At 43.8% G+C, this 72089-nt stretch overlaps 1 protein-coding gene across 1 annotated transcript; it reads right to left on the bottom strand.

Moving 5' to 3' along the window:
• Positions 1-30275: 30275 nt before the first annotated feature.
• LOC120982592 (tyrosinase-like) lies at positions 30276-65153 on the bottom strand. Its single transcript, XM_040412849.1, has 5 exons — positions 65103-65153; positions 37082-37904; positions 35084-35297; positions 33996-34137; positions 30276-30761 (listed from the first exon to the last, which is right to left on the bottom strand). Exons 2-5 carry the CDS (start codon positions 37877-37879, stop codon positions 30581-30583), a joined length of 1335 nt encoding a protein of 444 aa, XP_040268783.1. The 5' UTR covers positions 37880-37904; positions 65103-65153; the 3' UTR covers positions 30276-30580.
• Between the last annotated feature and the right edge of the window lie 6936 nt (positions 65154-72089).

Below are 72089 nucleotides of genomic sequence, written 5' to 3'. Positions count from 1 at the left end.
ATAAAAGACACCTGTCCACAGAATCAATCAATCAAGCAGACTCCAAACTCTCCAACATGGGAAAGACCAAAGAGCTGTCCAAGGATGTCAGAGACAAAATTGTAGACCTGCACAAGGCTGGAATGGGCTACAAAACCATTAGCAAGAAGCTGGGAGAGAAGGTGACAACTGTTGGTGCGATTGTTCGAAAATGGAAGGAGCACAAAATGACCATCAATCGACCTCGCTCTGGGGCTCCACGCAAGATCTCACCTCGTGGGGTGTCAATGGTTCTGAGAAAGGTGAAAAAGCATCCTAGAACTACACGGGAGGAGTTAGTTAATGACCTCAAATTAGCAGGGACCACAGTCACCAAGAAAACCATTGGAAACACATTACACCGCAATGGATTAAAATCCTGCAGGGCTCGCAAGGTCCCCCTGCTCAGGAAGGCACATGTGCAGGCCCGTCTGAAGTTTGCCAATGAACACCTGAATGATTCAGAGAGTGACTGGGAGAAGGTGCTGTGGTCTGATGAGACCAAAATAGAGCTCTTTGGCATTAACTCAACTCGCTGTGTTTGGAGGAAGAAAAATGCTGCCTATGACCCCCAAAACACCGTCCCCACCGTCAAGCATGGGGGTGGAAACATTTTGCTTTGGGGGTGTTTTTCTGCTAAGGGCACAGGACAACTTATTCGCATAAACGGGAAAATGGACGGAGCCATGTATCGTGAAATCCTGAGCGACAACCTCCTTCCCTCTGCCAGGAAACTGAAAATGGGTCGTGGATGGGTGTTCCAGCACGACAATGACCCAAAACATACAGCAAAGGCAACAAAGGAGTGGCTCAAGAAGAAGCACATTAAGGTCATGGAGTGGCCTAGTCAGTCTCCGGACCTTAATCCAATCGAAAACCTATGGAGGGAGCTCAAGCTCAGAGTTGCACAGAGACAGCCTCGAAACCTTAGGGATTTAGAGATGATCTGCAAAGAGGAGTGGACCAACATTCCTCCTAAAATGTGCGCAAACTTGGTCATCAATTACAAGAAACGTTTGACCTCTGTGCTTGCAAACAAGGGTTTTTCCACCAAGTATTAAGTCTTTTTTTGTTAGAGGGTTCAAATACTTATTTCACTCAATGAAATGCAAATCAGTTGCTATCTTTTATTTAAAGTTATTTTTTCGATTTTCCTTTTGATGTGCTATCTGCCACTGTTACAATAAACCTACCATTGAAATGATACTGTTCTGAGACTTTTCATTTCTTTGTCATTGGACAAACTTACAAAATCAGTGAGGGGTCAAATAATTATTTCCCCCACTGTATATGGCCATGTTCAGCGGCAAGTGAATGTATCTCTGGCACACAGTGTCTGTGCCAAGATACATCTGACAAGACACGTGAACTAGCAAACACTGGCAGGTGGGGTACATAACTTTTACTGCCCACTGGGCGAACCTTCTGACAGCTGTCAAGCATGCAACCCTTGGCACCCATGTGGATTTGGTCTTACCGCCAAGGATTTTATGCAGGCCTGCCTCTTCTCCTCCTCCTACTCCATCCTCCATCTCCTCCTAGTCTGACTCTTCCTTTTCCACTGCTACCGCCTCTTCAGTTGCACCCCACCAGCTCCCCAGAACCTATTCCACATGCCAGGTGAGACGTTGTTATTCTTTGATGCGGCTTTTGTGCTTGGAAGCCAAGAGCCACACCGGTCTTGCACTCCTTTCAGCTCTGCGGTCACAGGCGAATCAGTGGCTAACCCCGCTCAATTTGACAGTTGGTAAAGTTGTGTGCGACAACCGTGTCAACCTGCTGAGTGCGCTGAAACAGTATAAAATGACACACGTGCCGTGCATGGCACACGTCCTGAACTTAGTCGTGCATCGATTCTTTGCCAAATACCCCGGGGTCCAGGATGTCTTGCGGCCGCTAACGACTACCTGTATGAACTCTGCACCAGGACAGGTTATGGGGAGCTTGCTTTTTTTTTCACCACGCCAGTGGCTGTTTATTAGAGATGTCGCGAACATAAAATTTTCCGTTCGCTAGCGGCGAACGTGAATTTTCGCAAATGTTCGCGAACGGGCCAACCGCCATAGACTTCAATGGGCAGGCGAATTTTAAAGTCCACAGGGACTCTTTCTGGCCACAATAGTGATGGAAAAGTTGTTTCAAGGGGACTAACACCTGGACTGTGGCATGCCAGAGGGGGATCCATGGCAAAACTCCCATGGAAAATTACGTAGTTGACGCAGAGTCGGGTTTTAATCCATAAAGGGCATAAATCACCTAACATTCCTAAATTGTTTGGAATAACGTGCTTTAAAACATCAGGTATGATGTTGTATCGATCAGGTAGTGTAACGGTTACGCCCGCTTCACAGTGACAGACCAAGGCCTCTTTCACACTTGCGTTGTTGGGATCCGGCATGCACTTCCGTTGCCGGAGGTGCCTGCCGGATCCGTAACAACGCAAGTGTACTGAAAGCATTTGAAGACGGAACCGTCTTCCAAATGCTTTCAGTGTTACTATGGCACCCAGGACGCTATTAAAGTCCTGGTTGCCATAGTAGGAGCGGGGAGCGGGGGAGCGGTATACTTACAGTCCGTGCGGCTCCCTGGGCGCTCCAGAATGACGTCAGAGCGCCCCATGCGCATGGATGACGTGATCCATGTGATCACGTGATCCATGCGCTTGGGGCGCCCTGACGTCACTCTGGAGCGCCCGGGGAGCCGCACGGACGGTAAGTACACTGCTCCCCCGCTCCCCGCTACACTTACCATGGCTGTCAGGACTTTAGCGTCCCGGTAGCCATGGTAACTATTCAGAAAAAGCTAAACGTCGGGTCCGGCAATGCGCCGAAACGACGTTTAGCTTAAGGCCGGATCCGGATCAATGCCTTTCAATGGGCATTGATCCCGGATCCGGCCTTGCGGCAAGTCTTCAGGATTTTTGGCCGGAGCAAAAAGCGCAGCATGCTGCGGTATTTTCTCCGGCCAAAAAACGTTCCGTACCGGAACTGAAGACATCCTGATGCATCCTGAACGGATTACTCTCCATTCAGAATGCATTAGGATAATCCTGATCAGTATTCTTCCGGCATAGAGTCCCGACGACGGAACTCTATGCCGGAAGACAATAACGCAAGTGTGAAAGAGCCCCAAACTCCCTGTTTAACGCGCCGCAAACAACCGCAAACAGTCCATTTGCACAACCGCAAACTCCCCATTTGCACAAGGTTGGATACCAAGCTAGCCATGTCCCGTTCCTTGTCCTCCATGATGTCATTGAAGGTCTCTTCATCCACCCAGCCACATACAACACCAAGGGTCCCCGAAAGGTGACAACAAGCCCCCTGGGACGCCTGCTGTGTTTGGTCTTCCACCTCCTCAAAGCCACCTTCCTCCTCTGACTCCTCTTCTTCAGACTCCTCTCTCTGCGTTGCCTCTCTCTGCATTTTTATAAGGTGTGTTAAGTAGTACTATTCTTATCAGTTTAATCCCCGTTACGTCCCCTATCAGGGGACGTGTATATGGAATCGATTTTAGCAACCGGGAGATGGAAAAAGATGCTTGGTCGGTCCTCCTACTTCAAATTTGGGGCACTGCGCTTGCAATCTAATGTGCCACCAGATATGAGTTGTGTGTTAAGTAGTACTATTCCTATCAGTTTAATCCCTGTTACGTCCCCTATCAGGGGACGTGTATGGAATAGATTTTAGACAACCTCAAAGAGTTGTCAATAGTTGACACACTCATGACATAAATTTTATACCTCTATGCGTCAATCTTGGTGTAGTTATGACTGTGCTCGTGCGCACGTTTGGGAGATTGCAGGCGATGTTTTTTTTTCAAAGCCTATGGTCATGCTGAGGTAGTTCAGTGACAGTTAAGTGACCCAGAAAACAATGATTCTGCAGTGTGGGCCCATTGTTGGCCTAGTAGGCTTTAATGATCACTAGAGATGGCCCGAACTATCCGACGGCGAACAGTTCCCGGCGAACATAGCTTGTTCGCGTTCGCCTCTGCCGGGCGAACACATGCGATGTTCGGTCCGCCCCCTATACATCATCATTGAGCAAACTTTGACCCTGTACCTCACAGTCAGCAGACACATTCCAGCCAATCAGCAGCAGACCCTCCCTCCCAGACCCTCCCACCTCCTGCACAGCATCCATTTTAGATTCATTCTGAAGCTGCAGTCTTAGTGAGAGGAGGGAGACTGTAACTGCTGCTGATTTAATTGGGAAATCGATAGCTAGGCTAGTGAATTCAGTGTCCACTCCAGTCCTGAAAGACTCATCTGATCTCTGCTGTAAGGACAGCGTCCTGACAGCACCCCAAAAAGCCCTTTTTAGGGCTGCAACATTAGTCTGCTTTTTTTTTTTCCTTTATATACATATTGCAGTTGCCTGGCCTGCCTGTGTGTGAGGAGCTGCAGGCCCACAGACTGTAGTGTGCCCACTGCCAGTGCTCACCCCTGTCATTCCGTGTGGCACAGGACTTTGCTTAAAAAAAGGCACTTAATTTTTACACTTTAATCTAAGGTTAGTTGCCTGCCAGTGTGTGTCAGGCTGACTTCCACTGACTGTAGTGTGCCCACTGCCAGTGCCCACCACTCATACCGGCTGGCACAGGACTTTGCATAAAAAAGGCATTTAATTTTTACACTTTAGTGTAATTTCAGCTGCTTGCCTGCTGCTAGTGTGTGTCAGGCCGACTTCAACTGACTGTAGTGTGCCCACTGCCAGTGCCCACCCCTGTCATCCCGTGTGGCACAGGACTTTGCTTAAAAAAAAGGCACTTCATTTTTACACTTTAATCTAAGGTTAGTTGCCTGCCAGTGTGTGTCAGGCCGACTTCAACTGACTGTAGTGTGCCCACTGCCAGTGCCCACCCCTGTCATCCCGAGTGGCACAGGACTTTGCTTAAAAAATAGGCACTTAATTTTTACACTTTAATCTAAGGTTAGTTGCCTGCCAGTGTGTGTCAGGCTGACTTCCACTGACTGTAGTGTGCCCACTGCCAGTGCCCACCACTCATACCGGCTGGCACAGGACTTTGCTTAAAAAAAAGGCACTTCATTTTTACACTTTAATCTAAGGTTAGTTGCCTGCCAGTGTGTGTCAGGCCGACTTCAACTGACTGTAGTGTGCCCACTGCCAGTGCCCACCCCTGTCATCCCGAGTGGCACAGGACTTTGCTTAAAAAATAGGCACTTAATTTTTACACTTTAATCTAAGGTTAGTTGCCTGCCAGTGTGTGTCAGGCTGACTTCCACTGACTGTAGTGTGCCCACTGCCAGTGCCCACCACTCATACCGGCTGGCACAGGACTTTGCTTAAAAAAGGCATTTAATTTTTACACTTTAATGTAATTTCAGCTGCTTGCCTGCTGCTAGTGTGTGTCAGGCCGACTTCAACTGACTGTAGTGTGCCCACTGCCAGTGCCCACCCCTGTCATACCGAGTGGCACAGGACTTTGCTTAAAAAATAGGCACTTAATTTTTACACTTTAATCTAAGGTTAGTTGCCTGCCAGTGTGTGTCAGGCTGACTTCCACTGACTGTAGTGTGCCCACTGCCAGTGCCCACCACTCATACCGGCTGGCACAGGACTTTGCATAAAAAAGGCATTTAATTTTTACACTTTAGTGTAATTTCAGCTGCTTGCCTGCTGCTAGTGTGTGTCAGGCCGACTTCAACTGACTGTAGTGTGCCCACTGCCAGTGCCAACCACTGATACCGGGTGGCACAGTAGCTTGCCGATAAATAAGGCATTTAATTTTTAGACAGTAGTCTAAATTCAGTTGCTTGCCTGCTGCCAGTGTGTGTCAGGCCCGCTTCCACTGACTGTAGTGTGCCCACTGCCAGTGCCAACCACTGATACCGGGTGGCACAGTAGCTTGCCGATAAATAAGGCATTTAATTTTTAGACAGTAGTCTAAATTCAGTTGCTTGCCTGCTGCCAGTGTGTGTCAGGCCCTCTTCCACTGACTGTAGTGTGCCCACTGCCAGTGCCAACCACTCATACCGGGTGGCACAGTAGCTTGCCGATAAATAAGGCATTTAATTTTTACACTTTAGTGTAATTTCAGTTGCTTGCCTGCTGCCAGTGTGTGTCAGGCCCGCTTCTACTGACTGTAGTGTGCCCACTGCCAGTGCCAACCACTGATACCATCTCCCCGTTCGAAAAATCTATTCAATAAATGGCACCCAGATTGGGGACGTTAGAGGGATTAAACTGATGAGAATAGTACTACAGAAAATACCACTCATATCGGGTGTGACAGTAAATTGCACGGCGCAGACGCAGTCACCGTGGATAAAAACAAAGGGGAGGGAGCCAGCGTTTTTTTAACCATCTCCCCGTTCGAAAAATCAATTCAATTGACCTTTCGGGGACCCTTGGTGTTGTACGTGGCTGGGTGGAGGAAGAAACCTTCAATGACATCACCGGGACGTGGCTAGCTTGGTATCCAACCTTGTGCAAATGGGGAGTTTGCGGTTGTGCAAATGAACTGTTTGCGGTGCATTAAAAGGGGAGTTTGGTCTGTCAATGTCTGTGATGCGGGCGTAACCCTTACACTACCTGATCGATACAACATCATACCTGATCGTATACACACACTGGATGTTTTAAAGCACGTTATTCCAAACAATTTAGGAATGTTAGTTGATTTATGCCCTTTATGGATTAAAACCCGACTCTGCGTCCACTACGTAATTTTCCATGGGAGTTTTGCCATAGATCCCCCTCCGGCATGCCACAGTCCAGGTGTTAGACCCCTTGAAACAACTTTCTCATCACTATTGTGGCCAGAAAGAGTCCCTGTGGGTTTTAAAATTCGCCTGTCTATTGAAGTCTATGGCGGTTCGCCCGGTTCGCCAGTTCGCGAACATTTGCGGAAGTTCTCGTTCGCTGTTCGCGAACTGAAAATTTTATGTTCGCGACATCACTAATGATCACCTTAGATGATCACAAAGAAAATTAATGCTTTTTCTATGCAAAATTATTCAGCCGATCGCTTTTGGTCTGTTCACAGTGAAGCAACGACCTTATCATCTGGGGTGTGCCAACATTGCCATTGCCAACACACTCATAGAGGTGGTCGCTTCATTGTGATATGCAAGCCCCTTCACCACAACAAGGTAACGATCACGAAGGGGAATTGACACATGTATGTGCCTTTTTTTTTGTTTGGTTTTTGAAGCCACAGTGCAGCACCAGAGGCCAGAAAAATTAGGCATGTACACATGCCTGAAAAATTAGGTATTGTTGCAGCCGCTGCTGTAGCAGCGGCCAGAAAAATTGATGTTTGTTTCCCAGGCAGAAAGTGCCCTAAAACATTGCGGCTTGAACCCTAGTTGGTGGCGGATAAGTCACGCAAGTCATCCGGCATTCAGAGATAAAATACAGCAGCGTGTGGACCGTTTTTAGCCCAAGGCAGCTCATCTCATCAGGCCTTTTTTAGTCGAATGTATCGCCCACTGTCAGTCCCTTCGGGATCCATCCCTCATTCATCTTAATAAAGGTGAGGTAATCTAGACTTTTTTGACCTAGGCGACTTCTCTTCTCAGTGACAATACCTCCTGCTGCACTGAAGGTCCTTTGTGACAGGACACTTGAAGCGGGGCAGCCCAGAAGTTCTATCGCAAATTGGGATAGCTCAGGCCACAGGTCAAGCCTGCACACCCGGTAGTCAAGGGGTTCATCGCTCCTCAGAGTGTCGATATCTGCAGTTAAGGCGAGGTAGTCTGCTACCTGTTGGTCGAGTCGTTCTCTGAGGGTGGACACCGAAGGGCTGTGGCGATGCGTAGGACTTAAAAAGCTCTGCATGTCCTCCATCAACAACAATTCTGTAAAGCATCCTGTCCTTGCCGGCGTGGTCGTGGGAGGAGGAGGATTACTTTCACCTCTTCCCCTGTTAGATTCCTGTTGTGCTGTGACATCACCCTTATACGCTGTGTAAAGCATACTTTTTAATTTATTTTGGAACTGCTGCATCCTTTCCGACTTGCGGTAATTCGGTAACATTTCAGGCACTTTCTGCTTATACCGGGGGTCTAGTAGCGTGGCCACCCAGTACAGGTCGTTCTCCTTCAGCCTTTTTATACGAGGGTCCCTCAACAGGCACGACAGCATAAAAGACCCCATTTGCACAAGGTTGGATGCCGAGCTACTCATGTCCCGTTCCTCGTTCTCAGTGATCTCACTGAAAGTCTGTTCTTCCCCCAGCCACGTACAACACCACGGGTACCAGATAGGTGACAACGAGCACCCTGGGATGCCTGCTGTGGTTTGTCTTCCTGCTCCTCCTCAAAGCCACATTCCTCCTCTGACTCCTCTTCCTCACACTCCTCTTCCAGCGTTGCCGCAGGTCCAGCAAGCGATGCTGATAAGGCTGTTTCTGGTGGTGATGGTGACAACAACTCTTCCTCTTCGCGCTCATCTACGGCCTGATCCAGCACTCTTCGCAGGGCACGCTCCAAGAAGAAAACAAATGGGATGATGTCGCTGATGGTGCCTTCGGTGCGACTGACTAGGTTTGTCACCTCCTCAAAAGGACGCATGAGCCTACAGGCATTGCGCATGAGTAACGTGGCAAAAAAATTCCCAGCTCCGCAGAGGCTGTACTAGCACTCCGGTCATACAAATACTCGTTGACGGCTTTTTCTTGTTGGAGCAGGCGGTCGAACATTAGGAGTGTTGAATTCCAACGTGTCGGGCTGTCGCAAATCATACGCCTCACTGGCATGTTGTTTCGCCGCTGGATATCGGAAAAGTGCGCCATGGCCGTGTAGGAACGCCTGAAATGGCCACACACCTTCCTGGCCTGCTTGAGGAAGTCCTGTAAGCCTGGGTACTTATGCACAAAACGTTGTTCGATCAGATTACACACATGTGCCATGCACGGGACATGTGTCAACTTGCCCAAATTCAATGCCGCCAACAAATTGCTTCCGTTGTCACACACCACTTTGCCGATCTCCAGTTGGTGCGGAGTCAGCCACTGATCCACCTGTGCGTTCAGGGCGGACAGGAGTGCTGGTCCGGTGTGACTCTCTGCTTTCAGACAAGTCAACCCCAAGACGGCGTGACACTGTCGTATCCGGGATGTGGAATAGCCCCTGGGGAGCTGGGGGGGTGCCGTTGATGTGGAGCAAGACGCAGCAGCAGAAGAGGACTCAGCCGAGGAGGTTATGGAAGAGGATGGAGTAGGAGGAGTAGAGGAGGTGGCAGCAGGCCTGCCTGCAAGTCGTGGCGGTGTCACCAACTCCTCTGCAGAGCCACGCATTCCATGCTTGGGTAAACCTGCTGATGGCTGCCAATGCGCAGTGTAGGTGATATACCTGCCCTGACCATGCTTTGCAGACCAGGTATCAGTGGTCAGATGGACCCTTGCCCCAACACTGTGTGACAGACATGCCATTACTTCCTTTTGCACAATCGAGTACAGGTTGGGGATTGCCTTTTGTGCAAAGAAATTTCGGCCAGGTACCTTCCACTGCGGTGTCCCAATAGCTACACATTTTTTGAACGCCTCAGACTTCACCAGCTTGTATGGTAAAAGCTGGCGGGCTAAGAGTTCAGACAAACCAGCTGTCAGACGCCGGGCAAGGGGGTGACTTTGTTACATTGGCTTCTTACGCTCAAACATGTCCTTGACAGACACCTGACTGTGGGCAGATGAGCAGGAACTGCTGAAGGTGAGAGACGGAGTGGCGGATGGTTGAGAGGGGGCAAGGAAGACAGCAGTGGTTGACGTGGCTCAAGATGCTGGACCAGGAGGAGGATGGCGGCTTTGAGTTTGTGTGCTGCTTGTACTCATGTGTTGATCCCATAGGCGTTTGTGATGTGCGATCATGTGCCTTCGCAAAGCAGTTGTACCTAGGTGGGTGTTGGAATTCCCACGACTCAGTTTCTTTTGGCACAGGTTGCAAATGGCATCGCTGTTGTCAGAGGCAGACACAAAAAAAATGCCACACTGCAGAGCTCTGCAATGACGGCATTCTGGTGGTGGCAACAGCATGCGTTGATTGACGTGCTGTCTGGCTGACCCCGGGTGCCGATGCATGCTGTCTGACTGTGCCACTAGCTCCTTGCGACGACCTCCCCCTGCTTCCAACTCGTCTCCTCCTCCTCTCTGTCTCCCCATGTGAACTTTCCCCCTGTTCTTCTTCTCTTCGAGCGGGCACCCACGTGACATCCACGGACACATCGTCATCATCAACCGCTTCACTTGTATCTGACAACTCTGCAAAGGAAGCAGCAGCGGGTACAACATCATCATCATCACACCGTACGTCCATGTGTGTAATGCTGCCTGACTGAGACATATCCCTGTTATCTACATCCTCTGGCTATAATGGTTGCGCATCACTCATTTCTTCCAACTGATGTGTAAATAACTCCTCTGACAGATCAAGTGAAGCGGCTGTGGTGCTAGTGTTGGTGGTGGCGGCAGGCGGGCAAGTGGTAACTTGAGAGGTGCCTGAAGCTGAGCTGGAGGAGGATGGTGCGTCAAGGTGCCGAGTAGAAGCTGTAGAAGATTGGGTGTCCTGTGTTAGCCAGTCAACTATGTCCTCAGAACTTTTCGAGTTCAGGGTACGTGGCCTCTGAACACTGGGCATTATTCTAGGGCCAAAGGGAATCGCAGCACAACGACCGCGACGGCCCCTGCGGGGTGGCCTGCCTCTGCCTGTCATTTTTTTTAGATTCGTTAAGTTGTACTATGCGTGCAAGGTACTGTGACACCAGATATGAGTTGCGCTGGTGACACTATGCACTTGCAGCTGGGCCTTAAACACACAAACACGTGTGTGCAACTGACTGCTATTTATTCACAGTCAAAATTGTTGTTTTTATTTAAATGGAATCGAATGTGACACCAGATATGAGTTGCGCTGAAGTGACACTATGGACTTGCAGCTGGGCCTTAAACACACAAGCACGTGTGTGCAACTGACTCACATTTATTCACAGTCAAAATTGTTGTTTTTCTTTAAATGGAATCGAATGTGACACCAGATATGAATGGCGCTGAAGTGACACTATGCGCTTGCAGCTGGGCCTTAAACACACAAACACGTGTGTGCAACTGACTTCTATTTATTCACAGTCAAAATTGTTGTTTTTCTTTAAATGGAATCGAATGTGACACCAGATACGAGTTGCGCTGGTGACACTATGCACTTGCAGGGCCTTAAACACACAAACACGTGTGTGCAGCTGACTTCTCTTTATTCACAGTCAAAATTGTTGTTTTTCTTTAAATGGAATCGAATGTGACACCAGATATGAGTTGCGCTGGTGACACTGTGCACTTGCAGGGCATGAAACACACGCGCGTGCCGGCAACTGACTGCTATTATATTACAGTCAAAAAAGTTTTTTTTTTTTTTTTTAAATGCAAGCTACTGTGACACCAGATATGAGTGGTGGCACTGGGCAAGTGGGCACAGTATACGCTGTGAGCCTGACATACACGCTGGCAGGCAGGCAACTGCAATTAGATTACACAGGGGAAAAAAAAGAAAAGCAGACTGATGTTCTAGCTCTAAAAAGGGCTTTTTGGGGTGCTGTCCTTACAGCAGAGATCAGATGAGTCCTTCAGGACTGTAGTGGACACTGAATACACTAGCCTAGCTATCGATTTCCCTATTAAATCAGCAGCAGCTACACTGTCCCTCCTCTCACTAAGAATGCAGCTTCCAAATGAATCAAAAATGGATGCTGTCCAGGAGGTGGGAGGGTCTGCTGCTGATTGGCTGGAATGTGTCTGCTGACTGTGAGGTACAGGGTCATTAGGAACCCAGCTCTAAGTTGAATTCGCAATGCGATTAATATAACCTGTAGTAATCGCATTGCGATTACAACTTAGTCAAATTTGTGACACTGCAGCTTCCGAATGAATCTAAAATGGATGCTGTACAGGAGGTGGGAGGGTCTGGGAGGGAGGGTATGATGCTGATTGGCTGGAATGTGTCTGCTGACTGCGAGGTACAGGGTCAAAGTTTACACAATGATAACGAATAGGGGGCGGACCGAACATCGCATATGTTCGCCCGCCGCGGCGAACGCGAAGAAGCGATGTTCGCCGGGAACTATTCGCCGGCGAATAGTTCTGGACATCTCTACTGTTCATGCGCGACACATGCATACTTCTGCGGCCATTTGATGAGATCACTAAACTGGTCAGTCGCAGCCAGGGTGCCATCATTGACATAGTTTCTTATGCCTTCTTTCTGCAGCGTGCATTGCATCGTGTCATTGATCAAGCCGTCGAGGAGCAGGAGGAGGAAGATGAGGAAGTCGCAATGCTGAATGAATTCCCAGGGGGGGGCTACTCCATCTGAGACAAGTCAGCAGGAGCAAGAAGAAAAGGCTTTGAGGGGGACTTTAAACTTTTCTGGGATCCCTGGTGTTGTCCGTGGATGGGGGGAGGAGACTGAGGACGACATTCTCCTGGGTGATGAGCAGGAGCTAGGTGGCTCCACCGCTTCCAATTTAGTGCAAATGGGGGCCTTCATGCTCCAGTGTATAAAAAGAATAAAGGGCAAGGACCAGTACTGGGTGGCAACATACTTAGACCCCCTGTACAATCATGGTGGACATGTTACCAGCATCACAGAGGGCTGTCAGAATGCAGTATTTCCAGGCCTTGCTGCGAGACGAGCTGCATTCTGCTGTTGCGGGCGCTGGCAGATGAATTTCCACTCACAGAGAAACAGTTGCGGGTACCAATCCTACAGCGCATGCAAGAAGAGGGCGGTTTGAAGATGTGTTGGTCACTTTGGATATGAGATCATTCTTGCAGTCAACCCATCGACAGCCGTCCTCCGTATCCAGACTCAGAGAACGCCTAGACCGAGAAGTGTCCGACTACATCGGGTTAACAGCCAATGTGGACGCTCTGAGAAGCAAGGAACCCCTTGACTACTCGGTGTGCAGGCTTGACCTGTAGCCAGAGCTAGCACAATTTGTCCTGGATCTCTTGGCATGCCCCTCGTCCAGTGTCCCGTCCGAAAGGACATTCAGCGCAGCAGGGGGGATCGTGACCGATAAGCGCACTCGCCTAGCTCACAACAGTGTGGAATACCTCACATTTCTGAAAATGAATGGGGCATGGATCTCGGAGGAATTCAACGCCTGTGACGACCATGTTTAATTGAATTTCCTCATGCCAGCCCGCACATATCCGCCACCACTCAGAATAAAGAATGGTCCTTGTCTTATGTATATAGAGCAGCATAAAAGGCCATTTCTGTCCGGTGAATGTCTAATGTTTGGGACCTCGGAGGAATTCAACACCTGTGACGACCACGTGTTATCGAATTTCAACTATTATGATTAGTTTTTTTTTCAAGAGGGTGGATTTCGTTAGCCATGTTTTTAATCCAAATTTATATTTTTTGTTCTTTTAAACATATGTATTTGACATGTATTTGTACTGGCCTCCAGTAAAATTGATATCCAATGACCGTCTAACATACCTCCAGCCACTTAATCACTTGATGTTTTCTGTCCAGTGAATGAATATTTTTTGGGGCCTGTATTACACTGGCCTGCAGTAAAATTGATATCCATTGACCATCTAATTTACCTCCAGCCACATACCGTATATTTTGCTTTATTAGACGCACTTTTCCCCCCCCAAAAGTGGGTGAAAAATGACAGTGCGTCTTATAAAGCAAATGCTGCCAATTCTGATGGCGCTGATACATCGCTGCCGCACTGCGATGTATCAGCGGGATGTGAGGCGGGGATGGAGGCTGGCAACACTGGCGGCGGTGCCCGATACAGTCACTGTACTGTAATACATCGGGCCCCGCACACAGCAGTTTTCATAAGTAAAGTCATGGTACAGTAATCCTCTTTAAGCAGTGTTTGTACTTTAAACTCAGGCAATCCTCTGTACAACTTACTATGAAAGCGACAGGCAGGGCGGCAGCGTAACCTCGCGATGCTCACTCATTCACGCTCCTCCCATTTCATTCATGAAGGCAGAGCGGGAGCGTGAATGAGTGAGCATCGCGAGGTTACGCTGCCGCCCTGCCTGCCGCTTTCATAGTAAGTTGTACAGAGGATTGCCTGAGTTTAAAGTACAAACTGCTTGAAAAGGATTACTGTACCATGAATTTACTTATGAAAACTGCTGTGTGCGGGGCCCGATGTATTACAGTACAGTGACTGCATCGGGCACCGCCGCCAGTGTTGTCAGCCTCCATCCCCTCCTACCATAAAAACCGCTCCCTTACTCTATGCTGTAAGTGGGTGGACAATGGTGTAATGGGGGTCACTATTCACACAGGACAATATACTGTGACACATATGATACGGTGACCAGCATAAGATGATCTTATGCTGGTCACTGTATCATATGTGTCACAGTATATTGTCCCTGTGTGAATAGTGACCATCATTACATAAGATGCTATGTGTGTCATTCACACATCCCCCACACTAGTGTATGATCCCCAGACCACCCCCATAAGTGTCCACCACAGATCCCCCTTAAAACTGCCATCCACAGACTCCTCATAACAGTGCCATCCACAGATCCCCATAACAGGGAGTCATCCACAGATCCTCCATAACTGTGTCATCCACAGATCCTCCATAACTGTGTCATCCACAGATCCTCCATAACTGTGTCATCCACAGATCCTCCATAACTGTCATCCACAGATCCTCCATAACTGTGTCATCCACAGATCCTCCATAACTGTGTCATCCACAGATCCTCCATAACTGTGTCATCCACAGATCCTCCATAACTGTGTCATCCACAGATCCTCCATAACTGTGTCATCCACAGATCCTCCATAACTGTGTCATCCACAGATCCTCCATAACTGTGTCATCCACAGATCCTCCATAACTGTGTCATCCACAGATCCTCCATAACTGTGTCATCCACAGATCCTCCATAACTGTGTCATCCACAGACAACCATTAGTTCAAAACCCACCAAAAGCATACCTTTTCAAAATATTTTTTTCTTATTTTCCTCCTCAAATATCTAGGTGCGTCTTATCATTAGTGATGAGCGGGAGGTGCCATATTCGATTTCGATGAAATTCGCGAATATTCGCTTGAATCTCGTCTCATATTTGTCTCATATTCGTTATTATTCTAGTTATCACGATTTAAAAATAAATAAAATAATTATAATACTTGATAATTATTATAATTATTCTATTTATAAAAAAAAGCAAAGTAATATAATCGCATAGCGAATTAAACACCGCTGTCTCTATTGTCAACTTTCCTATATGATTGCTAGAATTAGCGAAGTTGATGAATAGGTAGCTAAAACGAAGATGGAGAATACTTTGTTATCTTCGTTTTGAGGAATATCACAAATACATTCGTCATATTCGTCATCTTCGCTAATTCTACCAAGCCAACCATAGTAAACCAGGTCTAAGTTAAAATCGAAATGCGATTACTTCAAGTTATAATAATCGAATTGTGATTTCAACTTAGAGCTGTGTTTCTAATGGGTCTGCTTGCTAGAATTAACAAAGTTAACGAATATGGAATATAGCAGTGCTAAGTTGAAATCGCAATTCGATTAATTCAAGTTATAATAATCGAATTGCGATTTCAACTTAATTCTCACATCCGACAGTACATTCTAGTATGGAGGCGTTCCCATGGTGATGGGGACGCTCCATGAGCACGGAAGTCGGCAGAAGCGGCAATGGGCACTGACTGGAGCAGCCAGGAAGCCAGGAATCCTCAGGACAGGTAAGAACTACTTTTGTGAAGTGGGAAAGAAAAAAATATAACAATAAAAAAAAAGAAAAAAAAAAAGAATATTCGAAATAGCAAATTTATAGTGCTATATTCAAAATATTCGCGAATTAGCGAAGTGCCGATATTTGCTAAAAAAATTCGATATTCGAATATTCGCACTCAACACTACTTATCAACAGGTGAGTCTTATAAAGCGAAAAATACGGTAATCACTTGATCTGTTATGTACGTCGAATGCATAATTTTTGGGGCCTGTAATCGAACTGGAGTGGCCAACAGTAAAATTGTTATACGGTGACCGCCTAATGTACCTCCAGCCACATTATCAATAGTTCTTTTCTGTCCGGTGAATGTCTGTAGTCCACTGGCCTGCAGTAAAATTGATATCCATTGATCGTCTAATATACCTCCAGCCACATAATCACTTGATGTTTTCTGTCCGGTGAATGCCTAATGTTTGGGGCCTGTACTCCCTTGGCCTAAAATAATTTTTTTCTAGGTTCCAGCAGGCCACATTTTTAACAGTTTCCCTTTAAGACGCATAAAAATGGCCCCTGATTAAAATACATATTTTTTTGTGGGAATTTTTGCCATTGATCCACCTCTGGTACGTCACTGTCAATGTTGTGGGACGATTTGTGCATTTCTAGTAAGTATTTGGTGGGTGCAAATATGACCTAAAGGTTTTTTAGGTTCGCCTGCCATTAAAGTGATTGTGGCCCGCCGCAAACTTGCGGTTCGCGAACATTTCATCATGTTCCCACAGCATCCCGGCCGATGTTAGTCCATCACTATTGTTAGGATCTGGACTTGAACCCGGGACCTCTGCTGTGTCTGGCGGTGCCTCTACTTGCTGAGCCACCTGAAATGCTGGACAGTTCCTTAGACTATTCCTTGAATGATCTTGTCTTTAAAGGGATTCTGTCACCAGTTTCTTACCCCCCCCCATTTAAAAATATGATTATGTTCATGGAGCTCTAGCGATTCCTAATGTGGTCTTATAACCGAAATCCGTAGGCTCATTTTGTCTAAAAAACGTTATAACTAACCTGTCATTCATCTCACAAATGTGCCCAAGGGGATGATCATGTCTTCCAGATGTCGCCCGTACCCGCGGCCGTTTGTGCCCAGCTCCTCCTTTGCTGTCATCAGCGCCGCCTCAGAATCCTTTGCTACGCCTCCGGCTCTCCCTCACTCCCCCCTCCTTCTTCTCTAACATCCCGCGCGTGCGCACAGGCCTGTGCCTGATGCGCCCGTGCGGACTTCTCCGTTCGGCTTCATGGAGCGAAGTGCGCATGCGCCGTCACTTCGCTCAACCACTTGCCGGCGCATGCGCACTTCGCTCAACCACTTGCCGGCGCATGCGCACTTCGCTCAACCACTTGCCGGCGCATGCGCACTTCGTTCAACCACTTGCCGGCGCATGCGCACTTCGCTCCATGAAGCCGAACGGAGAAGTCCGCACGGGCGCATCAGGCACAGGCCTGTGCGCACGCGCGGGATGTTAGAGAAGAAGGAGGGGGGAGTGAGGGAGAGCCGGAGGCGTAGCAAAGGATTCTGAGGCAGCGCTGATGACAGCAAAGGAGGAGCTGGGCACAAACGGCCGCGGGTACGGGCGGCATCTGGAAGACATGATCATCCCCTTGGGCACATTTGTGAGATGAATGACAGGTTAGTTATAATGTTTTTTAGACAAAATGAGCCTACGGATTTCGGTTATAAGACCACATTAGGAATCGCTAGAGCTCCATGAACATAATCATATTTTTAAATGGGGGGGTAAGAAACTGGTGACAGAATCCCTTTAATCTTGTTTGCCTTGAACCTTGAACTCTTTTCTCCTCCCATGAACTTCCTGATTTAAGCCATGTCTCTGCACTTCCTGGTTGCCAGAATATTGTGCCTTTACCACCTAATATCTCGCTCCTGTCTATCCTGCTGCCGACCGTATCTCTGCTACCATCCGTTACTGACTTTTGGCTTGTTCCTCATCTACGTTCCTGCCTAATCCCAACCTGTACTATTCGTTACCGACTTTTGGCTTGTTTCTCAACCACGCTTCTGCTTGATCCCTACCTGCTATATCTGCTACTGGACCTTGGCTCGCTCACCTCCTGGTGGGGCTATCCTGAGGACCGCGACCTGGTACTAACACGCAGCAAAGTCCATCTCCACCATCAGGAGCTCTGGCGAATACCGGTTAGTACTTAGACCCCGCACCTCAGGTGAACCCGTGTCATCAGCCAAGGTGTTCTGTTTGAATATCTGCTCCGCTGCTATGGCAACTGGCCTCCGAGCCCGACTCCAGACCGTGACAACTATATTCTTGTACATAGGAACAGTATTATAGTAGTTATATTCTTGTACATAGGAGGCAGTATTATAGTAGTTATATTCTTGTACATAGGAGGCAGTATTATAGTAGTTATATTCTTGTACATAGGAGCAGTATTATAGTAGTTATATTCTTGTACATAGGAGCAGTATTATAGTAGTTATATTCTTGTACATAGGGGGCAGTATTATAGTAGTTATATTCTTGTACATAGGAGCAGTATTATAGTAGTTATGCTCTTGTACATAGGAGCAGTATTATAGTAGTTATATTCTTGTACATAGGAGCAGTATTATAGTAGTTATATTCTTGTACATAGGAGCAGTATTATAGTAGTTATATTCTTTTACATAGAGGCAGTATTATAGTAGTTATATTCTTGTACACAGGAGGCAGTATTATAGTAGTTATATTCTTGTACATAGAAGCAGTATTATAGTAGTTATACTCTTGTACATAGGAGCAGTATTATAGTAGTTATATTCTTGTACATAGAAGCAGTATTATAGTAGTTATACTCTTGTACATAGGAGCAGTATTATAGTAGTTATATTCTTGTACATAGGAGCAGTATTATAGTAGTTATATTTTTGTACATAGGAGCAGTATTATAGTAGTTATATTTTTGTACATAGGAGCAGTATTATAGTAGTTATATTCTTGTACATAGGAGGCAGTATTATAGTAGTTATATTCTTGTACATAGGAGGCAGTATTATAGTAGTTATATTATTGTACATAGGAGCAGTATTATAGTAGTTATATTCTTGTACATAGGAGCAGTATTATAGTAGTTATATTCTTGTACATAGGGGGCAGTATTATAGTAGTTATATTCTTGTACATAGGAGCAGTATTATAGTAGTTATACTCTTGTACATAGGAGCAGTATTATAGTAGTTATATTCTTGTACATAGGAGAAGTATTATAGTAGTTACATTCTTGTACATAGGAGCAGTATTATAGTAGTTATATTCTTGTACATAGGAGCAGTATTATAGTAGTTATATTCTTTTACATAGGAGGCAGTATTATAGTAGTTATATTCTTGTATATAGGAGCAGTATTATAGTAGTTATATTCTTGTACATAGGAGGCAGTATTATAGTAGTTATATTCTTGTACATAGGAGCAGTATTATAGTAGTTATATTCTTGTACATAGGAGCAGTATTATAGTAGTTATATTCTTGTACATAGGAGCAGTATTATAGTAGTTATATTCTTGTATATAGGAGCAGTATTATAGTAGTTATATTCTTGTACATAGAAGCAGTATTATAGTAGTTATACTCTTGTACATAGGAGCAGTATTATAGTAGTTATATTCTTGTACATAGGAGCAGTATTATAGTAGTTATATTTTTGTACATAGGAGCAGTATTATAGTAGTTATATTTTTGTACATAGGAGCAGTATTATAGTAGTCATAGTCTTGTACACAGGAGGCAGTATTATAGTAGTTATATTCTTGTACATAGCAGGCAGTATTATAGTAGATATATTCTTGTACATAGAAGCAGTATTATAGTAGTTATATTCTTGTACACAGGAGGCAGTATTATAGTAGTTATATTCTTGTACATAGAAGCAGTATTATAGTAGTTATACTCTTAACCATATTTCTTTTTATTGAGGTAAGAAAACAAGGCCACACGCCTACACAAGACAACTGTTTCATAACATTAAGAGTCACAATAGTTATCCAGCATACAAGTCATGTGTAAGCAATACCAGCTATTATCGTCTTCATCAGAACCATACATTATAAGAAACGAAAAGAAGGAAGGAAAAAAGGGGGGGGATAGGGGGGGAAGAGAGGGGATCCTGCTCTATCATGTGAAATTCCTGTGTGATTTCCATGGGGACCATAGCTTTAGGAAACAATGGCGAGAGTTTGTTTCCCAATGCGCCAGTTCCTCAAAGCGGTAGATTTGATCTACCTTGTCCGTCCACATATCTAGATTTGGAGGGGAATCGGTTTTCCACAAAAAGGGAACTAGAAGTCTAGCTGCTGTAATCAGCATTGTAGGGAGATTATTTTTGGCAGGGGTTATCGTGCTATTAGGGCACCATAGTAAGATAAGTCTAGCATCTAGCACGACTTTGGTTTTGCAAACACTATTAATCATTGATTCTATCAATTTCCAAAACGGTTGGATCTTATGGCAGAGCCACCAGATATGTGATAATGAACCGGTTTCCATGCCACATCTCCAGCACACCTCGGGTACCTCAGGATTAAGTTTGTGCAAGAATTCAGGAGTTTTATACCATCTACTTAGTAGCTTAAAAGAATTCTCCTGAACTCTCACACAACGACCAAAGCCATGAGAATGAGCCAAAACAAAGGCTCTCTCTGGTTCCGTCAGGGTCATAGAAAGCTCTCGCTCCCATGAAGTCAAATACCCATGTTCTGGTGGTAAGGAGGAAAGCATCTCTTTATACATCTGGGATAATGGCCTAAGAGGAGGCCTAGGAGCCAGGACTTTCTTCTCCAGCCAAGAGGGGGAGCTGCTGCCAGCAAAGGTTCCAACGCATAACTTGGTATCTCTCTTAAAATCTGCCAAGTGGAAAAAGGGAGCTGTCTTGATTTCGGGGCGATCCATTATTAAATCCCATTGTAAACTACCGTCTGGGAGAAGGACATCCCGCAGGAACAAGCCAGCGAGCCTAGACCAAATCCCAGAGGGGTTTAACACAGAAGGATGAATATAGCTCTGTAATAGTTTAAGAGGCATACAGGGGTTAGGGAAGCTAAACTGCTGGGATTTGACCATTTTAGACCATTCTACTAGCATTCCTTTCCAAACCGGGGAAGAGGCGTAATGATTGGCTGAAAAGGGCCTAACACCCCATAGAGTGAGCTGATCTTGGTTGGTAAGCAGTACAGATTCGAGCCGTGAGCAAAGAGAGTTAGATTTGCGGGTCAGGGTAGATACACATCTACATAACTGAACAGCAGTGTAATATGACTTTACATCAGGCATCCCAAAGCCTCCAAACTTCTTATCTCTTGTAAGGACAGTATAAGCAATGCGTGGCGACTTACCATTCCAGAGAAAGCGCGTGAACACTCGGCGGACCTCTGAAAAGTATGAGTTTGGCAACCAAATAGGGATGGCTTGTAGCAAATAAAGAAATTTGGGGAGGATGAAAGTTTTCAGATAGTTTTTCCTCCCTATCCATGAGACAAAAGGGAGTTTCAAGTTTTGTAAGTGGGTGCGAACCTCTTGTAGGAGTGGGGCATAGTTAAGGGATGCTAGGTCTTGAATATTGGCCGAAACATGCGTTCCTAAAAATGTAATGTCTCTGGAGGCCCAGGTAAATGGAGTGGAACGTTTTAGACTGTTGACTACAGATTGGGGGCAGGAAATATTAAGTGCCATGGATTTCCCATAATTTATTTTGAAGTTGGATACATATCCAAAGTCCTCAAAAGTATTCAACAACTTGGGCAAGGCTTCTGCAGGGTTGGAGGTCATGACTAAAAGGTCATCCGCGAATGCTGCAGTAACATGGGTTTGTGAGCCAATCTGAAGGCCTCTAATAACAGGGTCTGATCTAATTTTACACAAAAGGGTTTCCATAACCAGTACAAATAGTGCCGGGGAGAGGGGGCACCCCTGTCTTGTCCCGTTGGTGATGCGAAATGGTGGGGATAATGCTCCATTGACTTTGACCATGGCAGAGGGGGCCGAGTAAAGGGTGTTGACAGCACTGATAAACTGGTCCGGGAGGCCAAACTTCGACAGGGTCCGCGACATAAAGAGCCAGCTGACCCTGTCGAAGGCTTTTTCCGCATCTGTGCTCACTAGGACTAAAGGCCTAGAGGATCTCTTGGCCCAATTCACTAAATGTAGAAGTCGCACCGTGTTCTCCGACCCCTGTCTGCCATGGACAAAACCTACTTGTTCCTCATGTACAATGTCAGGGAGAACATCCTGAAGCCTGGTAGCCAGAATTTTCGCCCACCACTTCACATCATTATTAAGTAAAGATATTGGCCTATAGTTACTGCAGCATGTTGGATCTTTGTTTTCCTTATGGAGGACAGTAATGTGCGCCATTAAGGAATGAGGAGCGAGAGAACCCCCTGTCAGAAGGTAGTTGCACAAGTTTCTGAAACGTGGGATTAACACATCCTGAAAGGATTTATAATATGCAATGGAAAATCCATCAGGGCCGGGGCTTTTGCCCGATGGAATAGACATAAGGGCCTTGCGAACCTCTGAATCGGAAATAGGCTTAGTCAAGAGGGAAGTTTTTGATGGGGATACAGAGGGAAGGTCTAGAGACTGCAAGAATTTATCGGTGGCTTCGGATAAATCTCCAGGGGTAGTCCCATTAGGGGGTGGCAAATTATATAAGGCCTCATAGAAAGTACAAAATGCCTTAGCGACGTCTGGGGTAGACTTATGTACTTTGCCCTTGGAGTCTTTAATAGAGGAAACAAAGGAGTCAGAAAACTGCTTCTTGGCAATTGCCGACATCAGTCTGTTTCCTCTATCCCCATGAGCATAGGCCTTGAATCGGGAGCGAAGGACCAGCTTTGTTGAGGTGACATTCAATAAATTTTTTAGTTTTGTTCTGGCTTCAGTTAGTTCTGCTAGGGTGCTTATAGCGCGAGATTCCTTGTGGGAAGATTCTAGACGAGATATGGTCGCCAATAAGGCGTCCAGGGCTAGTGTCCTTTGTTTTTTCACAAAAGCTCCCAAAGCTATGAGTTCCCCCCTTAGGACCACCTTATGGGATTCCCATAGTATAGAAGGAGAAGGGGGTGAATCTGGAGTGTCATTAAGTGTAAAAAATTCAGATATTGAGGCCTTAAGTTTGTCTGCATGTCTAGGGTCTAGAATTAGGGTATCATTAAGACGCCACAAGCGCTCCTTTCTCTGTGGGCCAGACAGGGAAAAATTTACAATGACAGGGGCATGGTCGGATAATGTGATATTACCTATCCGGGCCCCAGAGACATTACGCACAAGTGAACTAGACAAGAAAATGTAATCCAATCTGTGGAAGGATAATTTGGCGTGTGAGTAAAAGGTATAATCTCGGCCATTGGGGTTTAGGGCCCGCCAGACATCCAAAACTTTAAGTTTTTTCAGGGAAATTTTCAATCTTTTCAGGAGCCTATAAGATACAGAAGGTCTGCCCGCCGAGGTGTCCACCGCTGGCTCCAGAGCCACATTAAAGTCGCCCCCCAGTACTAATAAGCCCTCTGAGAAGGAGGATAACGCAGCAAGGGTCTGAACGAGCCATGGTACTTGGCCTTTATTGGGAGCGTACACGTTGGCAAAGGTCACTGGAGATTCGCCCAATAAACCCTTTACAAAAATGTATCTGCCCTCTGGGTCTGCTGAGATAGCCGAGTGTTTAAAGGGGAGGCATTTATGAATAGCTATACTAACCCCTCTACTGGCGGAATCATGAGTACTGTGAAACCACTGGACAAATTTCTTGGGCGGAAGTTTAGGAATCTTGCCCGTTCTGAAATGGGTCTCTTGCAAAAAGGCCACAGAGACCTTATCTTTCAGAAGGAGAGATAGTGTTTGAGACCTTTTACATGGCTCGTTCAGCCCGTGCGCGTTTAGTGAGGCGACCACAATAGAAGACATTTCTGAATACATTCAGGTGAGTAAATGCATAATACAACCATGGAAGTATGAAAGAGCACACATATGATATGAGCAGGTGAAGGGAAGGAAGGTAAGGGAAGTACAAAAGAGCAAAAAATGAACAAGGTAACATTAAACATGTCTAGTTGACAAGTGAGTGACATAGACATGACACCCATCTGAGGAGGGGTTAGTACTCTACCTATCACCAGCCAAGACAGGGTTGGACTGGCGAGGGGGCAAGTAAAGCACCTATGGTCTGAACAAAAGAGACCAAAACAAAAAATGTGTCCAGCATCTTAAACCGTCCGGACATCACCCTGCAATGAGGATCAGAATGCGTTATCCTAGAGGTAGCGTCCCGTAGCAGTAATATTACGGTACAGAACCGTTTAAACATAACATTAAGCCCAATTAAGAGATAGGCCATAAAAATAAAAACTCTAAAAATGCAGAAAACCTTAAAAGTGTAAAGAGGCCAAGTCCGCCTATAGTAACCTGTATAACAGAGGTGAGTAACAGTCATCACCTATTCTGGGGAGGTAGAAATATCAGCAAGGTATGCTTACAAACAACTCTAATCAGGTGGGATCTCTGTCCATCCTGCCGCGACCCGAACGAACCGATTTGCCTGCGGACGCCGTCTGCCATGCGGTCACACGAGGTGGTGCGAGAAGGGCGCCATCTTGGTCAGCTGGTAACCATGAGGGGATTTCCATCGGAGGAACGTCCAGGGACCGCCAGACAGAATCCAGATCAGCAGGAGAGCGAACGGTGAGTAGCTTACCATTCCTGGAAATCGCCAACCCAAAGGGGTATAACCAGCGGAATGGGGTCGAGGTTTTCCTCAGGATATCCAGGAGAGGCCTGAGGAGGCGCCGCTTGGCCAATGTGGATGGCGCGATGTCTTGGAACATTTGGATCGGGGTATTTTCGTACTCCAGTACCTCCATTTCTCTTTGGCTTTGAAGGATGGCTGCGGTATCAACGTAGCTCAATAAGCCACAGATTACATCACGTGGCGGTTCTTGCGGTTTAGGCCTAGGGCGCAGCGCCCTGTGTATGCGCTCCACCACGATTCCCGCCGCTCTGTCAGGATCCAGCAGCTTAGAGAACAATTCACGTGCTACAGTCGGTAAGGCCTCCGCTGCAAACGACTCAGGTAGGCCGCGGATGCGGATATTGCGCCGGCGGCTGCGGTTTTCTTGGTCTTCCAATTTCAAGAAGGCATCGTTTAGCAAGGCCTTGTGAGACGCCAGCACCTCCGACGCTTTACTCTCATATGTCATGATGGCCTCCTGAGTGGCTTCTAACGCCACCACTCTCTGCCCCAGATGCTTCATGTCGTCCTTGATATCAGACAGGTCTTGTTTTAAGGGCGAGAGGGCCGATTCAAGGACCCGGCGCAGGGTTCGCTCTGAGAGAGGTGGGTCTCTGGGCCTCTTATCCGAGATATCGGAGCCGCTGCCTGCATCTGATAATTCCCCTGCGTCAGAGTCTTGTGCAGCAGACGTCGCCATATTGGGGCCTTTCTGCGCCGTGAACCTCGACGTTTTCCGGAGAAACTTCTCCATCTCTGGCTGTTTGGAGCGCAGTGGGGTGGACTCTGAGCTTCCTCTGTTCTTTTCTCTGCCAGGTTTCCCCATAATCAAGCAAATTATGAGCTTTTATAGGGCAAATGAGCCGGAATGCTGGAGGAGCTCAAGCTCGTGCGGCCATTCAGCTGCGTGGCTAGGCTCCGCCCCCCATAGTAGTTATATTCTTGTACATAGGAGCAGTATTATAGTAGTTATATTCTTGTACATAGGAGCAGTATTATAGTAGTTATATTTTTGTACATAGGAGCAGTATTATAGTAGTTATATTTTTGTACATAGGAGCAGTATTATAGTAGTTATATTTTTGTACATAGGAGGTAGTATTATAGTAGTTATATTCTTGTACATAGGAGCAGTATTATAGTAGTTATATTTTTGTACATAGGAGCAGTATTATAGTAGTTATATTTTTGTACATAGGAGCAGTATTATAGTAGTTATATTTTTGTACATAGGAGCAGTATTATAGTAGTTATATTCTTATACATAGGAGCAGTATTATAGTAGTTATATTTTTGTACATAGGAGCAGTATTATAGTAGTTATATTTTTGTACATAGGAGCAGTATTATAGTAGTTATATTTTTGTACATAGGAGCAGTATTATAGTAGTTATATTCTTGTACATATGAGCAGTATTATAGTAGTTATATTCTTGGACATAGGAGCAGTATTATAGTAGTTATACTCTTGTACATAGGAGGCAGTATTATAGTAGTTATATTCTTGTACATAGGAGCAGTATTATAGTAGTTATATTCTTGTACATATTAGCAGTATTATAGCAGTTATATTCTTGTACATAGGAGGCAGTATTATAGTAGTTATATTCCTGTACATAGGAGCAGTATTATAGTAGTTATATTCTTTTGTACATAGGAGCAGTATTATAGTAGTTATATTCTTGTACATAGGAGCAGTATTATAGTAGTTATATTCTTGTACATAGGAGGCAGTATTATAGTAGTTATTTTCCTGCCCATTATAAATTATTCATTTTATTCAGTGCATATAGCAGGTCAATGGAAATAATCAGCTCTAGATGATATTTATATAGTTTTCAGTGTTAATAAAATGTCGCTATCATGGTAAATGCATTTTCTATATAAAATTTGCTGTGAAGTTCGTACAATTCAAATTTTAGGCTACTTTCACACCTGCGTTTAGGTCGGATCCGTCTGGTATGTGCCCAGACGGATCCGCACCTATAATGCAAACGCTTAGATTCGTTCAGAACGGATCCGTTTGCATTACCATGAACAAAAAAAAAAAAAAAAAATATTTTTTTTTTTTTGTTCATGATAAGGCAAACGGATCCGTTTTGATTTTACATTGAAAGTCAATGGGAGACGGATCCGTTTGAAAATTGAGCCATACTGTGTCAACTTCAAACGGATCCGTCCCCATTGACTTACATTGTAAGTCTGGACGGATCCGTTTGCCTCCGCACGGCCAGGCGGACACCTGAACGCTGCAAGCTGCGTTCAGGTGTCCGCCTGCTGAGCGGAGCGGAGGACAAACGGAGCCAGACTGATGCATTCTGAGCGGATCCGCATCCATTCAGAATGCATTAGGGCTGGACGGATCCGTTCGGGGCCGCTTGTGAGCCCCTTCAAACGGAACTCACAAGCGGAGCCCCGAACGCTAGTGTGAAAGTAGCCTTAAAGATGTCCGAAAAATTTGCCTGTATTTTACCACTATATTGGTGTCTACTGACATGTAATTTTACCAATATGACTTCAGCAGCATTCATGGACAGGTCACAATCTCACTGGTGTTTCACTGTTCTGATTGATATTTCCTATAGGGAATGTCTCCAAAGAGGCAAATTCATTAAAGGAATTTATAACTTTTTGGTGCATCGAGTGCTACAGTTTGCTCAGCACAGAGTGTTTCAGGAGGAGTGTGCTGATCTTGTGGGGGCAATAAGTGGTGCTCTGATATTATGGCATAAGTGAGGACAGGATGGCATCAGATGTGTTCTAGTCTGCGGAGGGGAGTCAGGTGGAAAGTCACATCATGAGCGTTATAGTGTGTAAGGTTTCGAGTGTGTATTTTAGATGATGACACTCACAGAATGAGATGTACATGGTGTAAGATGCAGGGTCTCACAATAAAGACTTAATTATTTTATTGAATTTTTATTGCAGTTAAATTACAGCTTAATTTATAGAATAAGTAACATTTTGATTATAATTTACAGACATCGTATAATTAACAATCAACAATTTTATCACTTTATAATCGGCTTTAGTCACATAGCACCAAACTGACCACCATCTGACAACATTTTGCAGTGCTAATCAACATCCACAATAGTTTGAGCTCTGATGGGGGTAGTTGTTGCAGTTGTCTCAGACAGTTACCCTGGGTACATAGGGTAGAATGACATTCAGCAGGGCTGTCGGCTACCTACATTAGATGCAATTCAGTGCACAACTGCTGGTAATCTCACTTAGTTAGGCCGCTTTTACATAGTGTTTGGTCAGTGTTTGATCAGTGATTTTCATCAATGTTTCCGAGTCAAAACCAGGTGCGGGTCGAAATCACAAAACAAGAACAAATCGTTGCATTACACCTTATGTCTGTGGAGGTTCCACTCCTGGTTTGGGCTCACAATCATTGAAGGAAATCACTGATCAAACACTGACTAAACACTGACTGTGTGAAAGCAGCCTAGGTATAAATATATTGTAGATAAGGGTTCATAGAGGTCAAGGGGAGTATAGTAGCAATCAACAGGTGCACCCCTTGCTGGTTCCTGTTCATCACACAGCACCCCCCCCCCCCACCCCCCAATTAAAAGCTAGGATGGTAACATGCTTCTTTACCCCTATTTCCATCCCTTGTAGAAAAATAGGAGTGATTGTCCCTTAGTCAGAGTCAGACGAAGGGACCAAGTTGATATAAAGCACCCACTCTCCATATGCCCCATAGCTGTGGACACTACATAAAGGAAGAGGCAGGACAGATACAATGTAACTACCGATATTTACAAAACACACCACAATTAAGATGATTGCAGTGACCTGTGACCTCTGGAGAGGGGGGGCACTCCTCTATGGTATCTGTGGAAATGGTAACCATTGTCCCCTCATCTACTTAATGTAACCGAGAAGGTAAAGTCCATTATCCAAGCCATCTGTGACCAGACGATCATGAGCAGCCGTAATACTACAGCGCAGCCTCATTAACCCTAGTGTAATCCCAGTATTCTCATTGTTTCTAATATCCGTATAGAGACCATAACTCCCATCAGACTGGGGATAATCGTATTGCAAATCTGGCCAACTTCTGTAGTGGGAAGCCAAAATCAGACATCAGAAAATGATAGCTAGAGGTAGATGTACGTGCAATGTGATCTATAGACTGCATACAGATATATGATTAATTTATATATATTATAATGTGATATTACTTCGGACCATCTCGTGGTTCTTTAGAAGCGCTTGCCTTGTTTTCTTGCAAGTTTAACTGCACCTATTACAGTATATGATTGGCTTTCCTCCTCCACTTAAATGTTCTGTTCATTGGCTTCTTAAATGGATATTATTCCCATTCTCAGCCATTCGTGACCGCAGTCGGAATACCCTTCCTCTGATTTGCTTCATTTCTCATACTCTAGTCACATCCAAAGCTGCATTCAAATTTCTGAATCTTTTCACTAGCATGCACAGCTGCAGCAGATCATTATGGGACGAGTATATCATATCAGACATAGCTATAGGGGATGCAGAAGCAGGAGAAGCACCTAGGTCCTGATGCCTGAGTAGACCCAAAGGCTTCTCTGCCACATTACAAGACACCAGTATTAAAAATGGCATGTGGGGTGGGGACCCTGGTACTGATTTGTAATAGGTCCCAGGAGCTTGCCTTTTAGGTCAGGCTGTTATATCTGGGACCTGGAGTGAACCCTATATCTCCAGCAATGCAGTACAATACATAGACACTGAACCAGAAGGGGACTACTTTGGGGTATGAACCTGAATTGCTAGAACTAGCAGAATTATGAATGCAGCTCTGGGTGTGTCTAGAACAGGAATGCTCAACCAGCTGTTGTAAAACTACAACTCCCACCATGCCCTGCTGTATGCTGAAAGCTGTAGTCTGTTGAGACATGCTGGGAGTTGTAGTTTTGCAACAGCTGGCAGGCCGCAGGTTGGGCATCTCTGGCCTAGAATATGGCCTCTTTCACACGGGCGAGATTTCCACGCGGGTGCAATGCGTGAGGTGAACGCATTGCACCCGCACTGAATCCTGACCCATTCATTTCTATGGGGCTGTGCACATGAGCGGTGATTTTCACGCATCACTTGTGCGTTGCGTGAAAATCGCAGCATGCTCAATTTTGTGCGTTTTTCACGCAACGCAGGCCCCATAGTAGAGAAGGGGACTGCGTGAAAATCGCAAGCCTCCGCAAGCAAGTGCGGATGCGGTGCGATTTTCATGCATGGCTGCTAGGAGATGATCGGGATGGGGACCCGATCTTTATTATTTTCCCTTATAACATGGTTATAAGGGGAAATAATAGCATTCTTAATACAGAATGCTAAGTAAAATAGGGCTGGAGGGGTTAAAAAAAAATAAATAATTTAACTCGCCTTAATCTACTTGTTCGCGCTGGGCTGCGCGAACAAATGGATTAAGGTGAGTTAAATTATTTATTTATTTTTTTCAACCCCTCCAGCCCTATTGTACTATGCATTCTGTATTAAGAATGCTATTATTTCCCCTTATAACCATGTTATAAGGGAAAATAATAAAATCTACAGAACCCCTAACCCAAACCCGAACTTCTGTGAAGAAGTTCGGGTACCAAACATGACGATTTTTTCTCATGCGCGTGCAAAATGAATTAAAATGTTTTGCACTCGCGATTAAAAATTGCGCATTTTCCCGCGACGCACCCGCATCTTATCTGGCCCAAATCCATGACGCCCGTGTGAAAGGGGCCTATAAGTCACAATGGGACTTAAAAAATGAGTTCATAATATGCAAAGCAAAGATTAATAATACTCACTTTCTAAAATGCAAAGTGGGACTCATCATGGAAGAAGTTGTGTTCATAGTGACACAGGAGCAGGGGACGAGTCCCTGCATAAGAAGACTAATTACCAATAGGTAAAAACTGTGCGACTACCATCCTTAAAATTCCCATCTATCCCAGGAGCAGGACATAAGGCAGCAGAAAGGAGGATACAGTAACAGGAAAACTTACAAGAAGGCAAGAACAACACCAAGCATTGCTACAAAGACATTCCCTTTAAGGGGGATACCTTACATCCCCTGGTACTTAGAGTACACATATCCAAGCACAGTAGAACTGCTCAGAAAATCCTTGTTCCTATAACATGGAAAGTAAGGGGTGGAGCATTCATCACGGCCTTGTCCGAGCTCATCATTTTCTGGGTAGTCGGCTGGGGTCGCTTTATATTTCTGCTGCCATACTTGGAATAACCTGAAAAACGATGGTAAAAATTTCACTCAAGTGTTGCAAATATTACATGTGAGCTTCAAAGACCAGTCTAATGAATATCCAGCTTAAGCATCAATCAATGAAAATCTCTGCAACTTTCTAATATACTGTGCTTCAATTCATCACCATCTCTGCTTGCTGGCAGTGAGTGGAGAATGAGATGAGGTCACTTAGCAAAAGTGGATCATAATAGGAGAGGGGTGGGTTGCCCAATGCGACCAAAGATACAGTATGATGAACAACAATGTTTTCTTCTTCATTTTAATTTTTTTTTCTGTAGAAGGACCTGCACGTGGTCATGTGACCTGAGCAGGTCCTCATGTCCAGAGGAGAGGGCAGCAAGAAGGCAGAGGAGCATAGAGTTGCATGTGGTAAGTGTATGGGTTCTGTATAAGTTTAGGGGTCTGCACAGTGGCGTAGCTATCAGGGAAGCAGCTCAGAAGGGGCCCGGGAGAAGTCACTGTACTTCGTCACCCCGGGCCCCTGTCAGAGCAGCTGACTTCTCCTGCACTTGCACCTCTGTCACTGACCTGACATCAGTGACATTGCTCCGCCTCTTCCCCTCCTCAGTTCTGATGATGGACAGTGACCAGCATCAGGACGGTCCAATGTGGGCGGAGCTAGCATATCCCCGCCCCCTTTCCTACCCGCGATTCCTGCTGCCTGAACCTTCCATGCCCAGCATGCTGAACATCAGTTGAATTGCCACAACTGCACCAGTGATGTGAGTGGCAATGGAACTGGGGTTATATTCAGCTTTCCCAGACTGTGCACATGTGACCTGCAGTACAGTAGGAAAGCTACGTGAATTATATCATGAGATGTCATCCAGCTTCCCTGCTATCCTGCATGGCATAAGTGCAGGATTAGAGTATGGGGGAGAGATACAGCAGGAAAAGCTAGGTGTCTATATATGTGTATTGTATATGTGTGCGTCCATGTATGTGGAAAGTGCATGAATGACTGCGTCCATGTATGTGGAGAGTGCGTCTATGTATGTGGTGAGTGTGTGTATGAGTGCATCTATGTATATGCTGAGTGTGTGGATGACTGCGTCCATGTATGTGGAGAGTGCGTCCATGTATGTGGAAAGTGCGTGAATGACTGCGTCCATGTATGTGGAGAGTGTGTGTATGAGTGCATCTATGTATATGCTGAGTGCGTGTATAAGTGCATCCATGTATGTGGAGACTGCGTGTATGACTGTGTCCATGTATGTGGAGATGCATGTATGACCGCGTCCATGGCTGCAGTATGAAAGGTACAGAGGCTAAAATACTTGTGGATATGTAGAGGTAAATCAGACGGGTCTATCACTATTGCAGCGCAGGTTTTAAAGGGGTTGAGTTGAATATAAACTCCGTCAGCAACTGGAAATGTTAAAAAAAAAAATAAAGTCGTGTTTAAAATGAGATGCAAATAAATAAATACAGTAAATAAAAAGTCAAAATAGCCATATGAGAGGGGTTTGCACAGGAGGAGGGGGTTTGTGAAGAAGCGTGTAAGTGTGTGTGGGGGGGATCCTGTACAAACATTTACTGTGGGGCCCAGTCAGTTCTAGCTACGTCTCTGGGTCTGCATATAGGAGGTTTGGGGTCTAAATTTATTTAGGGGGCCTGTGTCTCTATGTAGAGGGTTTAGGGGTCAGTATTTGGTGGTTTGGTTGGGGGATGTTCTGGGGTCTGTATTTTCTTAGGGGTCGGGGATTCTGGGAGTCATTATATATGAGGTCTGCATTTCTTTTAGGGGTTTGGGTCTGTGCGGTACGCCAGACCTGCAGGGTAATGCGATTGTGAGGTCACGGTCAATGGCAAGCGAGGGTCACTCACAGCTATATATGGAAACCCCTGGGCAGGCATACAGCAGTGAAGGAGAGGCTGGCACAAAAGTCCTCTGGGGCACACTCTGTGTTTAGGGACCAGGCCTGGTGTTGGATGAGGTGCCCTGGATGTTGCAGGTGTTTTATGTGCCTGGGGCAAGGTCCCTTTAAAGTTTGTGACGCCAGTGCCAATTGGACGGTGGCACACCGTATAATGATAGGTGGAATAATTGAGGAATCAGTAAGTAAACCAAACGTCTTTTTACTGGAAATTCACGGTGCAAGTTTTATACATACAGTTCAATTTATAGATGGTTATAATGCAGATCCTCAGACAATTCTTTCACAAGCAGGTAGACTTCAGATGACGGCAGGAAATAAACAGGCAAGATACTTGGAGGAACACAATGGTGATTGCTTACAGTGCAACCCTGCTTTATCCCCTTCAGCTATTCTAGCTGGCTGGATGCCAAGGCCCGGATGCCCAAATGCTGGCTTTTATCCTTGGTATATCGTTCCTTTCTCCAATATAGGTACTTGCTGTATTCTATATAACTCTGTCCATCATGGTACTTATCTGACCTGGTGTTGACTGGAATAGACGGGAGGATAACTGCTGGTTCTCCCCAGGAGGTGCCATCCTGCTACTGGGGAGTCTTCAGAGCTAACCTAGGCTCTCTTTATCCTCAGGTAGGCTAGGATCCCTCTACTAGCCTCCTGGTAACAACTAACAGCCTGGGCTGTCCAGCTGCATGTCAGGGGGAGGCTCTAGCTTGTCCTCCTCACTGGTCTCAGCAGACCCCTGACCTCCTGTCTGGGCCTGAATACTTATACTAAGGCAACTCTAGCTCCCTCTAGCGTCTAGGATGACTAACTACAGAGACTAGGCCTGATACCACATAATACAGGGAAAACATTACATATAAAACAATACTTTACAATTTACATAATATCTGCACAATTGGAAATGACACTCCTGTCCCTAGTGAAGAGAAGTCACGCACACCCCAATTGACCCTCGTGTAGTGCCCACGCTTAGTCCGTGAGGCCACTACATCTGTATTTAGAGTGTCTGGTTTAGGGTGGGGTGAGGAGGGTCTGTCTATATTTAGGGGGTCTGTTTTGGGGACTTATTTGTTTATGGGATCTGGGGGGGGGAGTTGTATTTGAGAGCAGCCCAAGGACTATGGTCACTGAGCATTGACTGCTCTGATACACTGTAACAAACTACAACTGTATGAGCAGGACTATAGTACGAGATGTGTATTGTGTTCAGTAGCCATCAAATGGTCAACATTTACAGTATCCAACTTGTCACAGCCTCTGCCCTGTATCTGTCCCTGGGAAAGCTGGGTGACTACTAATATGGCCACCACTACATCTTTAAGGGAACTTACTTGTCAATGAAGCCGTGATGCAGCAGGAACATGGGGTCGTTGGCGGAGATGGGGACCTGAGCCATCGTTCCCCCCAAATAAAGGTGAACCGCGTTGTGCATAGTTTGCTCCAGTGTTGTCCCATCCGATGGTCTCAGGAAACCTAAAAAATGGATCAAACGGGCAGAGAGTGAGCAATCTCATGTAGGGTAAGGCTACTTTCACACTAGCGGCAGAGTGATCCGGCAGGTAGTTCCGTCGCCGGCAAAACGTATGCCAACTGATGGCATTTGTAAGACTGATCAGGATCCTGATCAGTCTTAAAAATGCTTGATCAGTCAAAAAAATGCATTGAAATGCTGGATCCGTCTTTCCGTTGTCATCCGGCAAAACGGATCCGGCATTTCCTTTTTTCACCTTTTTTTCGGTCTGCGCATGAAGACAGAAGAGATGCCGGGCTGCACGAACAAGTGGATTAAGGTGAGTTAAATTTTTTATTTTTTTTTTAACCCCTCCAGCCCTATTGTACTATGCATCGTCTCCTAGCAACCGTGCCTGAAAATCGCACCGCATCCGCACTTGCTTGCGGAGGCTTGCGATTTTCACACAGCCCCATTCACTTCTATGGGGCCTGCGTTGCGTAAAAAACACACAATATAGAACATGCTTCTTTTTTCACGCAACGCACAAGTGATACGTGAAAATCACTGCTCATGACGGATCCGGCATTTCGATGCATTTTTCAGACTGATAAGGATCCTGTTCCGTCTTACAGATGCCATCAGTTGGCATACGTTTTGCCGGATAACTGCCGGAAGTGTGAAAGTAGCCTAAGCCCTGCATTTCACATTATTCAGGTTATGTATAGGGGGTGCAAATGGGTCCAAAGGCATGCCCCATCAAATTGAGATCAGCGCCGCTGTTTGCAGTGCACTGCAGAAATAGGCAGGTTGCCTTTTTGCCTTCAGCACTTGCATGAAAGGTACAAGGAAAACAGCACCTAAGTCTCAGCTTCCAGTACCAGCTTTCCCCTTCCTCAGTATGACATGAAGATAAACAGGACACTGCTCTCAGATCCTGGCAACTTATGGTAGCAGATGATGACCTACCTTCTAAAGCGTTCCGGAAGCTCCTCTGTGCACTAGCATTGTAGGGGAATTTATCGAAGTCTCTCCATTTCAGGGTGTCCTCTACATCCTGGAAGGTGGGGAGACTTTTAAACTGGGGATCTGAACCCGGCTTCCTGTGGAGTCTCTCCATCTGGCACTGGTCCCCAGCAGTTTGGCAATAGGCATCATCATAATTGTACCCGCTGCAAATAGACTGAAGTGGAGGGATACAGTATTAGCCTTTCCATGAAGTAAGATGAGGGTGGGGAACAGAACACTAAAATGGGGATGGGGGGGGGGGGACGGGGGACTACCGCAAACTTAAGTTCAACATACAGTGCAGACCAAAAGTTTGGACACACCTTCTCATTCAAAGAGTTTTCTTTATTTTCATGACTATGAAGGCATCAATATTATGAATTAACACATGTGGAATTATATACATAACAAACAAGTGTGAAACAACAGAAAATATGTCATATTCTAGGTTCTTCAAAGTAGCCACCTTTTGCTTTGATTACTGCTTTGCACACTCTTGGCATTCTCTTGATGAGCTTCAAGAGGTAGTCCCCTGAAATGGTCTTCCAACAGTCTTGAAGGAGTTCCCAGAGATGCTTAGCACTTGTTGGCCCTTTTGCCTTCACTCTGCGGTCCAGCTCACCCCAAACCATCTCGATTGGGTTCAGGTCCGGTGACTGTGGAGGCCAGGTCATCTGGCGCAGCACCCCATCACTCTCCTTCATGGTCAAATAGCCCTTACTTTCAAAGTTTTCCCAATTTTTCGGCTGACTGACTGACCCTCATTTCTTAAAGTAATGATGGCCACTCGTTTTTCTTTACTTAGCTGCTTTTTTCTTGCCATAATACAAATTCTAACAGTCTATTCAGTAGGACTATCAGCTGTGTATCCACCTGACTTCTCCTCAACGCCACTGATGGTCCCAACCCCATTTATAAGGCAAGAAATCCCACTTATTAAACCTGACAGGGCACACCTGTGAAGTGAAAACCATTTCAGGGGACTACCTCTTGAAGCTCATCAAGAGAATGCCAAGAGTGTGCAAAGCAGTAATCAAAGCAAAAGGTGGCTACTTTGAAGAACCTAGAATATGACATATTTTCAGTTGTTTCACACTTGTTTGTTATGTATATAATTCCACATGTGTTAATTCATAGTTTTGATGCCTTCAGTGTGAATCTACAATTTTCATAGTCATAAAAATAAAGAAAACTCTTTGAATGAGAAGGTGTGTCCAAACCTTTGGTCTGTACTGTATAAATTGTAATAACCTTTTATTATTTTTCTTATATTGATTTTGATCTGTCTTATACTCCAGTCACATCAAAAGCTGCCTGCAAATAACTGAATCTCTCCAGTAGATAATTAAGGCATGAGTACATTACATAAGACTGGAGCATATAGTGGCTATAGAGAGTGTAGGAGAAAAGCCCGGGTCATGGCTGTGGGGCCCCTCCGCCACATATGAAAACCCCAGTATGGGCATGAGGGTCCTGTACAGAACAGCTCTCCCATAAACTTCAGTAAAACGTAAACATTGTATTGAGTTTTGCAAATAAATTGCTTATTTATCTTGTATTGTTTGATCTGCTTTATGCCTTATACTCTAGTCACATCTAAAGCTGCAAGCACATCACTGAATCTCTCCATTCACATACAGAGCTGCAGCAGATCATTATGGGACAAGTGTAAGCTATATGAGGGACAGATCTAGGAGTAGCACTCGTGTCTTGTTGCCTGCAGAGACCCTAAGACCCCTCGGCCACATAAAAAGACCCCAATATTATAAACGGTGCACAGTAGGAATGAATTTTACATGAAGGCTCAGGAGTTACACCTCTTCTGTCAACATCATATGGGGTACGGTGTGAAACCAGCAGGGGGTGCTGCAGTGAAGTATACATTTGAATTGCTTGCAGAACTGTGAATGCAGCTCTGGAGGCATCCGGAGACAAGATGGCAATAAGATTACTACTCACTTTCCAAAATGCGAAGTGGGAGTCATCGTCCAGGAAGCCTTGTGCATTGCTTGCGCCAAGAAATTCATTGGTGCAGATGGAGCAGTTCTTTTCTCCTCTCCAGTCATAGTAAGGAATGGCGAAATCTTCATCACCCGTCAGGCGCTGAATTTCCCCCTCCAAGAACACGAGACCCAAACGATGCCAGCCGGGGAAGGCCGGACCTTGATGGGCGTAGTTTCTGCTAAAATCAAATGTGCCATTGAGTAGAATGGGCTTCATTGAGTAATAATGGATCCAGGCAAAGACATCGTAAATGGAGGCGTTCACAAAGTGGTACGTGTCCCGGTGGTGTCTGTCCCCCGTGGACAGGATGACAAAATCGTCACTTTTTGTGGTTTTGGCCAATGCTAAGTAATTAAAAAACCTCTTCCTTTCCAGAAACGAGAGCTGGCGGATCTCTCTCCGGAACACAATTTTTTTTTTGCGATTGCACTTGTCGCCGTAGTAGCCATACTTACACCGGCCGCAGTTATAGCCGCTGTAGTTTCCGAAGCATTGACAAGTTCTGTCGTAGTAAAAACGTGGCCAATCCAATCGGTCATCGTAAAACTGGCGAGCTCGGCGGGCGCCAAGGGGCGTAAAAACCACACCGTCTCTGCACTGGCCACGTCCAGATCGTGATCCACAGGGGCTGCGATCCTTCCACGGTGGGCAGCAAGTCTTTGACCGAAGAGCTGCACTTGTCGTACATAACCTCGGGAACTGACAGTAGACCGCGCCCAGGAAGAGCGCGAAAAATGTACACAGCGTAAACATGGCCTCCAGAGCTAACAACCGCCCCCTGATAGAGAAGAAGAAAAATAATCAGAATATTACACCTAATACATACATTACACCAAAGATCTTACAATCATAAGTTACTACACAAAGCTTTATTTTTCTCCATAGAAGGCAGCATTATAGTAGTTATATTCTTGTACATAGGAGCAGTATTATAGTAATTATATTTTTGTACATGGGAGCAGTATTATAGTAGTTATATTCTTGTACATAGGAGCAGTATTATAGTAGTTATATTTTTGTACATGGGAGCAGTATTATAGTAGTTATATTCTTGTACATAGGAGCAGTATTATAGCAGTTATATTCTTGTACATAGGAGCAGTATTATAGTAGTTATATTCTTGTACATAGGAGGCAGTATTATAGTAGTTATATTCTTGTACATAGGAGCAGTATTATAGTAGTTATATTCTTGTACATAGGAGGCAGTATTATAGTAGTTATATTCTTGTACATAGGAGCAGTATTATAGTAGTTATATTCTTGTACATAGGAGGCAGTATTATAGTAGTTATATTCTTGTACATAGGAGCAGTATTATAGTAGTTATATTCTTGTACATAGGGGGCAGTATTAGAGTAGTTATATACTTGTACATAGGGGCAGTATTATAGTAGTTATATTCTTGTACATAGGGGTAGTATTATAGTAGTTATATTGTTTTACATAGGAGCAGTACTATAGAAGTTATAGTTTTGTACATAGGAGCAGTATTATAGTAGTTATATTCTTGTACATAGGAGGCAGTATTATAGTAGTTATATTCTTGTACATAGGAGGCAGTATTATAGTAGTTATATTCTTGTACATAGGAGCAATATTATAATGGTTATATTTATGTACATGGGAGCAGTATTATAGTAGTTATATTCTTGTACATAGGAGCAGTATTATAGTAGTTATATTCTTGTACATAGGAGCAGTATTATAGTAGTTATATTCTTGTACATAGGAGCAGTATTATAGTAGTTATATTCTTGTACATAGGAGCAATATTATAATGGTTATATTTATGTACATGGGAGCAGTATTATAGTAGTTATATTCTTGTACATAGGAGCAGTATTATAGTAGTTATATTCTTGTACATAGGAGCAGTATTATAGTAGTTATATTCTTGTACATAGGAGCAGTATTAGAGTAGTTATATTCTTGTACATCGGAGCAGTATTATAGGCTATTAATTATTAATATTTTGTTAATAATAATAAATATTCATAAATAGGCGTGAGTCGTATATTGATGACTCCGCCTATTTATACTATGGATACATACTAACCACCTGTTGCTCTACCCTTCTGTGAACAACGTGCGCTATGTTACGGCGGCGACTACAAATGACTATAAACTTCGTATTGAACAATAGAGGAATTTATTACACAAATACAAGTCTACAGTCTATAAATTCAACTATATCTATATATATTTATATCAATGGTTATAAATATACATAATATACATATAGACATATACCGCAATACAGAAACAACACTAAAATACACCTAAACTACACTAACACGACACAATCCCAATTCCACCCCACAAACTATCTAAGTATCACACTTAGATACACACAGTAGCAGCAGCAACCACCCACTGGCTACACACTGTCCTTATGAGGAAAACAAGTGGTTAAACACAATCCGCGGTGATGGTGGCATTGCAAGGGTTAATGCAGGCCAGGGATATAGGCAGGGATGTAGCTGTGGGCTACAGGGTTTGGCACTGCAAGGGTTAACACAGAGGAAAGGTAGGGGAATCAAGGCAATGCAGTGCAGTGGTTATTGCAGTGATTGTAGGGGTTAATGTAATATAGAGTGGGCTGGGTATGCAGGGGTTAATGCAGTGATATAAAGGGTGGATCAGGGGTTATAGTGTTGGTGGTATAGGGTTAATATAGCAGGGATTATGGTATTAGTGGTATAGGGTTAATCATTAGGGGTAATGGTGTTGATGGTATAGGGTTAATAATCAGTGGTAATGGTTTTGGTGGTATAGGTTTAATAATAATGATGCTCATTGGTCCAGGGGGTAGGGAAAGGGTTACTCCGCCAGTCCAGGGGTTAATGCTCGTCCCAGGGGATAATCCTTGCATCTTGCTCGTCCTCCAGGGGTTAATTCCCGCTGTGGAAGCTTGTTTCCCCTGGGGATGATTCTGGCTTCTCCATGGGGGGGCTGCTGGGTTCAACTCAGGTCCACTCTTCCATGTGTGTCCTTCCTCTGTTTGTGGTCATGAGCCCTCCCCTAGTCCCAATAGCTAGACTATTTATCTATCATAAGTAGGGGGAAGGTGTTTGGCCATGGGGCAGAAGTGTGGATAACCCATGCTATAAAAAACAGGTTTAGCATTGTGGCAGGTGCAGCACTATGAAGTGCCTTTTGCGCTGTGGCATTAGAAGAATTTTGATATCTCTGACTTTTTAGTCTAACCAGACTGTCTATTACTCTGTAATTCCTCTGGCGCCGTTCTATGGAAACAGTAAGTTTAAAGAGCACACCAAATGCTTGAAATAACTTCCTTATTAACTTCAACTTTTCTTTATATATAACACTGCCGCCTCCGCAGCAGATAGTCCATGTACAAAACACGTGTTGAAAAGATATCACAAAATGGCGGTATACATAAGATGGTGGCTCAACTGTTAAATCTTGTCATTTAACATAAAATGGTGGATATTTTTCTCACTTCAGTATCTGTACTCTCACTTTAACCACTTTCTGACCTCTCTGAGAGGTATATCTGAGGTTAACAAATAGTTATAATTGCTCAACTTGGGTTGCAGTTTGCTCTATACAATTGCTTATGATCTGGTATGAGCAGATCGCAGTTTGTATGCAATTTGCAATTTGTATGGTGGAATTGTAAGTAAACACATAACTGGTTCAGTATACAGTTCTAATCACTACATTAACAATAGCAACATTTTATAACTGTCCTAAATACCTATTTTGGCCCCTGATTCCATACAACACAGCTCTTAGTGGAGTGAATGTTTGTTCCTCTCCTCTCCTCTGGTGTAATGATTCCAGCTAGGGGAATTTCCCACACAGACTGAGTGTAAGATTGGCTGTGATTGGTCTTACCTCCAGCTCAGTAACAACAGTTTAACTCTATGCTTTCTGTTGTGTCTGCTGTGTCATTGAGCTTACCTTACATCCATATAATGAATCTTAAAGGCATATTATCTTTTCTGCTTCTGTGAACACAATATACAGTCAGGTCTATAAATATTGGGACATTGACACAATTCGAACATTTTTGGCTCTATACACCACCACAATGGATTTGAAATGAAACAAACAAGATGTGCTTTAGCTGCAGACTGTCAGCTTTAATTTGAGGGTATTTACATCCAAATCAGGTGAACGGTGTAGGAATTACAACAGTTTGCATATGTGCCTCCCACTTGTGAAGGGACCAAAAGTAATGGGACAGAATAATAATCATAAATCAAACTTTCACTTTTTAATACTTGGTTGCAAATCCTTTGCAGTCAATTACAGCCTGAAGTCTGGAACGCATAGACATCACCGGACGCTGGGTTTCATCCCTGGTGATGCTCTGCTAGGCCTCTACTGCAACTGTCTTCAGTTCCTGCTTGTTCTTGGGGCATTTTCCCTTCAGTTTTGTCTTCAGCAAGTGAAATGCATGCTCAATCGGATTCAGCTCAGGTGATTGACTTGGCCATTGCATAACATTCCACTTCTTTCCTTTAAAAAAAACTCTGTGGTTGCTTTTGCAGTATGCTTTGGGTCATTGTCCATCTGCACTGTGAAGCGCTGTCCAATGAGTTCTGAAGCATTTGGCTGAATATGAGCAGATAATATTGCCCAAAACACTTCAGAATTCATCCTGCTGCTTTTGTCAGCAGTCACATCATCAATAAATACAAGAGAACCAGTTCTATTGGCAGCAATACATGCCCACGCCATGACACTACCACCACCATGCTTCACTGATGAGGTGGTATGCTTAGGATCATGAGCAGTTCCTTTCCTTCTCCATACTCTTCTCTTCCCATCACTCTGGTACAAGTGTTTCTTGGTCTTATCTGTCCATAGGATGTTGTTCCAGAACTGTGAAGAATTTTTTTAGATGTCGTTTGGCAAACTCTAATCTGGCCTTCCTGTTTACTTCTTGTGGTGAACACTCTGTATTCACTCTGGTGAAGTCTTCTCTTGATTGTTGACTTTGACACACATACACCTTGCTCCTGGAGAGTGTCCTTGATCTGGCCAACTGTTGTGAAGGGTGTTTTCTTCACCAGGGAAAGAATTCTTCAGTCATCCACCACAGTTGTTTTCCGTGGTCTTCTGGGTCTTTTGGTGTTGCTGAGCTCACCGGTGCATTCCTTCTTTTTAATAATGTTCCAAACAGTTGTTTTGGCCGTGCCTAATGTTTTTGCTATCTCTCTGATGGGTTTGTTGTGTTTTTTCAGCCTAATGATGGCTTGCTTCACTGATAGTGACAGCTCTTTGGATCTCATCTTGAGAGTTGACAGCAACAGATTCCAAATGCAAATAGCAGACTGGAAATGACCTCTGGACCTTTTATCTGCTCATTGTAATTGGGATAATGAGGGAATAACACACACCTGGCCATGGAACAACTGAGAAGCCAATTGTTCCATTACTTTTGGTTCCTTAACAAGTGGGAGAAAGTTTTCCCATCTGACAAAAAAAAGTGGAAATCTGTCTTCCTTTATTTTGTTCTGCCTCGACTCTCTCCATATCAAAACATTTTTTTAGGTGATTGAACACCTCTGTCATTGATGGGAGTCGTGGCTGAAGCCATTCCTTAAAGAGACATCTCTTGGCTGCTAGTAACGTTATATGGACCGCCGGAGGGAAATAAGTCCCTTTTATGGGAGCATGGAATAGAATGAGATCTGGTGACAATGGTATGTTCACCTTCAGGTGGTTCTTAATTTGGGTTTTAATTTGCTTCCAGGGCAGGACCATATTCCGTGTAGCATATCTGACCCTGTTAAATGGCATTTCGGACATCCCTTAATTCTTGATTGGTCGGCATTGCGACTAGAGAATTGGAAACCGTATATAGCTTTATGGATCAAGCGAAAATGCATTTCTCTCCATACTTAATTTTAGACTACCTTTCGTATTTTGTCCCATCCTTGTGGGATAATTTGTTCGACTGTAATGTGGGGAAAATCCTTCTGCCAGTGGCGAAAGAGGTTTTCCGAAACCTTTTTCAGTTTGAGATCTCTGAGTCTCTGGTAAATCTCTGATAGGGTTCATCTCCGCTCACCTCTGCCTATCAGCTGATTTAGTTTATTAGAGGATAAACTCTCCCGCATGTCGTGTGCCCTACCCTTAAGAAAACCAGTGATTTGAAGATAGGAGAGTAGGTGTTGTGTGTGACTTAAACCATATTTTTCCTGGATTTCGAGGTATGAGTAAAGTCGTCGTTCCTGTGAGTTCCACATTTCTCCCACCGTTCTCACCCCCTTTCCCCGCCATTGCACAAATAATTGTGACTCCAATCCTGCCAGAAACTCTGGGTGTCCCCATATATTCATGTGATTTGATAGCCAAGAAGTTTGATGGCATATTTTGCATAATTCTTTCCATGTGGCAAGCGTATCTTTTACTAATAAACTGTTTCTCACTGATATAGGTATCGCCGCCAGTTTCGTATGCAGCAGTGACCATGGGTGAACCAAGTGAGATTCCAGTGTGATATTTGAGTAAAAGCCGGAAGTAAAAGATCCAATCTATACAATGACGGGCGACACCTGCCAAATTGTAAAGGCGTATACTGGGGAAATTCAGTCCCCCCATATTTTTGGGTAGCTGTAGTTTATTTAGAGCTATTCTGGATTTTTTTCCTGCCCAAAGGAAAGCTCTAAATGCCGACTCAAGCCTGTTGATATCTGCATGTTTAATAAGCAGGGGTATGGTTTGGATGGGGTACAATAGTTTTGGGATAGAAATCCTCTTTAAAAGCTGACATCTTCCTCCCAATAACAGCGGGAAACTCATCCACCTATCTATTTCCGACTGTATTTTCTTAAAAAGTGGAGGATAATTTAATAAATAGAGAGACTCGGGACGTTTGCCTATGTGAATGCCCAAGTATTTTATAGATACTTGTGCGATTTGAATAGGGACCTCTAGTTGCGGGGTATCCTTTCTAGCAATGTTACCGTTGAGGAACAATATATCTGATTTAGATTGATTGATCCTGAAACCTGACACCTTGCCAAACTCCTCAAGGAGATCAAAGGTTGTTTTTAAGTCGCTTTGAGGATTTTCCAAAAATAATAATAGATCGTCTGCAAAGAGGGCATGCTTTATCTGTGAGTTGCCTACTTTTATACCTTTGATTGCTTCGGGTGAGGCCAGTCTGCGAGATAGAGGTTCTATAGCCAGATTGAATAAGAGCGGGGATAGAGGACATCCCTGTCTTGTCCCTGTTTGTAGTGCAAATGGTGCTGAGATATAACCTGGTGTACTTATTCTAGCCTTCGGACATGTATATAATGCCTTAAGAAATACCCTGAAAGAACCTGTTAGTCCCACGTTGTCCAAAACGTAATCCATCCATCCCCAGTCAACATTGTCAAATGCTTTTTCAGCGTCAATGGATATTATGGCTGGGGATCGATGTATCGCCGGGCGTATCTTAACCTCGTCTAGGACCGCTAGTACTTTGCGTATATTTGTAACAGCAGCTCTGCCTTGAATGAACCCTACCTGTGCTGGTGAGATAAATTTTGGTAGAATGCTTGCTGGTGTATCGGCCAGGATCTTTGAGGCAATTTTAAGATCTATGTTAATTAGAGATATTGGGCGATATGAGGATGCAGAGGAGAGATCTTTGTTTGGTTTTGGTAGCACTTGAGTGAGTATTGATTCCCAGTGCATCTGGAATTTCATGCTCGCAAATTTTAGCCAGATCTTTGGCAGGGATATTTTCCGGTAGGCCCACTATTCGGATGTTGTTACACCTTGAGCGATTTTCGAGGTCATCCAACTTGTCCCATAGCCTGTTATTTTCAGCCAGGACGTTAGTTAGCTGAGACTGTACCTCTTCAGTGTGGGATTCCAAGACCTGCATTCTGGCTTCTAGCTCTTCAAGCCTAGTGGTGTGATGGGTCACATCTGTTTGCAGAGCCGCGAATGATTGCGGCACTGTAGAGGACAGGGCTTCTTGGAGGTCAGGTAAAATACGCGCTGCAACCTCCACCGCTAGATGTTTATAATCTATGCCCATACTGTCTTTCTCTTCTTCTGAAGCTTGGCTATTACCTTCTGATCCAGCCGGGGATGGCGGGTCTTTCATACTTTCTGGCTGAATCGCCATATTGGAGTCTGCTGGCATCTTGTGCGGTTTTCCGGGGTTTTTCTTCGATCTGCTCCCCATTGACACGATGAATCGGTCCATAGACAGAAGTGGAAGTGAGGTTTCCCTGACTGCTAACGCTGAATTAACAGTCAGTATGTCGGGGATTTAGTAGCTTTTCTGCTTCGGGTAGCGGAGCTCTCACCGCGCGCTGCCGATCATGATGGCGCCGGAACCGGAAGTCCGTAGCACCTCTTTTAGACTGAACACGCCCATCTACCTGGGACTTCTGAGAAGAGTATGTTTGTAGCTGGTTCCTACACTGCCCTGAATATTGTAGGCTTAAGTAAGTCCAATGTGAGGCAGTATATTTAGTGATAGGGACCCATCTGCGGAAGCCACCTTGACGCCTGGTAGATGGGCCCGACACGTATGTGCGCTAAGAGCTTTCATTATTCATTTATAGTCGGTATTGTACCACTTTTATCTAGAATGACCCCCATTTCTTAGCACTATTGTTTGTATATATAACGGTGTGCAGCCATTTTGTTTTTCGTAGTTTAGAAATCATGCCCTGATTTTTCAGCTCACACTAGCTTTTGTCACTCTGCTGGCTGCTCGCACACCTGGGTTTCTATGGCAACTCACTCTACAGCAAGGGCAGAGAAGAGCGGTTAAAAACAAACTGCTCCAACTTGCTTACTTCACTGGCGGTAGCCATCTTCAAACGGTTGTAGTTTAAAAAATATAAATCCTACACCAAAGATATTTATATTGTGAGAATCACAAGACCCAGACCTACATTTCTATGCATAGTATGTCTCTGAAATATTAAAAATGAAGGCACAGTCGCAGTTTAGAAATTGCCTCTACATAGTAAACAGCATTTACTACCCCATGGGCCTATTTGAATTTAACTATATGCCCTTTGGACTTTGCAATGCACCTGGAACTTTCCAAAGATTAATGGAACGCTGTTTAGGCCACAAGAACTTTGAAACTGTCTTGCTATACCTGGATGATGTCATCATCTACTCTAAATCCTATGAAGACCACTTAAAACATCTTGCAGAGGTTTTTCAAGTCCTCATCAAGCACGGACTCAAGATCAAACCCTCTAAGTGCTACCTACTAAAACCAGAAGTCAAGTACCTGGGACATGTTAGTTCTGAAGGTGTCAAGCCAGACCCAGAGAAAATAGCTGCAGTCCAGAATTGGCCTACTCCTACCACAGTAAAATAAGTGAGAAGTTTTCTTAGTTTTGCAGGATACTACAGATGTTTCATCCCTCACTTTGCCCAGATTGCTGAACCGATACAAAAACTCCTGAGAGGACATCCCAAGAAGTACCAGAAAGCCCAGATACCAATCGAATGGAATGAAGACAGAGATATTGCTTTCCAACTCCTGAAGAAGTTGACCGAACCACCTGTCTTAGGCTATCCAGATTACCAACAGCCATTCCATCTCTACACTGATGCCAGTAAGAAAGGCCTGGGAGCTGTCCTGTCTCAACTGCAAGAAGGTAAGGAGAGAGTAATTGCTTATGTCAGCAGATCTCTTTGGCCCCTTTCACACGGGCGAGTATTCCGCGCGGATGCGATGCGTGAGTTAAACGCATTGCACCCGCACTGAATGCCGACCCATTCATTTCTATGGGGCTGTTCACATGAGCGGTGATTTTCACGCATCACTTATGCGTTGCGTGAAATTTGCAGCATGCTCTATATTCTGCGTTTTTCACGAAACGCAGGCCCCATAGAAGTGAATGGGGTTGCGTGAAAATCGCAAGCATCCGCAAGCAAGTGCGGATGCGGTGCGATTTTCACGCACAGTTGCTAGGAGACGATCGGGATGGAGACCCGATCATTATTATTTTCCCTTATAACATGGTTATAAGGGAAAATAATAGCATTCTGAATACAGAATGCATAGTAAAACAGCGCTGGAGGGGTTAAAAAAATAAAAATAAAAATTTAACTCCCCTTAGTCCACTTGATCGCGGCCCGGCATCTCCTTTGTTGAATAGGACCTGTGGTGAGCATTAATTACAGGAACAGGACCTTTGATGACGTCACTCCGGTCATCACATGGTACGTCACATGATCTTTTACCATGGTGATGGATCATGTGATGACCGGAGTGACGTCATCAAAGGTCCTGTTCCTGTATTTAATGCTCACCACAGGTCCTAGCTACCAATTTAAAATTTAACTTTTACTAGATTATATTAAAAGAAGCATCATTCCAAATATTCCATGATAGTATATTTTTGTATGCCAGAAAAAAGAAGCTAAGCCCACCTCTGGGGTTAGGGTAGTGGGAGAATAATTTATAGATAATAGGTAAGACGGATATTGCACTTACGGTTAGACGATATCTTTAAGATATAGATGTGTTATAGGTGCGGGCTGCTGGTCGGATATCCTTGTAGATACCTAGTGACTAGGCCCTTTACTTACCCCTACATGACCCTAAGGTGCTAGCTCACAGTGGGCTGCTTGTTCTAAAGGACAGGATGAATCGTCCTAGAAGATGACGGTGGTGAGATGTCCCGACGCGTTTCCCCAAGTAAAAGAACTTGGTTCGTCAGGGGACTTTATATTCCAATAGCCGAAGGATGGTGGCTAAAAATTCTGGCGGTGACAGAGGCTGATGATATGCAACCCCTTGTGTGTTAAGGCAGAGTTTAAATAGCCGACTTTTGGCGCCAAATATTTCGGAACGCCCCCTCTGATTAGGTAGATGATATCTCAGTGGGTGTGTTGTCATACCGGTATCCTCATTGGTGTTCGTGGTGGATGCCACATATGTGACGTACCTGTAGTCCGGTCTTGCTATTTTCTAGTATGCCGATGTCCCGATACGTCACATCCGGTCATGTGATCGCAAGGTTTAGAGATCACATGAACACTACTTCCTGTCAGTGGAACGCAAGCGGATGCCAGTTCGTGGAACGCATCACCCGATACTGCTTCCTGTTTCCACTCAGATGACTTGGATGTTATAAAGATGTTATTTTATGGTTCATATGGGCTAAATACTCTGCAAATTAGATATTAATAAAGGAAGTAACGATGGAATCATGATATTTTCATTGATGTTAAAGTTTGATAGAAGGGAAAGTGATAGGATATATTAGACCATTAGAGCCTATTCCGGCTCCGATATAAGCTAGATTCCTAGTCTTTATTTGTGGTTTTGTTTAAAAATGGATCCCATGTTTGTAGTTACATGACTGGAGACTTTACTAAAAGGAAGGGATTTAAATGAAGCATGTATAGGAAATTTGTTCATTGAGTCCATATGGATGGACAGTTCTTAATCCACAACGTGGAAACAGGACAAAATAACACCCTCTCAGAACCAAGTCATTAACCTTACGGACAAACCACTTACGGAACAGGAGAGGGACCTCCTGAGTAGGGGGCTCTCTTTTGTCCCGGTTACAAATTTTAACTCATTTGAGTGGGTCAAGGATATTAATCTTTTTGTCCGCAAGCTAAAATGGCGTAAGTTCTTCAAAACTCATGATGAGGAAGAATGCCAAAAACTAGGTATCGCCAGATCTGATCTAGAGGGCGTACGGATCCTAAATTCCCTATTAAATGATAATGAACAAACCAGTGGCCTAGGTCCTTTCACCGAGTTAAAACAAAAAAGTAAAAAAACACCACCTCCCCAGGATACTCTAGTTATAGATCTTTTCTGTAAACTGGTGACAGACCAATTTACGAAACTAGAGAGATCTGAGAGAACTAAAATCAGCAATTTGAGTAGAGATGAGATGCAGGCCCTTATTAAACTGGAGAAAGACCCTAACATTATATTGAAACCATCTGATAAAGGTGGGAATGTGGTTATCTTGGACCATAATATATATCGGGGTATGTGTTTAAGCCTATTAAACGAAATCACATGTTACGCCATCCTGCCCTCCAATCCAACGGTGAAATTTAACATGGAGCTAGAAACTATACTGATTCAGGCACTTGATGATAGACTAATATCAAAGGAAGAAATGGGCCACATGTTATCTATCCATCCCCAAATCCCAACTTTTTATGCGCTTCCCAAGATCCACAAGGGCTATCCACCACTAAAGGGACGACCAATTGTCTCTGGCATAGACTCCATAACATATGGGGCCAGCACCTATATCGACAAAATTCTGAGACCATTTGTCCTCTCGCTGCCGTCCCATATTAGAGACACCACAGACTTATTGCTCAAAATAGAGGATATTGAAGTCACAGATACCACCTACTTGGCCTCTATCGATGTAGAGGCACTATATACCAGCATTCCCCACGTCTGGGGGGTTACTGCGACGAGACATTATCTGAGTACTCGTGGTACCCAATACCAGCATCATTCCGAATTTGTCATCAAAATTCTGGAATTTGTCTTATCGCATAATTATTATTTTTTGTTTGAGACACGTTTCTACCACCAGCTCAGGGGCACAGCGATGGGTAGCCCATGTGCGCCCAGTTACGCTAATTTGTTCCTGGGCTGGTGGGAGGACACGCTGGTGTTCAATGAGTCATGTCATCGATGGGCCTCCAATATCACCTACTGGGGCCGCTACATCGATGACGTGTTCATCTTATGGGACGGCAGTAGAGAGGATTTCTCAGAGTTTGTAAAACACCTTAATATCAATGATATAGGGCTGAAGTTCACGTCCGAGATTGACCATGAAATGCTGGCATTCTTGGATGTCCGTATAACCAAACAACTGGGTAAATTATGCACTGAGACTTATAGGAAAGCCACTTCCACCAACAGTTTGCTCCAATGGGACAGTTACCATCCACTGAGCCTGAAACGGGGTATTCCCAGGGGGCAATACTTGCGTATGAAAAGGAACTGTTCATCGTATTCCGCTTTCCACAAACAATCTGAGGATTTACGCGGCCGATTCCAACAGCGAGGATATCCCGATCAGATACTAAGGGGGGCTTTCCAAAACGCCAACCAGAGAGACCGGCACTCCCTACTTGTGAAAAATGTCTCTCAGTGCCATACTGATACCACAACCAGAATTGTTGGCACCTATGACAAACAGAATCAGAGGGTAAGAGATATCCTGAAAAACAACTGGGAGATCTTGCTCTCTGATCCTGATATAGCTGAGTTCTTACCAACCACCCCCATCATCACTTATAGACGGGGTAGGTCACTTCGGGATAGGCTAATACACAGCCATTATCAGAAGCCACCTAGTGATCCCACCTGGCTTGGAAATAGACCTCCAGGAACCTACAAATGTGGCAACAACTGTGTGTGCTGCCCATACATATTAAAATCTAACTCCTTTTCCAACAGCAGTACGGGCAGAGTGTATCAGAACTATGACTTTGCCAACTGTCGTACTCAAGGAGTGGTATATATGTGCTCGTGTACTTGCCCATTGGTTTACGTTGGGAAAACCAAACGGGAATTTAGAAGAAGGGTAGGCGAACATTTGGGCGACATTAGAAACAAAAGGGATAAACCTATAGCACGCCATGTAAATGAACACCACAGTGGAGATGCCAAGACACTAAAATTTCAAGTGATTGAGGTGGTCAGACAGTCACCCAGGGGGGGAGACTGGGATAACAGAATCTTGAAAAAAGAAGCCCAGTGGATCTATAGATTAAGAACTGTCCATCCATATGGACTCAATGAACAAATTTCCTATACATGCTTCATTTAAATCCCTTCCTTTTAGTAAAGTCTCCAGTCATGTAACTACAAACATGGGATCCATTTTTAAACAAAACCACAAATAAAGACTAGGAATCTAGCTTATATCGGAGCCGGAATAGGCTCTAATGGTCTAATATATCCTATCACTTTCCCTTCTATCAAACTTTAACATCAATGAAAATATCATGATTCCATCGTTACTTCCTTTATTAATATCTAATTTGCAGAGTATTTAGCCCATATGAACCATAAAATAACATCTTTATAACATCCAAGTCATCTGAGTGGAAACAGGAAGCAGTATCGGGTGATGCGTTCCACGAACTGGCATCCGCTTGCGTTCCACTGACAGGAAGTAGTGTTCATGTGATCTCTAAACCTTGCGATCACATGACCGGATGTGACGTATCGGGACATCGGCATACTAGAAAATAGCAAGACCGGACTACAGGTACGTCACATATGTGGCATCCACCACGAACACCAATGAGGATACCGGTATGACAACACACCCACTGAGATATCATCTACCTAATCAGAGGGGGCGTTCCGAAATATTTGGCGCCAAAAGTCGGCTATTTAAACTCTGCCTTAACACACAAGGGGTTGCATATCATCAGCCTCTGTCACCGCCAGAATTTTTAGCCACCATCCTTCGGCTATTGGAATATAAAGTCCCCTGACGAACCAAGTTCTTTTACTTGGGGAAACGCGTCGGGACATCTCACCACCGTCATCTTCTAGGACGATTCATCCTGTCCTTTAGAACAAGCAGCCCACTGTGAGCTAGCACCTTAGGGTCATGTAGGGGTAAGTAAAGGGCCTAGTCACTAGGTATCTACAAGGATATCCGACCAGCAGCCCGCACCTATAACACATCTATATCTTAAAGATATCGTCTAACCGTAAGTGCAATATCCGTCTTACCTATTATCTATAAATTATTCTCCCACTACCCTAACCCCAGAGGTGGGCTTAGCTTCTTTTTTCTGGCATACAAAAATATACTATCATGGAATATTTGGAATGATGCTTCTTTTAATATAATCTAGTAAAAGTTAAATTTTAAATTGGTAGCTATAACCTTCTGTGATATTATTTGATGATAGCTTGCCACTACTATATATGACACCCTGTGACTGTGTTTCTAATTGTTATGGCTGGTTTCCTATCCGGACCCGTGGATACTAATAATTGGATACATGATGCACTGGAGGCTTTTTCTGAAAAGGAGGGAGATGAAAGCACGGATAAGACCCCATCATTAAAAACTATATTTAAGGACCTCTATGAGGCATATAGGGATCATCTAAAATCGTGGTGGGAATGCCAATCACTGGAAAATTATATTAAAAATAAAATAGTACCAAAGGGGCTCAGAGTTAATGTAGTACCAGCTGAACGGTCTAGATCAGCACAACTAATAGAAAAATGGGAGAATGAGCTTATATCAAGCTCAATTAGATTTATGCAGATTCTCCTAGAGGAGGAACGTTTGATCTTAGATAAGGCCTCCAATCACTTGAACTCATTGATTGAAGCTGCATTGAATCATAAAGCAGACCCAGAGTTCGGCCGACGAGAGAGCACACTTAGGACAAATATTGAGAGGTATCAGACAATCTTGAAGGACCGGAAACATAGACAATTTGTTCGTGACTTGGGGGATTTTCGTGATAAACGGGCTTTTAATATATTACAAACACACCCCCAGGAATCTGCACAAACTGATCTATCATCGACTGACCCCGAATCCTCCGATACGGAGAGAGGGGTGCCACCCTTTCGGGGTAGAGGCAATAGTAGTAGGGGAAGAGGAAGAAATAAAAAATGGCCATCAAAGTCAAACCGGGGCTACTCACGAACCCCCTATCAAAACCAGCAAACACGATCAGGGGATCAAACATGCTTACCCATAGCATGTTCCTCTTCCTCCTCCTCGATATCCTCTGGCTCCCTAAACCCAGTGTCAACCCAGAACACTTTTTTAGGAATGACAAGTGGGGGAAACCAGTTCCCATACCAACTAAGAGACAGGGAACCACTCCCCTCACAACGTGGAAACAGGACAAAATAACACCCTCTCAGAACCAAGTCATTAACCTTACGGACAAACCACTTACGGAACAGGAGAGGGACCTCCTGAGTAGGGGGCTCTCTTTTGTCCCGGTTACAAATTTTAACTCATTTGAGTGGGTCAAGGATATTAATCTTTTTGTCCGCAAGCTAAAATGGCGTAAGTTCTTCAAAACTCATGATGAGGAAGAATGCCAAAAACTAGGTATCGCCAGATCTGATCTAGAGGGCGTACGGATCCTAAATTCCCTATTAAATGATAATGAACAAACCAGTGGCCTAGGTCCTTTCACCGAGTTAAAACAAAAAAGTAAAAAAACACCACCTCCCCAGGATACTCTAGTTATAGATCTTTTCTGTAAACTGGTGACAGACCAATTTACGAAACTAGAGAGATCTGAGAGAACTAAAATCAGCAATTTGAGTAGAGATGAGATGCAGGCCCTTATTAAACTGGAGAAAGACCCTAACATTATATTGAAACCATCTGATAAAGGTGGGAATGTGGTTATCTTGGACCATAATATATATCGGGGTATGTGTTTAAGCCTATTAAACGAAATCACATGTTACGCCATCCTGCCCTCCAATCCAACGGTGAAATTTAACATGGAGCTAGAAACTATACTGATTCAGGCACTTGATGATAGACTAATATCAAAGGAAGAAATGGGCCACATGTTATCTATCCATCCCCAAATCCCAACTTTTTATGCGCTTCCCAAGATCCACAAGGGCTATCCACCACTAAAGGGACGACCAATTGTCTCTGGCATAGACTCCATAACATATGGGGCCAGCACCTATATCGACAAAATTCTGAGACCATTTGTCCTCTCGCTGCCGTCCCATATTAGAGACACCACAGACTTATTGCTCAAAATAGAGGATATTGAAGTCACAGATACCACCTACTTGGCCTCTATCGATGTAGAGGCACTATATACCAGCATTCCCCACGTCTGGGGGGTTACTGCGACGAGACATTATCTGAGTACTCGTGGTACCCAATACCAGCATCATTCCGAATTTGTCATCAAAATTCTGGAATTTGTCTTATCGCATAATTATTTTTTGTTTGAGACACGTTTCTACCACCAGCTCAGGGGCACAGCGATGGGTAGCCCATGTGCGCCCAGTTACGCTAATTTGTTCCTGGGCTGGTGGGAGGACACGCTGGTGTTCAATGAGTCATGTCATCGATGGGCCTCCAATATCACCTACTGGGGCCGCTACATCGATGACGTGTTCATCTTATGGGACGGCAGTAGAGAGGATTTCTCAGAGTTTGTAAAACACCTTAATATCAATGATATAGGGCTGAAGTTCACGTCCGAGATTGACCATGAAATGCTGGCATTCTTGGATGTCCGTATAACCAAACAACTGGGTAAATTATGCACTGAGACTTATAGGAAAGCCACTTCCACCAACAGTTTGCTCCAATGGGACAGTTACCATCCACTGAGCCTGAAACGGGGTATTCCCAGGGGGCAATACTTGCGTATGAAAAGGAACTGTTCATCGTATTCCGCTTTCCACAAACAATCTGAGGATTTACGCGGCCGATTCCAACAGCGAGGATATCCCGATCAGATACTAAGGGGGGCTTTCCAAAACGCCAACCAGAGAGACCGGCACTCCCTACTTGTGAAAAATGTCTCTCAGTGCCATACTGATACCACAACCAGAATTGTTGGCACCTATGACAAACAGAATCAGAGGGTAAGAGATATCCTGAAAAACAACTGGGAGATCTTGCTCTCTGATCCTGATATAGCTGAGTTCTTACCAACCACCCCCATCATCACTTATAGACGGGGTAGGTCACTTCGGGATAGGCTAATACACAGCCATTATCAGAAGCCACCTAGTGATCCCACCTGGCTTGGAAATAGACCTCCAGGAACCTACAAATGTGGCAACAACTGTGTGTGCTGCCCATACATATTAAAATCTAACTCCTTTTCCAACAGCAGTACGGGCAGAGTGTATCAGAACTATGACTTTGCCAACTGTCGTACTCAAGGAGTGGTATATATGTGCTCGTGTACTTGCCCATTGGTTTACGTTGGGAAAACCAAACGGGAATTTAGAAGAAGGGTAGGCGAACATTTGGGCGACATTAGAAACAAAAGGGATAAACCTATAGCACGCCATGTAAATGAACACCACAGTGGAGATGCCAAGACACTAAAATTTCAAGTGATTGAGGTGGTCAGACAGTCACCCAGGGGGGGAGACTGGGATAACAGAATCTTGAAAAAAGAAGCCCAGTGGATCTATAGATTAAGAACTGTCCATCCATATGGACTCAATGAACAAATTTCCTATACATGCTTCATTTAAATCCCTTCCTTTTAGTAAAGTCTCCAGTCATGTAACTACAAACATGGGATCCATTTTTAAACAAAACCACAAATAAAGACTAGGAATCTAGCTTATATCGGAGCCGGAATAGGCTCTAATGGTCTAATATATCCTATCACTTTCCCTTCTATCAAACTTTAACATCAATGAAAATATCATGATTCCATCGTTACTTCCTTTATTAATATCTAATTTGCAGAGTATTTAGCCCATATGAACCATAAAATAACATCTTTATAACATCCAAGTCATCTGAGTGGAAACAGGAAGCAGTATCGGGTGATGCGTTCCACGAACTGGCATCCGCTTGCGTTCCACTGACAGGAAGTAGTGTTCATGTGATCTCTAAACCTTGCGATCACATGACCGGATGTGACGTATCGGGACATCGGCATACTAGAAAATAGCAAGACCGGACTACAGGTACGTCACATATGTGGCATCCACCACGAACACCAATGAGGATACCGGTATGACAACACACCCACTGAGATATCATCTACCTAATCAGAGGGGGCGTTCCGAAATATTTGGCGCCAAAAGTCGGCTATTTAAACTCTGCCTTAACACACAAGGGGTTGCATATCATCAGCCTCTGTCACCGCCAGAATTTTTAGCCACCATCCTTCGGCTATTGGAATATAAAGTCCCCTGACGAACCAAGTTCTTTTACTTGGGGAAACGCGTCGGGACATCTCACCACCGTCATCTTCTAGGACGATTCATCCTGTCCTTTAGAACAAGCAGCCCACTGTGAGCTAGCACCTTAGGGTCATGTAGGGGTAAGTAAAGGGCCTAGTCACTAGGTATCTACAAGGATATCCGACCAGCAGCCCGCACCTATAACACATCTATATCTTAAAGATATCGTCTAACCGTAAGTGCAATATCCGTCTTACCTATTATCTATAAATTATTCTCCCACTACCCTAACCCCAGAGGTGGGCTTAGCTTCTTTTTTCTGGCATACAAAAATATACTATCATGGAATATTTGGAATGATGCTTCTTTTAATATAATCTAGTAAAAGTTAAATTTTAAATTGGTAGCTATAACCTTCTGTGATATTATTTGATGATAGCTTGCCACTACTATATATGACACCCTGTGACTGTGTCACCACAGGTCCTGTTCAACAAAGGAGACAGAAGGAGATGCCGGGCTACGCGATCATGTGGACTAAGGTGAGTTAAATTATTTTAAAAAAAAATTTAACCCCTCCAGCGCTGTTTTACTGTGCATTCTGTATTCAGAATGCTATTATTTTCCCTTATAACCATGTTATAAGGGAAAATAATACAAACTACAGAACACAGATACCAAGCCTGAACTTCTGTGAAGAAGTTCGAGTTTGGGTACCAAACATGCGCGATTTTTCTCACGCGAGTGCAAAACGCATTACAATGTTTTGTACTCGCGCAGAAAAATCGCGGGTGTTTCCGCAACGCACCCGCACATTTTCCCGCAACGCCCGTGTGAACCCAGCCTTAGAGGTGCTGAGAGAAATGACCAGAACTACAGTTCCTTCAAGCTGGAATTCCTCGCACTCGTGTGGGCTGTCACAGAAAAATGTAAAGACTACCTCGCAGCAACATCATTTGTGGCCTATACTGATAACAACCCACTGGCGCACCTCAACACAGCCAAGTTAGAAGCCTTAGAACAAAGATGGGCATCACTTCTTGCCAACTACAACTTTGTGGTCAAGTACAGAAGAGGCAAGTCAAATGAATATGCAGATGCCTTATTCAGTCTGCCTACCAGAGAAGACCCTACTGAACAGGAAGACATTGGAGAAGAAGTAGAGATGCCGGTTTTCTACAAAAAATTTGTCCAACAAGATGTTATCACCATCAAAAGGTAAAGAAGTCCTCAACTTCCAACATCAGAGATATCCAGAACCCCAAGTTGAGAAAGAAAGGTGGATCAAATTGTAGGCGGAAAGTAGAGTATTAGGTGAGCTACAAGATTTCTTCACTAGTGGAAGAACACCAGAAAGAATCTGCAGAAAGAATGCAGATCCAGAGCTACTCAAGCTATAGAGACACAGAAAGCAACTGTTCATGCAAAAAAAAAAATAGTGTTAAGAAGAACCCTAGATCCCGTCACCAATGATCGGCTGCATCAAATTATAGTACCATGCCAAGATGCCAAAATTGTCCTTGAAATGTACCACAATAGGTCAGGACACTTTGGTGTACAAAAAACAGAAGCTACCATCCGCCGAAGATTTTATTGGGTTGGAATGAGAGAAGATATTGAAAATTGGTGTCGAGAATGTTCTACTTGTACCATTGGAAGAAGTGAGAGACATTACCAAAGAGCACCATTACATCCCATTGTAAGCCAAGCACCTCTAGTGATAGTGCCCATTGATCACGTAAAGCTAGAACCAAGTCGTTCAGGATATACCTACGCCATGACAATAATTGATCACTACACCAAATTTGTAGTAGCTGTACCTGTTAAAGACTTGACAGCCAAAACTGCTGCAAACGTTTTCTGGAAGAATTTCCTGTTGCCTTATGGATGCCCTGAAAAGATTCTCCCAGATCATGGATCTGCCTTTGAATCCCAACTCTGCCATGAACGATGTTCACTGCACAATTGTCAGAAGATGAGAACAACAGCTTACCATCCTCAAGGTAACAGACCTTGTGGGAAAAAAATGAAACAAACCTTGATTGAAATGTTGAGAGCTATACCACCTGCCTAAAGAACTGATTGGTCAACTCTACTACCTCAATTGATGTATCTTTACAACAATACCATCCATTGTTCTACTGGATACACCCCATATTACCTTATGTTTGGCCATCAAGGCAGATTACCTGCAGATCTCACCTTGGATGTACAAGTTCCAGATTCCATCAATCCTTTACCACAAACAGATTGGGTGAGTGAACATCAAAAACGCCTAGCTAATGCCCAAGAGATTGTCCAGATCCGCATGGCGAATGTATGCCAAAAGCAACAGAAAGACTATGATCAGTCTGCAAAAGCAGAACCCTTAAAAATTGGTAACCATGTGTAACTGAAAAATAATCATCGCACTAGTAAGCTGGATAGTAAATGGGAAAGAGAACCCTACATCATCATAGCCATTCCGAATCCTGAAACTGATATCTACGAAATCACCAAAGAGAACAGAGCACCACAAATAGTGCACCGCAACCGTCTCAAGCTGTGTTTACAAGAAGTGGTCCAAGTAGAAGCTCCAACCACAGAACAATCGTCTGAAAAGTCACCTGAACCAGTGGAACCAACACAGTCTATTGGAAACCTATTATTAGACTCAGAACCTCCACACTGGTTCTTTACACCGTGGCTTAACCTCCTTGTTTGCGCAAAGACTAATACAGCCCCACTTCAGCAAGAAGAACAACCTAGTGAAGGATCGTCACTAGCTCAAGATATACCAAGTTACCTGGAGCCAAGACCTGTAGAGTCACAGCCACTTCGAAGATCCGACCGAATTACCAAGGGAAAACCACCTGCCCGATACCAGGATTAACTGTTATTGCATTCCTGCATCATTTGGAGCTACAGAGCCAGGGTAAGAGACTTAATGCCTTGATTATTTGCCTTGCTCTAAGGACTCTCTAAAGACTCCTTTACTCTTGTTTTGCAACGTTCAAGTCATGTGCCCAGAGATGGACTTTGACATACAGATGTAGCAGGGTTAGCACTCCAGCTCTTAACTCAAATTTCTTAACTCATCGTGTTCTCTTGAGACAAAAGCCATTGAAAAGCAATTGAAGGTGTTTGCTTAGATTAGATAACACAACTCAGAAATCTCAGAAAACAGGTGTTAACTCTACTCCATCCGTAATAAAGCCCTCCATGATGTTCTACAATCATCATGCTTCATGCCCAGGGAACGGATTCATGCCCTGTTAGCCTCCTGAGAAATTTCCTAGTTGTTTACATTATGGACTATCCGGGTCTTTACTGTTCGTTGTGCTAGGTCAGCACCGCCCAGATCCTCAGTTACAAGATAAACTATGGCGCTTGTCACCCATGCTATATTGTGATGCTCCTAACCCAATTCTTTTATATATAATAGAGAACACAAAAATGGGGTACTGGTACTGTGTATATGCACGCATGCTCTTTTTGTATTTTTCAGGTGATGCATCATCATGGCAAGAGTGCGTCGAGGACGACTTACATTAAAGCACGGGGGGATGCATTGTCCTGAAATACATTGCTTAATACTGTGATCAATTTTCATGTAAATTGTGCTTGTATATGAGTTCCAATAAAGTTGCAAAGGGAGGGGGAGGTTCTAACAAGCCTCCCAGGGCTGACTCCGCCCTGCACACAGTATAAAGGAGAAGGAGGTCAGTGTGTGTGATGTCTGAGGACAAAGTTGCACCTCAGCAGCCATCTTGGAGAGTTACAAAAATTCCATAGTTAGTTATATGCCTCAGCCCATAGAAGGGACAGATTACAGAAGAACCAGGCAACTCAGAGAGGGAGTGAGAATATTGGCAAAGGAAGGTAACTATCGTTTATCAGGCTCTAGTCTCCTTTGCCTTAAGGGGAGAGATTCTAAGCTACAAGCTGCCCACCATAACCAAGGACAGAAAGGCCATCTGTCAGAACATAGTAATCCTAGAGAGGATCCAGAAGCATATGATTATACAGTACAGCAGAGATAGTACATCCCTCCAGCCTGGAGAAACAAGGGAGAAAGAATGATTGTTATAGAGTGAAACTACCCCTTATGCAACTTTTGGGAACTAATCTGAATCATTGTAAAAGCTGCCTTGCTGTAAATTACTTTTGCATACATTGATGACCTTTGGATCAGCTTCAGTAAAGTACTGGGAGTTTGTTAAGAAACTTGGTCTATAAATTCCACATTATCTCCTAATTGCACCTTATGGTGCTGGCGTCACGTACACAGGGGCCCAGCCACCAAAGCACCCTAAGCATACCCACTACCATCAAGGGCACCTCAACTTCCATCTGGCTGGTGTTCCCTGCAATAGATAGGAGGATTTAGAGCTGTCTTCCTCATCACTGCACGCCGGCCCAGGGAGCTGCAAAACCACTCACATACTGCCCCTGCGGTCCGGTCCGCTGCATAAAGGTTTTCCTTGGGACTGCCAGGTGCCATCTTGGAAATATTCAGACTCATAGCGCTGCTGGTTCCTGTAAGTTTCTCCAACTGGTCCCAGTTGTTCTAAGACAGAGTCCATCTCGTTTACAATGTCAGCGAGCTGTATGGCCAGGGAGCTCTGCTTGCGGTCATGCATCTCCTGGCAGTCAGGGTTTGCTGCCTTCAGCTTGTACATGCAATCAATCTGTTTCTGAACCTGCAGTTTATCTTGCTTCAGAGTCTCCATTTTCCTAACCATTGCTGGGATCTCATCAGCCAGCCAAAGCTCAGGTGCACGCTCTCCTCCTCTAGCAGACTGTCCAATGCTGGGTACTGCAGGCTGTGGACTCACAGGATGACCTATCACAGGTGTAGTAGTTCTTCCTGGTAAAGAAACTTGTGGCTGCCGTTACTTTGGTGGGTGCACAATCTCCAGATTGGAGAACGGCTCCCAGGTTTTTCCCAGTGGCTGCACCTTGAAACCTTCCTGCTTTTCCATCTTTGGTCTCCACCACACTTTTTGCAACTTTTTTGCTGCTGCTCCCAGATCTTGTACGCTCACTCTGTATCAGGACATTTTGTTGACTGTTTTGCTGTATGGTCTGTCTCTCCAGAGAATTTCTTTTTTGTCTGCATGGGGAAGGTGTGGGCTGCAATGGATTCTGCTTCACCTCCTCTTGCTGCAAAATATTACTGCACTTTGGTATTGCTGTCACTTTTTCCTTCTGAAAGCTGTACATTTACACTGGTAGGTGGATTCATTAAACTGTAACTTACGGCTTCTTTCTTCTCTGCAATTACTTTCTTCCCATCCTGGCTTCTTGCTGTACTGGGACTGCTGACACCATGTCTGAAACTGCTGACATTCTGCACATTCACTTGCTTCAGAAGAACTCAGTATTATAGTAGTTATATTCTTGTACATAGTAGCAGTATTATAGTAGTTATATTCTTGTACATAGGAGGTAGTATTATAGTAGTTATATTCTTGTACATAGTAGCAGTATTATAGTAGTTATATTCTTGTACATAGGAGGTAGTATTATAGTAGTTATATTCTTGTACATAGGAGCAGTATTATAGTAGTTATATTCTTGTACATAGGAGCAGTATTATAGTAGTTATATTCTTGTACATAGGAAGTAGTATTATAGTAGTTATATTCTTGTACATGGGAGACAGTATTATAGTAGTTATATTCTTGTACATAGAAGCAGTATTATAGTAGTTATATTCTTGTACATAGGAGCAGTATTATAGTAGTTATATTCTTGTACATAGGAGCAGTATTATAGTAGTTATATTCTTGTACATAGGAGCATTATTATAGTAATTATATTCTTACATATAGGAGCAGAATTATAGTAGTTATATTCTTGTACATAGGAGCAGTATTATAGTAATTATATTCTTGTACATAGGAGGCAGTATTAAAGTAGTTATATTCTTGTACAGAGTAGCAGAATTATATTAGTTATATTCTTGTACATAGGAGGCAGTATTATAGTAGTTATATTCTTGTACATAGGAGGCAGTATTATAGTAGTAATATTCTTGTACATAGGAGGCAGTATTATAGTAGTTATATTCTTGTACATAGAAGCAGTATTATAGTAGTTATATTCTTGTACATAGGAGCAGTATTATAGTAGTTATATTCATGTACATAGAAGCATATTATAGTAGTTATATTCTTGCACATAGAAGCAGTATTATAGTAGTTATATTCTTGTACATAGAAGCAGTATTATAGTAGTAATATTCTTGTACATAGGAACAGTATTATAGTAGTTATATTCTTGTACATTGGAGGCAGTATTATAGTAGTTATATCCTTGTACATAGGAGCAGTATTATAGTAGTTATATTCTTGTACATAGGAGGCAGTATTTTAGTAGTTATATTCTTGTACATAGGAGCAGTATTATAGTAGTTATATTCTTGTACATAGGAGCAGTATTATAGTAGTTATATTCTTGTACATAGGGGCAGTATTATAGTAGTTATATTCTTGTACATAGGGGCAGTATTATAGTAGTTATATCCTTGTTCATAGGAGCAGTATTATAGTAGTTATATTCTTGTACATAGGGGCAGTATTATAGTAGTTATATTCTTGTACATAGGAGGCAGTATTATAGTAGTTATATCCTTGTACATAGGAGCAGTATTATAGTAGTTATATTCTTGTACATAGGGGCAGTATTATAGTAGTTATATTCTTGTACATAGGAGGCAGTATTATAGTAGTTATATTGTTGTACATAGGAGCAGTATTATAATAGTTATATTCTTGTACATTGGAGGCAGTATTATAGTAATTATATTCTTACATATAGGAGCAGAATTATAGTAGTAATATTCTTGTACATAGGAAACAGTATTATAGTAGTTATATTCTTGTACATAGGGGCAGTATTATAGTAGTTATATTCTTGTACATAGGAGCAGTATTATAGTAGATATAGTCTTGTACATAGGAGCAGTATTATAGTAGTTATATTCTTGTACATAGGAGGCAGTATTATAGTAGTTATATTCTTGTACATAAGAGGCAGTATTATAGTAGTTAGTCTTGTACATAGGAGGCAGTATTATAGTAGTTATATTCATGTACATAGAAGCAGTATTATAGTAGTTATATTCTTGTACATACAAGCAGTATTATAGTAGTAATATTCTTGTACATAGGAACAGTATTATAGTAGTTATATTCTTGTACATTGGAGGCAGTATTATAGTAGTTATATCCTTGTACATAGGAGCAGTATTATAGTAGTTATATTCTTGTATATAGGAGGCAGTATTATAGTAGTTATATCCTTGTACATAGGAGCAGTATTATAGTAGTTATATTCTTGTACATAGGAGGCAGTATTATAGTAGTTATATTCATGTACATAGAAGCAGTATTAGAGTAGTAATATTCTTGTACATAGGAAAAGTATTATAGTAGTTATATTCTTGTACATTGGAGGCAGTATTATAGTAGTTATATCCTTGTACATAGGAGCAGTATTATAGTAGTTATATTCTTGTACATAGGAGGCAGTATTATAGTAGTTATATCCTTGTACATAGGAGCAGTATTATAGTAGTTATATTCTTGTGCATAAGAGGCAGTATTATAGTAGTTATATTCTTGTACATAGGGGCAGTATTATAGTAGTTATATTGTTGTACATAGGAGCAGTATTATAATAGTTATATCCTTGTACATAGGAGCAGTATTATAGTAGTTATATTCTTGTACATAGGAGGCAGTATTATAGTAGTTATATCCTTGTACATAGGAGCAGTATTATAGTAGTTATATTCTTGTGCATAAGAGGCAGTATTATAGTAGTTATATTCTTGTACATAGGGGCAGTATTATAGTAGTTATATTGTTGTACATAGGAGCATTATTATAGTAATTATATTCTTACATATAGGAGCAGAATTATAGTAGTAATATTCTTGTACATAGGAGTAGTATTATTGTAGTTATATTCTTGTACAAAGGAGCAGTATTATAGTAGTACTATTCTTGTATATAGGAGCAGTATTATAGTAGTTATATTCTTGTACATAGGAACAGTATTATAGTAATTGTATTGTTGTACATAGGAGCAGTATTATAATAGTTATATTCTTGTACATTGGAGGCAGTATTATAGTAATTATTTTCTTGTACAGAGGAGCAGTATTATAGTAGTAATATTCTTGTATATAGGAGCAGTATTATAGTAGTTATATTCTTGTATATAGGACTAGTATTATAGTAGTTATATTCTTGTACAAAGGAGCAGTATTATAGTAGTAATATTCTTGTATATAGGAGCAGTATTATAGTAGTTATATTCTTGTACATAGGAGCAGTATTATAGTAGTTATATTCTTGTACATAGGAGCAGTATTATAGTAGTTATATTATTGTACATAGGAGCAGTATTATAGTAGTTATATTCTTGTACATAGGAGCAGTATTATAGTAGTTATATTCTTGTACATAGGAGGCAGTATTATAGTAGTTATATTCTTGTACATAGGCGGCAGTATTATAGTAGTTATATTCTTGTACATAGGAGCAGTATTATAGTAGTTATATTCTTGTACATAGGAGCAGTATTATAGTAGTTATATTCTTGTACATAGGAGCAGTATTATAGTAGTTATCCTCTTGTACATAGGAGGCAGTATTATAGTAGTTATATTCTTGTACAAAGGAGCAGTATTATAGTAGTTATATTCTTTTACAGAGGAGCAGTATTATAGTAGTTATATTCTTGTGTATTGGAGCAGTATTACAGTGGTTATATTCTTGTACATAGATAGCATATTTCATTTCTTATATTCCTCAGTTGCCCTTTTTGGGAGGTAAAATGATCTCCTGATTCACACAGTTTATTCATAAACAGATGTGACCAGATTTCAGATCACACTTCATGCAGTTGCTCTGTCTCAGAGGTTACAGTTGCTCCTGGGTTTTGTCCAGTAGCCTCTTTACCACAGAACAGTACAGTATCACTATAAAGGCTATGCCGTTGTAATAGGGCCCCTGGTAAGGACCTGAGCTTCAAGGCTCCTCTCTGTTTTTGTGTTCTAGATTGTCCCGCATACAGATAACCCCATGATCCACCAAGTTCAAGGTGTCTTACCTGGTGAAGATGTCTTCGACTCTCCTGTGTCCCGCTGAGAGGATAATGAAGCTTCTCCGTCACTGTGATCTGTGACCCAGGACTGGTACCTATTTATACAGCTGCAAGTTATGTCACACAGGGAAGCGCAGGTAAGTGACACACCGGGTGGCATCTACCTCAATTATTTCTTTGACATGACCTAAGACTATAAATTACTCCCTAGTACAATCCAATACTGAAAAAAGTAATCTACAATGTTATTTATTGGAACCTTTTATGCAGCAGGAATATCCACAAACTGCAAGGAACTTCCTGGAAATGAAGTATCAAGAGTCACATTTGGCGCAAGAGCTTATTCTCTATTTCACAAGAAAGTTAAGTCGGTTTTGGATGCAATTGCGTTCAGTGTTTGTTTTTTTCATGCGGGTGCAATCAGTTTTGATGCGTTTTTCACACGCATGAAAAAAAACTGAAGTTTTAGCACCCTTTCACATGAGCGAGTTTTCCGCGCCGGTGCAATGCATGAAATCACCTGCACTAAATCCTACGCCATTTATTTCAGTGGGTCTGTGCACATGAGCCGTGTTTTTCATGCTTCATTTCTGCGTTATGTGACAATCGCCGCACGTTCTATTTTCTGTTTTTCACGCAGTCCTGGCCCCATAAAAGCTTCAGTGAAAAACCCATTGCGTCTGGATGTAATGCGTTTTTCACTGATGGTTCCTAGGAGATGTTGTAACACCCCAGAGTGGTGTTACCACTCTTGGAACCCCGCAGCTATCTCCTATGGTTAACCTAATGTCATCAATGTAATTTATTGCAGGTATTTTATAATGTGCAAATCCTTTTTCTATGAAACTGTTATGTTCAAGTGTAATAACATGGTTCACCAGTAGGTGGCAGCAGACATGGCAGGAGGGGCCAGGAGGTGTACTGGAGCAAGCCAGACCCCCTTTACACAGTATTTATTAACCCCTTTTATCAGTCCCCCGAGGGGTTAATAGATTTTCTGAATGGGGGACTGCTGAAAGGGGTTAATAACTATTGTGAAGGGCCTTTCACAATAGTTATTAACCCTTCTCAGCAGTCCCCCATTCAAAGTATTTATTCACCCCTTTCAGCAATCCCCGGCAGCACAGACCAGTTAGTAGTACCTAATTTCCCCCCTACCTTAGTTATTACAGTCAGTCCCCCACTACTCCCCCCATGAACAAACTTCCCCCTGGCCCTTTCAGTTTCAGCAATCCCCATTCCCCGGCCACAGCAAAGTCTTCAGTCTCAGTACCTGGGGTGCCACTGCTGAGGCTGAGTCCGCTGATGCCAGGGCTGTGCCCACAGGTGCCAGGTGAGGTCTCCTACCTGCAGGGCTTTGGAGCATCCTCCTCCTGGAGCCGCCACGTCTTTTGCCTTCAGGAAAGCCTGCTGCCCCATCTAAAGAAAGGGAGAAGGGAGGTGAGTACGTGATGCAGGATGAGGAGCATGCTGCCAGCCGCCCACCGTCGGCCCCGCTGCCATGCCAATGATGCCATGCACACACTTGCACTCACTACATGGATGTCGGGCACACGTTCAGTCCTGGGCTGCGGGGAAGGCACATCCGCCCCTCCCCAGACTGCTTCTGATGTCACCGGCGCTCAGCCTCAGCAGTGCAGCAATAGCCGAGCCGACAGCCCGTACGTTACCCGGGCGGCACCGGCGGAATGGGGAGGAAGTATGGCGATTGGAAGCCCTCTCTCTCACTAAAGTATATTCACGCTGAGAATTTTTCTCGCAATTGCCCCGCCCCCCCCCCCCGGATCCGCCAATGCCATAGAGACAGACTACAAACAAAAGTTGCAGCATCAAGAAGAAAGAAAAAGTTCCTATTAAATCCTATCAATACATCACAGTTGAGAGAGCTACAGATATAGCAGAGCCGAGAGTGTTTGCCTGCCATTTTCATGCTAAAGCTTGCTGGAAACCAAGACAAAACCTGTAACCGTTTGAAGAAACGTTTATTGAAAGTAAAGCTGCTTTGAACTTCAACACAAGGTCTGGACTTAATTCATTCTTTCAGATCCCTCAACTATTTGGGCTTCCAGTGTATCCAGGTAGGAGCACCTTGACACGTGCAACACCATCATACAGGGACATTGCAGGCAACCCTACACCACTCTTGCATTCCTACACTAGGTACCAACTATATCACTGAAAAGGGACTCTATCCTCGTTGCTGAAATGCAATTGGCGTCACGACAATTGAAACATTCATCTCATCTTAAAAGGACCCTAGCCGCATGTCGGACGTCGCAATGTTTGTAAATATTCGTTTTTTTTCCATGCATGTAAAAAACGCATCAAAACTGATTGCACCCGCACGGAAAAACTGAAACACTGAACGCAATTGCAGACAAAACTGACTGAACTTGAGAAATGGTGCGAGTTTCACTGAACGCATCCTGAGCCAATCTGAATCATTTGCATGAAAGAGTCCTTACAAACATCAGGGAAAAACGCATATTGTCCGGATGCAATGCTTTTTTCACTGAAGCCCCATTCACTTCTATGGGGCCAGGGCTGCGTGAAAAACGCAGAATATAGAACAGGCTGCGATTTTCACGCAACGCAGAAATGATGCTCATGTGCACAGGCCCATTGAAATTAATTGGTCAGGCTTCAGTGCCATGCTATACGCTCACTTCATGCATCGCACCCGCGTGGAAAACTCGCCCTTGTGAAAGAGGCCTAATGCAAGTGTATTCGTTATTTAGTATCCGCAGACAGAAGGAGGATTCATCAAGACAGACCCTTTTTTGGGTGAAGCTGCCCCATTCATCAGCTGTTTTGGCTGGGGCTGCTGCAGCAGTGGAGATGTCAGGTGGAGTGCCCACTGCTGGAGAAATGTAGTATTGCATGAAAGCCATTCAAACAAATAGCCAATTAACATTTATGTTCACATACTGTACATGGAAGTGATTCTCCACTTAAATAATAGAAGGGGTATAACGGCTGCACGTGCCACTTATCAACCAACACTTGTCATAATAATAATAATTATTATTATTTATATGGCGCCACTATATTCCGCAGCGCTTTACAAATTCATCCTACAACCAGTGACCCTGCTGCCTCTATACTGCCATGACCAGCTTCACCGTCTCCTACTGGGATTGTAAGCCCTCTCTCCTTCTATACCAGTCTGTAACTAGTCTTGTTCATGCTAAGTGCAATTGTCTGTATTATATATGTATACCCCTTTTCATATGTACAGCGCTATGAAATGAATGGTGCTTTAATAATAAATAATAATAATAATAATAATAATAGGGTTCATGTACAAAACAAAAGTAACCGGCTAATATACAACTGAAACACTAGGAGTCATACCAAGGGATCTGACATCATACAGAGGAATTCACAGAAGAGGATGATTTTTATATTTCCAGTTCATCATGATGATGAGTGATTATTATTATTATTATTATTATTTATACCATTTTAATTAGGTAAATATTATTATCGTCACTTCATAAAACTTTAGATTATTACGATAAATATCATAATTATTTAAAGTTTTTATTTAATTACTAGTGTTGGTCGAGCACCAAAGCGCTCGGGTGCTCGAGTAGAACACTTTGGGATGCTCAGGTGTTCTACTGAGCACAATGGAAGTCAATGGGAGAGCCAGAGCATTAAACCAGGCCATTATCAGACACAATCATGCCTGCTTGTAGGTTGAGTGGCGAGAGCCACAGCTCAGTCTGGTCCCTTATCCCCTGCCACAGCTCTGCGGCGGTGTGCTGTTTGTCACCTAAACATATCAGCTTCAGCACGGCCTGTTGCCAATTCCCTACTGCAGTGCTACACTGCTTCCAGCTACAGACTGATGGCTGACTGGTGCTGCAAGATAATTCAGAGGTGGAAGTGGAGGAGGAGGCGGACGAGGAGAAGGGGGGGTTGCAACCACTAACGTAGGTGGCGGTGGAAACCCTGATGGAAGTAGGGCCCGCAATCATTGGCGTCGGTAGCACCTGTGCCATCCCCGGGTATAACTCGCTCCCGGCCTCCACAACGTTCACCCAGTGTGCCGTCAGGAAAATGTAGCATCCCTGGCCAAAAGCACAAAGGTCAAATAAATTATGATGTCAGCCAGGTCGAAAGGCAAAATAGTGTCCCAGTCATGAAGTGGGGAGGGTGGGAACAGCATGAGAAGTCCTAAGAGTGGCCCTATGACATAGTGGTAAGGTGGAAGCAGCATGAGGAGACCACAGAGTGGCCCAATGACAGAGTCTGGAGGTGGCAGCAAAATCAGGAGACCACAGAGGGACACCGGTGACAGAATAGGGAGGTGGGTGGCAATACCAGTAGCAGCTGATGATGGTGAGTGAAAGAAGGAGCACTTGGCATCAGGCGGGTGTCAGCATCAGAACAGTGGCTGAGGCAGGTAGCCAGAAGAAACCGGTTTCTGTTGCCAAAGTGTTGGTGTGGCACCATGGATGATCTAGTCTAATGCATCAGGCATTGATTAGTGGAAATCCTGGTTGATCCGCGCCTGATTCAGCTTGACAAAGGTCAGTCTCTCCACATTTTGGGTAGACAGGCGATTTCTTCTTGGGGTAACTATGGCCCCTGCCGCAGTAAACACCCGCTCTGATGCCACACTACTGGCTGGGCAGGACAGCTTTTCCAGGGCAAACTCGGCCAGTTGCGGCAACAAATCCAGTTTGGCTACCCAGTAGTCCAGCGGATCTTCAATGAAGGCTGGCAGGGTGCACTCCAAGTATGCAACCACCTGCTGATTCAGGTTCTGCTCTATGTCTAGCTGCTGGTGAGTAGTTTCTTTACTATGCGGGTGAAGAAAGTTGCTCATCAGCGATTCTAGACAAAAGCTGCTGCTAATAGTACTGCTCCTGCCACCCCACCCCTACCCATCAGTCATGGCAGTGGAACGTGAGTGCAGAGGGCCCCCCTCCCGGTCAGACCTGCAAGAGGATGGACGATGGCGCAGAATGGCAGCGGCCAACTGACTACATAGGATGTCTTTATACAGGGAGTGCAGAATTATTAGGCAAATGAGTATTTTGACCACATCATCCTCTTTATGCATGTTGTCTTACTCCAAGCTGTATAGGCTCGAAAGCCTACTACCAATTAAGCATATTAGGTGATGTGCATCTCTGTAATGAGAAGGGGTGTGGTCTAATGACATCAACACCCTATATCAGGTGTGCATAATTATTCGGCAACTTCCTTTCCTTTGGCAAAATGGGTCAAAAGAAGGACTTGACAGGCTCAGAAAAGTCAAAAATAGTGAGATATCTTGCAGAGGGATGCAGCACTCTTAAAATTGCAAAGCTTCATCGAACAATCAAGCGTTTCATTCAAAATAGTCAACAGGGTCGCAAGAAGCGTGTGGAAAAACCAAGGCGCAAAATAACTGCCCATGAACTGAGAAAAGTCAAGCGTGCTGCTGCCAAGATGCCACTTGCCACCAACATCACTGGAGTGCCCAAAAGCACAAGGTGTGCAATACTCAGAGACATGGCCAAGGTAAGAAAGGCTGAAAGACGACCACCACTGAACAAGACACAAGCTGAAACGTCAAGACTGGGCGAAGAAATATCTCAAGACTGATTTTTCTAAGGTTTTATGGACTGATGAAATGAGAGTGAGTCTTGATGGGCCAGATGGATGGGCCCGTGGCTGGATTGGTAAAGGGCAGAGAGCTCCAGTCCGACTCAGACGCCAGCAAGGTGGAGGTGGAGTACTGGTTTGGGCTGGTATCATCAAAGATGAGCTTGTGGGGCCTTTTCGGGTTGAGGATGGAGTCAAGCTCAACTCCCAGTCCTACTGCCAGTTTCTTGAAGACGCGTCCAAGTACTCCACAGCGTGGCTGGCAAGAAAGGGTATAAAAGAAAAAAAATCTAATGACATGGCCTCCTTGTTCACCTGATCTGAACCCCATTGAGAACCTGTGGTCCATCATCAAATGTGAGATTTACAAGGAGGGAAAACAGTACACCTCTCTGAACAGTGTCTGGGAGGCTGTGGTTGCTGCTGCAAGCAATGTTGATGGTGAACAGATCAAAACACTGACAGAATCCATGGATGGCAGGCTTTTGAGTGTCCTTGCAAAGAAAGGTGGCTATATTGGTCACTGATTTGTTTTTGTTTTTGTTTTGTTTTTGAATGTCAGAAATGTATATTTGTGAATGTTGAGATGTTATATTGGTTTCACTGGTAAAAATAAATAATTGAAATGGGTATATATTTGTTTTTTGTTAAGTTGCCTAATAATTATGCACAGTAATAGTCACCTGCACACACAGATATCCCCCTAAAATAGCTAAAACTAAAAACAAACTAAAAACTACTTCCAAAAATATTCAGCTTTGATATTAATGAGTTTTTTGGGTTCATTGAGAACATGGTTGTTGTTCAATAATAAAATTAATCCTCAAAAATACAACTTGCCTAATAATTCTGCACTCCCTGTAGTAGTTCAATTTGTCCTCCCTCTCAGCGGGTGTAAAAAATGCCCCCCATTTTGGACTGGTAGCGAGGGTCCAACAAAGTAGAGAGCCAGAAGTCTTCTCTTTTCCGAATGGTGACAATTCAGCTGTCACTACGCAAGCAAGTGAGCATGCATCGGGCCATTTCTGCAATTGACTCGGACGGACTTCCTGCCTTGATCTCCACTGCATACTGCAAGGTGTGTCTGGGTTCTCTGCCTCGCTACCTTATCACCCTGTAGCTGCTCCTGCTCCTCCTCTCCTGTCACCTGTGTAGAAAAACCACCCATTTCGCTACACATTGCTTGTGCTCCAATGTCCTCCTCCTCATCCAGTTCAGCCCCCACAGGGCTCATGTGGCCGTGAGATCTAAGCGCCACATCTCCAGTCCCCTGACCAGCCAGATTTACTAGCATCTGTTCTAGAACATGAAGCAGTGGAATGACATTGTTCATCCCATAGTCCTGGTGACTGACAAATAACGTGGCCTCCTCGAAGGGCCTGAGCAAACGGC

This window comes from Bufo bufo, chromosome 11 (assembly GCF_905171765.1).
Source record: "Bufo bufo chromosome 11, aBufBuf1.1, whole genome shotgun sequence".
In the NCBI taxonomy this organism is placed as follows: Eukaryota; Metazoa; Chordata; class Amphibia; order Anura; family Bufonidae; genus Bufo; species Bufo bufo.
This window is presented reverse-complemented; position numbering and strand designations above follow the sequence as displayed.

What these genes read in the sequence shown, in the direction of transcription:
- LOC120982592 (XM_040412849.1), bottom strand. Translation starts at nt 37,879, where the DNA reads ATGTTTACGCTGTGTACATTTTTCGCGCTCTTCCTGGGCGCGGTCTAC. An exon ending in CTTCCGGAACGCTTTAGAAG is followed by an intron (nt 34,138 to 35,083) that starts GTAGGTCATCAT and finishes TCCATTTTTTAG; the next exon opens with GTTTCCTGAGACCATCGGAT. An exon ending in CATCACGGCTTCATTGACAA is followed by an intron (nt 30,762 to 33,995) that starts GTAAGTTCCCTT and finishes ATCGTTTTTCAG; the next exon opens with GTTATTCCAAGTATGGCAGC.